General features: G+C 40.9%; 1 protein-coding gene across 1 annotated transcript; it reads left to right on the top strand.

The window, feature by feature from the left end:
* Positions 1-24,677: 24,677 nt before the first annotated feature.
* fam110c (family with sequence similarity 110 member C) lies at positions 24,678-50,028 on the top strand. The gene is made up of 2 exons (XM_003215481.4): positions 24,678-26,335; positions 44,533-50,028. The coding sequence occupies exon 1, from the start codon at positions 25,212-25,214 to the stop codon at positions 26,301-26,303; it is 1,092 nt and encodes a 363-aa protein (XP_003215529.1). The 5' UTR covers positions 24,678-25,211; the 3' UTR covers positions 26,304-26,335; positions 44,533-50,028.
* Positions 50,029-72,089: the final 22,061 nt, after the last annotated feature.

Below are 72,089 nucleotides of genomic sequence, written 5' to 3' on the forward strand. Positions count from 1 at the left end.
TCTAGTTTTGTAGCCTTTCTGCTGGGCTCTGTGTTTTGATGAACTAGGGCTTGTGGCTCTAACCAACACATGTTCAGAACGTTGACTTCCGGGCAGTTCTCTGTTCTGTATGTCAGCGGAAATGTTCTCTGCCCTCGCAAAAGCCCCTCTGGGTGCGATCTTACTCACTGGGGCATCCTGAGTTAGAGCTTCTTCAGTATTTTTCTCAGCATCGGCCCCCTTAGAGTTTCTTCGGCCGGAGGAGCTCCCACCAGAAACTACCACTTCATGTGGATTCCTCTCAAGAGCAGTTACTTTGGAGATGTCCTCACCGGAAATAGGGCCCTAGATGGTGCTTCCGTCTCTTTCTCGTACGGCATTTACACATGTGCTGTTTCTCTTTGGGGCTTAGCCATAGGGAGGTCAATTCCCTTTTAACAATCCCCGCACCAGGCGCCGTTTTCAAGGCCTTGATCTGAGCTTGTCTTTCAGACAAGGGAAGACAACGACGTCTGCAGCGATCTTCCGGCTTTTGGGCCTCGGTGATCGTCCTTGGATTCTTTTGCAGGATTGCAGAAATGTCCAATGGCTCTGCTTCCATCCACTGAGGCGGATCTGCCCCCATGGCCCCCATGGCCTTCCTAGATTTTTGGTTTGACCAGGGACAGGTGTTATCAGGATTTGCCCCGAAAGGGCAATATCCCCCAAATGAGCATTCCAAGACTGTCGCCTCCTGGAAAACTCCCCCCGAGGGTATCAGGGGCCATGATGGTGGACTCAGAGGCTGCGATGATCTTGGCGAGGAACTTACCCCCCCCCCAAGGAACACCTCAGCTGGACTATCGTTTAGTAAGTACTTATCTGCCTGCAATATATCCATGGAGGCTCTTTTTGGTGATTTTGAGTCACTCAATCGATTTAGTAACACTCCAAGGCGGCCTAAACTTTCAGTAAGGCATTCGTATTCTAAGAACAAAAGGTCCAACAAGTCACGGTTTAGTTGGTTGGATCCCATCTCAAAAATAATGCAGATGTTTTAATGCCTTCTCCTCCACTCCCTTCCCCTTCCTACCAGCGTATGAGGGGGGGGGGGGTGCAGAACAGTCTCCTTCTCCTGAGTAGGCAGGCAAGGGTGGTAACCAGGAGAGCAGGCAGGCAAGGGTGGTAGCCAGGAGAGCAGGCAGGCAAGGTGGTAAACGTCCAGCCAGCAGATGTTTTAATGCCTTCTCCTCCACTCCCTTCCCCTTCCTACCAGCGTATGAGGGAGGGGCTGCAGAACAGTCTCCTTCTCCTGAGTAGGCAGGCAAGGGTGGTAACCAGGAGAGCAGGCAGGCAAGGTGGTAAACGTCCAGCCAGCAGATGTTTTAATGCCTTCTCCTCCACTCCCTTCCCCTTCCTACCAGAGTATGAGGGAGGGGCCGCAGAACAATCTCCTTCTCCTGAGTAGGCAGGCAAGGGTGGTAACCAGGAGAGCAGGCAGGCAAGGGTGGTAACCAGGAGAGCAGGCAGACAAGGTGGTAAATGTCCAGCCAGCAGATGTTTTAATGCCTTCTCCTCCACTCCCTTCCCCTTCCTACCAGTGTATGAGGGAGGGGCCGCAGAACAGTCTCCTTCTCCTGAGTAGGCAGGCAAGGGTAGTAACCAGGAGAGCAGGCAGGCAAGGGTGGTAACCAGGAGAGCAGGCAGACAAGGTGGTAAATGTCCAGCCAGCAGATGTTTTAATGCCTTCTCCTCCACTCCCTTCCCCTTCCTACCAGTGTATGAGGGAGGGGCCGCAGAACAGTCTCCTTCTCCTGAGTAGGCAGGCAAGGGTGGTAACCAGGAGAGCAGGCAGGCAAGGGTGGTAACCAGGAGAGCAGGCAGACAAGGTGGTAAATGTCCAGCCAGCAGATGTTTTAATGCCTTCTCCTCCACTCCCTTCCCCTTCCTACCAGTGTATGAGGGAGGGGCCACAGAACAGTCTCCTTCTCCTGAGTAGGCAGGCAAGGGTAGTAACCAGGAGAGCAGGCAGGCAAGGGTGGTAACCAGGAGAGCAGGCAGGCATATAAGTGAGTATAAAGAAGGGTGGAGGTCACAACATAAATACAACCTAATGTAGACTGACCAACACCACCAGACTAAGCCACAGCAATGCGTGGCCGGGCACAGCTAGTGTCTTATATAACAGATTGCATTTTTAATTTAATTTTAGATGTGAAGTCATAATTTGTTTTTATATGTTGGGTTGCCAATTTTTGTTACTATGGGTGTATTGTTGTGTTCAGGCACTGAATTTTTGCCTTTTTGGTTTGGAATCCGCCATGGGTCCCTCCAGAGAGATAGGGTGGTATATAAATAAAGATGATGATGATGATGATGATGATGATGATGATGATGATGATGATGATGGTGGTGGTGGTGGTGATGGTGATGGTGATGGTGATGGTGATGGTGATGGTGATGATTACTCACATCGGATATTCGTGAGAATTGGCTCTACTGTGCAACCTAAATAATACTCATAAAATGTACTGCATTCTATGGATTTGTAAGAGTTAACACAATTAACTGCATACTTGTCAAAGGTCTAGTTGTACATTCTGCAATTCCACAATGCTATTTTTTCCATATATTTTTTGTATGTTGAGTTTCAGAGTCCGAAGATTAAAAACACAGCCTTTGCTTAGAGAGCGTAAACATATAGTTTTCTGCTTGGTAGCATATTTTTAAATGTTTTCTCTCCTTTCCTTTTTTTATTCCATGCTGTCAAAGCTATGTCTGCTGGTTGCATTCCAGCAAGCACGGCATGAATAATTCAAGACAGCCCCAGTTTAAAACGTGTGTTCAACATCTTCGGTGTTCTTTGAATTCAGTTAAGTGATAGAGTGAATTAACCCGAATGACATCTTCTTAAATGGAAATGCATCCTTCACCTACAGCAACGTTTTCTCCCTTTAAAAAACAAAACAAAATAAAAACTCTGATCTCTTTCCAAATCACATCCCCTGCAGTCGTAACTACACAGAAATGTGTCACTTCACTGAGATCAGGGAGAAGATGAGTTGAGTATGTTATTATCTAAGTTGGTCATCCAAGAATCATCTCAGCTTTTCCTATTCTATCAAAGTTTGAATATAATTGACGGCAGAATAAAATGGGACACTTGAGACGTGATCCATAATGTCTTGGGGTTTTTTTAATGTTGTAGTAAGCTATCGTTAATCGTGCTATTCCAGATAATAGGGGATGGAGAAATACATTGGCTTTGTTTTTTTTAATGGAAATACACAGTGGGACAGCAAATTAAAACAACAAATAAAGAATCTTCTTATCTACTGTTCACAGGTTGCACTTAATGTTAGACACCTATTTTTCTAAGCTAAAGAGCTCTAAATGTTGTTACCTTTCTTCACAGGGCAGCTGCCTCAGTCCCTATTAATTGCAGTTGCTCTCTTCTGTCATCATTTCTAGCTCCAAAATATCCTTTAATAGATGCAACAAACATGATGGCTTCAAGATGCAATCTTCATGCAGTGTATTTTTCTCACTTTGTTTTGTACATATGTAATTACTTCTGTGAATCTCTGGAAGAGAACACATCACTGTGACACAGTAATACAAAAGGAGCGCACTAGCTGAGACATAATAAAAAGGTTGCTATCCTAAACATGCTTATTATGGACTATGGGTCATGTAACACCTTGGAAGCTACACTTGAGTAGTCACTAAGAGAACCTGTGAGTTGCTTTGCTGATAAAAGTGAAAAGAATAAGGTATTCTAGCTCCCAGTGTTTTTAGCTTCAACTCCCAGAAACCCAACCAACATGGCCCATTGCCAAGCATTAAAAAAGTGAAGTACATACATCTGAGAATCCAAGATGTGAACATAGATTTAGTTCCCATCAAAATATTTGCCTAATCTCTATTCCTGGACTGAAAGATATCCAAAGCCAAGTTTCAGCGCTGCTGCTATTCTGCTTTTGTTGTAATACCCAACAACATAATCTAATATTCTAATACCAAATATTAGAATTTAAAAAATTAAACTTATTGCAAAGATTACCAGGGACGTCATCTCACATGGAGAGAAAGCAGGTGGAATTGTCTCATTTGAATTGCGATCTAGGGTGTCCTATTTTTTAAGAAGATGGAAAATTCACTTCCCCCCATCACACATTTATTTATTACTAGCTTGGGTACCTGAGATGCACAGGTTATTTGAAAAGGGTCTTGTTTGTTTTTGGTTGTTAGGTTGTTCACATGTTATGCTTTTTCTTAGGAAAAAACTCAGTCTTTTTTTAAAAAATGATTCTCCCATTAGAAAATGCACAAGGATGTGGGTGGACTACAATTCCCCAAAATTTTGGCTCAACCTTCCCAAAATACCGCCAGTATTCACAGCCGGCCATGTTGGGTCTGTGTGCCAAATTTGGTCCAGAATGATCCGTTATCTGCTGGGTTCAGTGTTCTCTGATTATGGGTGAACTATAGCCCTCTGATACCAAGGTCAATCACCTGCAAAGCCTGCTAGTATTTACAGTTGGCCATGTTGGATTTGTGTGTCAAATTTGGTCCAGATCCGTCACTTGCTGGGTTCAGTGTTCTCTGAATACGGGTGAACTATAAGTCTCTGATGCCAAGGTAAATCACCCCAAGTTGACAGCGTTGGATCTGTGTGCCAAGTTTGGTCCAGATCCGTCATTGGTAGGATTCAGAGGGATGACGGAATACAGGTGAACTATAACTCCCAGAGTTAAAGGTCAATCACCCCCAAAGTGCACCAGTATTCCCAGCTGGCCATACTGAATTTGTGTGCCAAGTTTGGTCCAGATTCATCATCAGACGGATTCAGTGTTTTCTGATATCGGTGAACTATAACTCCTGGATGTTAAGGTCAATCACTCCCAAACCCCGCCAGTATGCAAATTTGACCATGTTGGGTCTGTGTGCCAAGTTAGTTCCAGGTCCATCGTTGATGGGGTTCAGGGGGCTCTTATATTGCAGGTGAACTATACATCCCAGTCTCTACAACTCCTAGAAACCATGGTGAATTCTCCCCAAACCTCTCTCTCTAGTATGTTCAATTGCTGATCAATTCCTCCGTGTGCTGTGTGCTATAGGAAAGGGTAGGAAAGGGTTAAGGGGGTGGCAGTGGACAGGGTCACGCAAATGGAGAGAGAAAGGAGCACTGGAATGTGCTTGTAGTGTCCTGGGAGGGGGTGACTTGGTGGCTCCACAGCACTGGGAACTATAGCCTGTTTGTGGAGGTTGGAGGTTATCTGTGTGAGTGGACACCTGTGCCACATACACACATACAGATTTTCACTTTTATTATGTGTATAGATTTATTTGCTTCATTTCTGTCCTGTCTTTCTCTACCCATGAGGGAACTCAAGGCAGCTTACAAACATTATAATACATCTCAACAAAATATCAACAATCTAAACATCAGCAATTAAAACACATATCAATCAATTAAACAGATTAAAACCAAATAAAATGCCAAATCAAGACCTTATAACCAAATTGTTTTCCAAAATTCATAGTCCATTATTCAAGCTGTTGAAGTCTCATTCCATAATTTCCTATTCACCAAACACCTGTGAGAAAAACCAGGATTTAAGGGGGTTTTTGCCTGATGTCACCAGGGAAGGAGTTCCACAGCTGAGGGGCCACCACTGAGAAGGCCTTGTCTCTCGTCCCAACTAGTTGTGCTTGTGAAGAGGTTGAGACAGAGAGCAGGGCCTTCCCAGTCAATTGTAAATCTCTTATAGACTCATAGAGGGAGATGCATTCAGCCAGGTAAGTTGGACCAGAACAGTACAGGAAAAGACAATGAAAAAATCTCATCAGCTTCAAGCAAAACTTTGAGCAGTTGATATTGCAGCAGACCTATACTTTCCTTAGTTGGCAACAGCTCATTTAAATGAAAACTGGTGTGGCCTGAAACTTAGCACCTCAATACACAACACACTTACTTAGGCTATGTATTGTGCTTTATTGTGTTGGCATAAGCACCACTGAAATCAGTTAAATTATTTCTGAATAAACATGCACAGGACTGAGCTATTTGTTTTTGAGTACTTTATGTAGATTTGGGGGGGGGGGGGAAGCAGAAACAAGGTATAGCTTCAGTCAACCATGGCTAATGTTACCTGGAAATCCTATTCCAATTTAAGGAAGTGTAAGCTCCAGTGTCCTTTATGGGGTTTCCATTTGAGCAGGCATGCACACTCGGGTCTGTACAAGTTCAGCTTTTTCTGCTTAGTTACTACAGGTTTATTTACTTTAAATACTACACATCAACAGAGTTTCCAGGGCAGTTTAAGAAGAAGAAAAAACAAGATAAGATAAGACAGATGTAACCATGTAACAGAAGTTCTTTATGGAAAGAAAAACACATTAAAAACCTGGGATATTTTTTTTTAAAGTTTGCCTGACACTGAAAGGATAATGGTGCCCTTTTTTCTATGGGTGAAATATAGACTGGTATAAAAGAAAATTATTACTTTGGAGGTGAGATGGGGGAAAGGGGGCTATTTTCCATTCTCTTCCTTCCACGTCCCTTTTGTGTTGCCACTTTATAAATGGTAAGCTTGTAGGCATTGCTTACAAAAAGATTTATTTAAAAAATGCAGCTCTGCAACATGGAATGTAACACTAATGATCAATGCAAGTGGATTCTGGATGCTCTTATTGTGGCTATAAGATCCATATTCCAAGAGCGGAACCATAAACATTCATCATTTATTGGACGAAAGAGCTCATTGTTTAAGCTGTACATTAATGTGTATTTTGTAAACTTCACTTTCACAGAAATATACTTTTGGAAATATCATCAATTTGTAACAATGTACAACCAACCCATGTTCATATCCTACCTACTTTCTTGTTTAAATGTTTGTGGATGGTTTCCAAAATGGCATCTACATCCAGAGAGTCTTGTGATTCCCACCAACAATGAATCTGGACCAAAACTGACACAGAGACTTCCAGACTTCCCATGACCAAGAGAAAATACTGAAGGGGTTTTTGTGTGTGTGTGTGGGGGGGGGGTTACCCTGAACATTGAGAGTTGCAGTCCACCCATATCTAGAGAGCTCTGTGAACCTCACCGATGATGGATCTGGATCAAACTTGTTACACATACCAATCATGATACTTGGCACGCATACCCATCATGATGATCTGGACCAAACTTGGCACACATATCCATCAAGAACTTCCTAACTGTGAGAGCTGTTAGAGCAGTGGAACTTTCTGCCCCAGAGTGTGATGGAGGCTCCTTCTTTGGAGGCTTTTAAGCAAAAGTTGGATGGCCATCTGTCAGGGGTGCCTTGAATGCAATTTTCATGCTTCTTGTCAAGGGAGTTCGACTGGATGGCCCACAAGGTCTCTTCCAACTCTGTGATTCTATGATTCTATGACCAACTTTAAATACTGACAAGGATTAAGGCAGATTGACCCAGGGTGATAGGAGTTGCTGTCCACTCTCATCCAGAAAGCACTGTCAACCCCACCCATAATAGATCTGGACCAAATTTTGAACACCTATTCATTATACCCAGTTTTGAATACTGTTGGGGTTTGGGGGCAATGACAGAGGATGATGGAAGTTGCAGTCCACCCACGTCAAAGGAGCACTGTGAATTTCATCAATTAAGGATCTGGACAAAACCTGGCACAAAACCTGGCAAGACCATCTGGACAAAACCTGGCAAGACCAATTTTAAGTACTGGGTTTGGGGTGATGGGCTGGTGGTGGGAATTCATCTGAGATGATGGGAGTTGTAGTTTAACCACAATTACAAAGCAATGTGAACCCCACCAATAAGTCTGCTAAACTTGTGTGCTCTACTCCTACTTAGCAAACTTTCTGTCCCTAAGTGTGATGTAAAAATCTACTTCTTCATACCCTCCAACTCTCCCAGTTTAGTAGGCATGCTCATGCTCTCAATCCTTCTTTCAACTCCTTAAAAATACCCCACTTCCTCTCTCCTTCTTGCACTGTCCTCCTTTGTCCCCAGCTTACTTCAATAGCTGCAAAATGAATGTAATGTCCAAAAGTAGTTTGCATTCAGTTTACTCAATGGTGATGGGGGAAGAGGAAGGGCAGAATTTTGTCCCGGGATAATGGGTTAGTGTTGCTTTGCCTTGAAAGCTGGAGCAGATATACTGCCTCACTGACATCTCAGGCCCCTTCTACACTGCCATGTAGGGCAGATTATCAAAGCAGATAATCCACATTATCTGATTTGAACTGGATTATATGAGTCTACCCTGCAAAATAATCCAGTTCATATCAGATAATCTGGATTTTATTTGGCAGTGTAGAAGGGGTCACAGTCATCAGCTGCCACTACTGTCAAAGTCCCTTTCTAACTCTTTGGGTCAGTGTGCACAAACCCAACTCCCTAGTCATTCTAACGGAAGCACCAATTCACATCCATTGGTTATTTGGATTATATGAGTCTACCCTGCAAAATAATCCAGTTCATATCAGATAATCTGGATTTTATTTGGCAGTGTAGAAGGGGTCACAGTCATCAGCTGCCACTACTGTCAAAGTCCCTTTCTAACTCTTTGGGTCAGTGTGCACAAACCCAACTCCCTAGTCATTCTAACGGAAGCACCAATTCACATCCATTGGTTATTTGGATTATATGAGTCTACCCTGCAAAATAATCCAGTTCATATCAGATAATCTGGATTTTATTTGGCAGTGTAGAAGGGGTCACAGTCATCAGCTGCCACTACTGTCAAAGTCCCTTTCTAACTCTTTGGGTCAGTGTGCACAAACCCAACTCCCTAGTCATTCTAACGGAAGCACCAATTCACATCCATTGGTTATTTGGTGGCAATATTCCCATTAACATACCTTTTGGCCACTATATATATTTTTAGATGGGTGGTTGTTATGTGAACAAGTAGCTATGAACTGGTTTACATCTTGTGCCTTCTCCTAGTCTGTGTAAGCACAGGAATGGGAAAATGTGGCAAGCAAATATGACCCTCAGGTATAAAATGATTGTTTATTGAATTCATATCCTGGCCTTTCTCCCAAAAATGGGATTCAAGGCAGCTTATCATAATTTTAAAACATGTTGCTAAAACAATACTTTACATGGAAATAAACATCCCTATTATTTAAAAATGCTCAAAGACACACGACAGTGGCATAAACAAAATGCAAAAACTTGCCTAAATAAAAACATCACCACCACCTTCTGGTGGAAGAGGGCCAACCAAATCTCTTGTGGAAGGCAGTTCCATAAGTTAAATAAATGTTTATAATATTCCAAATTTGTCACATCTTTCTTCTTGTCCTGAATGGTCAAGAACCATAGGATCCTTGCAGATATCCAAGGTGAATACTAGTCTGTTTGTTTAATACTACTCAAAGCAATGCATCACAGAAGTACTTGGGGCCTTCAAAAGGAACACAGTGCAGAGTTAATCTGTTTTGTCTGTTCTCAAAGTCAAAACAAATGACTGGGATGAATTATTCCACAATGCAGAGGAAAAGTCACTTAAGCTCCTGAAAGCTGATAATCAAAAACTGTAACTTTCCATTTCTGCTCTAAATTCTGATGAATTTTGCAAAGCATGCAAATGATTTCTAATTCTTATTTTTACAAGTATACATAGGTTTGTAGTCTGCTGCTACAACCATTTCAGAGTATAAAGGCAGTGCTTTTTCAAAACAACTTTGTAAGTGCATGATAGGAGCTTAACGTATTGCTCCCCATTTGGTTGTGATGTTGTATGGTGTTCTTGGGAACCATCACAACTGTGGCTGGATCTATACTGCCAAATAATGCAGTTTCAGCTGCAATATATGGTCAGTGCAGATCTGTATAATGAGTCTGAACTGCATTGAACTGCACTATATGGGTCTACACTGAGCATATAATGCAATCCAGACAATTATTTGGCAGTGTAAATCCAACCAAAATGACAAGTAATAATGAAGCCAGTTAAGTTAGAGAAGGGCACCGCATCTTTGGAGAAGCAGAGAACACATGCTTTCTCTCTGTCTCTGTCTCTTGTATGTTTCTAAGAGAGAGAGACAAAGAGATCCATATATTTATTCACACACAGTTTAGATCTGTAAATCCTACATTCATCTGTGGGTCACACGTCTTCAAGATCAATATCCCTGAAACTCAAGATTCTTTGTTCTTTGTCTTTGATTCACTTTCCAGCTGTTCTTTCATCTTTGTAAAGGAACCTGTTGCATGAAGAACAAATCATAAATGCTCTAAGTTTAATTCCACATCCACTGTTTGTCTCTGTACTAAAACTTAGGCCACCAACTCATTCTTTAGGATGTGTCTTGCTTCTTCTTAGCATTTCTTCTTCCACAATTCTGACATGATTTGGATAACAGGTGCATATGTACAAAAAAATAGATTTCCACAAATTAATCTCCTCCAACATTTCAGAGATGAAAATTGGGTACACTTGGCCAATCAACTTACAACTATAGACCAGATGGCCAAGGGTATTATTGAAGAACAGATAAGCAATCTGCTTTTGCCTGAGCCCAACAGGAAGGGCAAAATTTCATCCTTATTTCATCTCATTGCCCAACTTTGCACTTTGAACACAATTCCATGGAATCATAGAGTTGGAAGAGACCTCTTGGGCCATTCAGTCCAACCCCCTGCTAAGAAGCAGGAAAATCACATTTCAAAGCACCCCCGACAGATGGCCATTCAGCCTCTGCTTAAAAGCCTCCAAAGAAGGAGCCTCCACCACACTTTGGGGCAGAGAGTTCCACTGCCGAACAGCTCTCACAGTAAGGGAGGTCTTCCTAATGTTCGGGTAGAATCTCCTTTCCTGTAGTTTGAAGTCCACACACTCTATGTGGGGTTGCCTTTGAAGACTATTTGGAAGCTGCAAATAGTCCAACGGGCGGCAGCCAGGTTGCTCACTGGAGCTGTGTACAGGGAGCATACCACCCCCTGCTACGTAAGCTCCACTGGCTGCCATTCTGCTACCGAGCACAATTCAAAGTGCTGGCTTTAGCCTATAAAGCCCTAAATGGCTCTGGCCCAGCTTACCTGTCCAAACGTCTCTTCCTCTATGACCCACCTCAAAAGTTAAGATATTGGGGGGAGGCTCTGCTCTCGGTACCAACACCCTCACAAGCGCGATTGGTGGAGATGAGAGACAAGGCCTCCCCACTGGTGGTCACCCGTCTGTGGAACTCCCTCCCCAATGAAATCAGATCTGCCCCTTCCATCCTGACTTTCAGAAAAAAACTTAAGACATGGTTATGAGACCAAGAGTTTGAGCAGCAAGCATAGCAGTGCAATAATTAAGAACCCTTAAAGTGACTGACTAATGGACTGATCGTGGACTATGATTATGAATTTGCATGACTTTAATTGTTGTTTTAATAAGTTATGTTCTAATGCTTAGTATTAAGTGTAACTGTTATTCTGAAATTGCATGTGGGCATTGAATTGCTGCCGGTTGTGAGGCCTCCCTGAGTCCCTCTTTGGGGTGAGAAGGGCGGGGTATAAGTATGGGAAATAATAAATAAGTCATTGTTCCGCGTCCTAGTCTGCAGGGCAGCAGAAAATAAGCTTGCTCCCTCCTCCCTAGGACTTCCCCTCACATATTTATACATGGCCATCATGTCTCCTCTCAGCCTTTTCTTCTGCAAGCTAAACATGCCAAGCTCTTTAAGCTGTTATGACATACTATGGGCTGTGATGAATGGCCAAATAGCAACCCTAGTTTTAGCCAGAAAGGAGTGACTATCTGAGTGCTGGTGCTAGGAGACCAAGAAGCAGCAGCAAGATGATGGATGCCACCCCCAAAGAAAACATTCTTTACATTTGGGAAAAGAACTTTTAGGTATTACATAAGTAAAACATGTCAACTGGGGTCCACTGAAATAATTTTACTTTTGTATGGAACAGTTTACTTTTTCATATGATATTCTAACTGTATTACTTTGTACTTTTCAAGCTTCATTGCATTGCTATATTATTTCTTAATGGGTGAGATTATTATGAAAGGCACATCATACAGATCCCTTAGTTTGTATGAATTCCTGGAAATTTTAAAGCAAAATCCTATGCATATTTACTGAGAAAGGGATATCTCACTACGCTCAGTGGGCTTCCTTCTCAGTGTGTTTAAGATTACAGCTGTCTGTTTCTTTCAACAGGTTTCCTGAAACACAAGGGGAAAAACTTCCCTGTATCTGGAAGACTTAAGGCAGCTCCGTCATATTTTTGCCCACACTGACAAGAGTCATTCATTCACCAGAGGTTGGAAACACTTGGCCTTTGAAATGACTTTGCTCTCATTTGGCAAGTCTGCACAAGTGTCAGATGAGTCACAAATGGCTCAGCAAATGTCAGTGTAACTGAAAATAAGAGGGGAAAAGAGCACTTGAATGGAAACACAGTAATAATCTACTGTGAAATTTCCGAACGCTTGTGGGAATTAATTCTACGGAATCTGCAGCCCAGAGATCATGGAGTCAAATGGCTTAATGGAGACCTCCAGAGAGAGGCAGCACATGTTGTGACAATATTCACGCCATCTTTCCTTCCCAAGACAGTGACCAAGTACCGTATGAGCTCATCTTTATGCCCTCTCAATAAACAATTTCAGAGTGGGAGCAAATGCTATCCCCATGACAAAGCTGCTACTGCAAACAACACCTCCAAAGTGATCCCTGATACAGCACACATTACAACCCCACGCCTGTATTTTTATACCTTCCTTGATTTTGTGTGGATGCATGAAAATCAACGGAATTGAAATAAAAATTTCTGACTCTACCATAGAATCATGTCAGAAGACCTATAACATGTTTGGAGAAATCATATTTTGTCAGAAGGAGATAAATGAAGTACTGGTCCCATGGATATCTATCTCAAAACATCACATTGTGGTTAGTTTCTTGTCATTCATTGGCAGTCTCCTATCCAGGTACTAACAGAGGCTGATTCTCATTAGCTTCCATGATCAGACAGTATCTGGTGCCTTTAGGTATGTACTACTACCACCACCACCATTACATGGGTTTTTATGTTGTCCTCAGAGTGTTTCCCTCAAAATATAATAATTCCTTTCAAAAGATATCAGTACATGTGATGTGACATCATGATAAAACTTCACCTTCCCTGGGGGCTCCCAACACTGAGGTGGGAAAAGATCACCTTGTGTGGTTAATGCATCACACAATGGATGGATTTATTTTTCATCCTCATCCTTCTCAGAACTCAGGGGATTTAACAGTTCCTCCCTCCACCCATTACATTTGATTCACAATTGTGATGTAAGTTGTACATTTCTATCAGCCAACTGGCACAAGATTTTTCAGGTTTCAGGACATTTTTTCTACAAAAGCTTCAGGGGGACTTTTTTAAAAAGAAAAAAGCTAGGTTTTGCACAAAATTAGTATTTTTTTCTGCAAAAGAACCCTTAATCAGTTTTCCCAAGAATCTTATCAGCCTCTGTTAAAAAAGGTCAATGGTTAGAATCACTGCTTGAAGCAACTCCACGAGGGAGCTTCTGAGAATCCTCTTCATTCTACACATTGTTCACATCTCTACACATTTCACTGGTGAAGCCACAGTGACAGTTTTGGGGGGGAGGGGTACTTTTTGGAATATGACTGCCATTATCCTCCACCCAACCAAGGAGAATTCTGGGAGCTATAGTCCAAACAATTTGTCTAGTGATGCATCTACACCAGAGCATTCCAAATATTTCATGATTGTGACACACATTTTAGACATGCATCATTTTGTGACATAGTAATTCAGTTTTAATAGCAAACCTAAGATTAAAACAAACCCCATATAAGAAATATGAACACATAGGTAAAGGTTTCCCCCTAGTTGATTCGTGTTCGACTCTGGAGGTTGGTGCTCATCATCTAAGCCAAAGAGCAGGCATTGTCCATAGATGCCTCCTAGATCATGTGGCCGGCATGACTACATGGAGTGCCATTATCCTTCCCGCTGGAGTGGTACATATTGATTTATTCACATTTGCATGTTTTCAAACTACTGGGGCTAACAGCAGAAGCTCACAACGCTCTCTGGATTCGAACCACCAACTTTTTGATCAATAAGTTCAGCAGCTCAGCTGTTTAACTCGCTACACCATTGGGGGCTCCTCATACATAAATAGACACATACATAAATAATAAAAACAGAATGTATGAGCACACATGGAAATCTTTCATCTACATTTTTAAATATATATGATTTGTTGCTTATTTCACATAGATGCAGAGGTTTCTAGTACGTTCTCACAGCACACCTACACATTGCATCCAACACACAAATATGTCATGACACACAGTTTGGAAAGCTTTAATCTACACTGCAGATTTAGTGCAATTTTATACCACTTTAACTGCTATGGCTCAATGCTACGTTGTAGTTTTACAAGGTCTTTAGTCTTCCCTGGCAAAGGGTATTGGTGCCTCACTAAATTACAAATCCCAGGATTCCATAACATTGAGCTAAAGCAATTAAAATTGTATCAGTGCATTAATTCTACAGTATAGAGCCAACTTAAGTGCTGCAGAAAAAATATATTATGCATAATTCAATATGCAATAATTATTTTAAATTGATCCATGGGACAGAAACTCTTTACTGCACCATCTGATATACAAGACATAGGCTGTGAGAGTTAACACGGATGTTGTAGCTGTTTCTTGTATCAACATAGGTTTGCAACAGATGGCCTTCTGGCTCTACGATTCTATCTGCCAATTATTGAAATGACGAGTAGCAGATTAGCATTCGTGACAGTGTGCTGGTCTATTTGAGTTGGCTGTTGCCTACGGGCACTTTCGATAATCAGGCCTCTTTATAGATTATCAGTGAGGGAAAAGAACAGAGTTAGATAATATCATGTAAGCTGGACATGATATAACAAGCCAAGGTGAAGAATGCAGATGTATGGGCAGGGCAGCCAGAGAAGAACTGGCAAGATGGAAACATAAGATGAAGGAAAACAACAGCACGCCACAAATGCCATTTCCAGAGGATTATTCCTTTCTCGTTTGGAAAGTAATAGAAAGGTAGAGATACAAACTACACCTTTCCCACATAGCCTTTAGCTTTTCTTCTCATTTTCAGCCAAACTAATCTTTAAAATGCACTTTCCTAAATGATCTTATTCTCTCTCCTTCTCGCTCTACAAACTGTATGCTCCTTGCTGCAGGAACTGTCTATAGGTGCATCTCCACTGTAGAATGGATGCAGTTGACAGTCCTTTAACAGCCATGGCTCAATGCTATTTTACAGTACCTTTTAGCATTATCTGCCAGAGTGTGCTGGCACTTCAACAAGTTACAGTTCCCAGGATGCCATAACATTCAGCCATAGCACTTAAAGTGGTGTGATATTGCGTTACATCTACAATGTAGATGCATCCTCTGTTGTCTAATTAATCTTGACAACACAGATAAGTACAATATGAATGCATAGACAGGCACCAGAGTTTTAAGCTGGCCCTTTTTATGAGCAGTGCAGACTTAATACTGGCATCTTCACAAAGAGCTGTTATTGTTGGTCATGCTCCCTTTCACACACAATTTCATTGTAATGTTGAGCCTTTATTTTATTGAAGGCTTAATCATGCCGTCTGAGAAGTCTCTTTTGATAGCATCTCCAGACCATTTCTCAATCCCGAAATCATTTTCGCAAGCTCTCAGCTATTTCTCTCTTTTAAAAAACAGAATGGGGTCATCAATAGCTCACCAATCTCAACCCTTTTGAAGTCAGTGGAAAAGCTTCCCTTGATCACAGCTGGCTTTCAGAAGGAGCAGAGAGACTAAATCCCCAAAGGTCGCCCTTCTTCCCTCCCTTCCTTTGCACCACGTTGTGTCATTTGCCACAGCGTCCCGTTCGTATTCATACTGTGTTCAGGCACATCAAAGCCCCCGATTTCAACAGCCTTGTTTTCAGATTCACATTGGCATAGTAATCAAAGCAGTGAGCAATTACAAAACATTATTTTTATTTTGTCAGATCACAGGTTAGCTGGTGTTGTCCATAGATGTCTCCAAGGTCATGTGGCCGTCATGGCTGCATGGAGCGCCATTGCCTTCCCGCTGGAGCGGTACCTATCGATCTACTCACATTTGCATGTTTTCAAACTGCTAGGTTGGCAGAAGCTGGAGCTTACAGAGGGAGCTGATCCTGCTCCCCAGATTTAAACCGCTAACCTTTCGATCAGCAAGTTTAGCAGCTCAGTGGTTTAACCCACTGCACCACCGGAGGCTCCCACATTCTAAATATGAAGAGTAATTTAATGAAAATGAATTATTAACATGGTCCATTTTGAGTACTTCTATACTAGAATTAATGGAGTTTGACACCACTTTTACTTACAGGGCTCAAAGCTATGGAATCAATGGACTTTTAGGTTTAAGCAGTGAAAGCTGTGGTTTTGCAATGTATTTAGCCATCTCTGCCAAAGAGTGCTGGGGCCTCGCCAAACTACAACTTCCAGGTTTTCATAAAGTTGAGCCATGGCAGCTAACGTGGTCTCAAACTGCTTTCATTCTACAGTGTAAGTTCACTCATTAAAATTGTCCATCCTAGGCTGGATCTGCACTGCTTTATAATCCACATTATCAAACCAAATAATCCAGATAATCTGCTTTGAACTGGATTAGTAAAGGTAAAGGTTTCCCCTGACGTTAAGTCCAGTCGTGAACAACTCTGGGGGTTGGTGCTCATCTCCATTTCTAAGCCGAAGAGCCGGCGTTGTCCATAGACATCTCCAGGTCATGTGGCTGGCATGACTGAATGGAGCGCCGTTACCTTCCCGCCGGAGCGGTACCTATTAATCTACTCACATTTGCATATTTTCGAACTGCTAGGTTGGCAGGAGCTGGGCCTAGCAGTGGGCGCTCATTCCGCTCCCGGGATTTGAACCTGGCACCTTTTGGATTATATGAGTCTATACTGCCATAGAATCCAGTTCAAAGCAGATAATCTTGGTTTTATATGGCAGTGTAGATAGGGCCTTAGTCTTCCTTCTATGTAGTTGGCATTTTTTTCTCAATCAAGGAAACAACAGTTTTATGCAAGGCTTCGCGGATGGTTTACTCCTTTGATGAAGGATTATGTAGACAGCCGCAGGCCTATTTGCACTGCACTTTGTGTGAACTTTAATCATATTTCACGTATGCTTCCTCCTCATTCTCCCCTCTCCCCAGTTCTTCAATGAAAATGCAGGTCAGTTGGAAGGCTTTGTGCATCAATTGACATCACTTATCGGGCTCTGCTCTTATCATTTTGTAAGGTGTTTGAACATATCTCCAATGAGAGCAGTTTTCAAAGCAGGATATCTGCACAAATTCCTGATCTACGAATCATTGCATAATAAAAGGGGTTCTTTTTTAGCAGAATTCAGACCATAAGATGTTTGAACACCTCGTGCGCTCTGTGAGTCTATTCAGAATATTGCTGGGACTTAAGTGCAATAAAATCTACTTGCAACATGTGATTTTGTTGTAAAGCGAGTTTAATGAAGCATCAATGTTGGGATTTAAAGTGATTTGTTCCTCGTCACTTTGGAATTGAAATAATTGCAGTGAAGAGCTGAGCCTTTTTACCCTTGTTAACCCTAGCATTACTTAATCACAAGAGTTAATTCAATTAATGGAAGCCTGTTATCACATGCTAGATGAAGACTTCCAAGGGCAGAAAATATACAAACCAGGACTTCCAGAAGTAAGTAGAAAAATGGGGCATAATGGACTTATATCTACATGTCCCCTCATGCCAAAGAAGAGAGCTTAAAAACAATCCAAACATATTCTTTGCAAGCTCTGCCAAAGAACACACAAGGACTCCAATTGTAGATGAGACTGTTCATGCTGGGAGAATGAAGTCAGAGGTGCATCTACATTGTTTTAAAAGCAATGCTTTTCGGTTGGAAAGATTAGCCATTTACAAGAAACGTTGCCTAGGGGATGCCCGACTGGATTTACTCAGTCTTCAGAGAGGCTCCTTCTGTGTCCCCCATGTTATCCACTGCATGACTATCAGCTTCCTCCCAGTAGACTCAAATCAAGCTTCATGAGCAACAGCAAGAATATCCCCCTGGGCAGCTAAACCAGGCAATTCCAACTGGATCCCCTCCCCCATGAGGGTCTTCCTTCAGGGGCAAACCAAGAATGGGCAACTTGGAAGTCCCTAAACAGACTCAGAAGTGGAGTGGGCAGATCAAAAGACAACCTGGCAAGATGGCACTGCCTGGAGGAATCCTCTACCTTGTGTGACTGTGGAGCAGAACAAACAACTTTTGGTTTAAAACTATTTAGCTGCTTGTGATTCCTTTATTTTATCACTTTTAAACTTATTTATTATGCAATGCTTTTGACATGAATTTTTTTAAAAAAATCTACGCTGTTGAATTAATGTGGCTCAACATCACTGTAACAGCCATGGCTCAATGCTATGGGATACTGGGAGTTGTCATTTGGTGAGGCACCAGCACTCTTTGGCAAAGAAGGCCAAACACTTTGTATAACTACAACTCATACAATACCATAGCATTGAGCCATGTCAGTTAAAGTGGGGTCAAACTGCATTCATTCACCCTGAAACATGGCTCATCAAACTTTGGAAATTGTTCAGATCTCCCTGCTCAACTCTTAGGGGTCTGGAACTGAAGAGGGATCAATAGGAACACTATGGACGGAGATCCCATACAGGGGCTCCATGTCCATTTCAAGACCTCTTTATTGCTTATACATTAGCCCTATCATTGGACAGAGTGGGGCAGCTGCCTAAGATAGCTCCATCTTGGTGTTATCAAAAGGCAAGCAATGGTTAAATAGTGGTTTGTTAGTGTTGTGTTTTAACTGCCTTGGAAGAGAAGAGGTGGGATTTGTTTCTTCTACCAACTTTGGATCACCAGTCTCTTTTGGAATGACCAAAGTTAATTCCTTGCATAAGTGTACCTATAAGGTCACGGGCACATCTACACTGACCATCTAGAACAATTTCAATCCTGTACTGAAGAAAGTGGTTTTTTTCCAGTTTCAGAAAAACCATTTTCCTTCTGTTCCCCACTGCATTTTTCATAAAGACTAGTTTAGAGGATGGTTCCCAAATGTATTGGATTCAGCCACTCCTTTATAATCTGAGTCCCGAGTGGAAAGATGTGAGAATTTATGACTGAAATGATTTCATCCACAGTGAAGATCATCCATGCTGTCACATCAGCATTTAAATGTAAATTATTTGGGAGAGGGAACAGCCTCAGTAATCGATTTTGACAGAATTGAAAAACAGAAATTAACATGTATATGTTATAATTAGGCATATAAATACACTCTCACACAGGTAACAACATATAGTAGTTAGCACACATTTTATATCATTTTTTATCTGCAGTCAGAAGGAATGATCCCAAGCACTATGAAGTTTTAAAATGTGGAGAATAGAGCTACAATCGATGCCTCTCCTTTTCCTTCACCTTCTTTGAGAACTTTTAGGCTCAGATTAGAATTGCTGATATAGATCTTATCTACATTTAATGGAGTTTGATGCTAGCTTCAGCTCCAAATTGAATGATAGCTGGGTGATGGGACTGTAGTCCCGCAACATCTGAAAATCAACAGGTTGTCCACTTTTGGTCTATTTGAATTGGCATTGGTTCTTCAGAATAACAAGCAGACCTCCACTTACGAGCTGAGATTTTTGCAATCAGAGATTGAACGCATGGTCTTGTCCGTGCTGATCATGTCCTCTTCCACAGAGCAACAGTATTATCACACTCTTTTATTATTTGACTAAACTATCAGGCAGCTAAACAGCAGCTACGATGTGTCCTGGGGTTATGTAAAGTGATTGCTATCTAGAGATTTCTTACTCCAAGTCAAAGGTGCTGTCAGCTAGGTTCATTAATACATGTCAAGTGCTCCCAGTTGCCCTCAACAAGTCATTATTACAGTAATTTATTGCAAGAAAGAGTAGTGGCATTAGATAATTGACTGGTCGCATATTATCCTTGGGCTGTCTGTTCTATGTGACAAATATTTTCAAGAATTCCACAATCTAAAGCCTCCCTTTTATTTTGTATTATGACATCATCTGATAACAAAGCTATATTATTTTGCTTCTCTTGTGTAAATTCAGGACCATGCACTGCCTAGCTTTAGATACCCCCTTGCCTACACTTACTTAAAGGTATGTCTTCTCTTTGAATCCCTTCAGGGAGAGGGGGCAGGATACAAATAAATTTATTTTTTTATTACAACATTTCTGTCCTGCCCTTCTCACCCCTGTGGGGGGACTCAGGGCAGCTTACAACCAATATAAACAGAGTATATAAAAACAATTACAGTACAACAATAATAATAGTTAAAACTGAATTAGGTCAAAACATTCATATAAATATACAATCAGAGATGTAATAAAGCTTGTTGGTTTTGTTGTTGTTATAATTATTCCAATTAAATAAATTAGTCTCACTGCTCTACTGACGATTGACTTAGTTGTTAGCATCTCTGATTAGGAAAATGGCTGTGGAGGAAGCATGAAAAATATTTTACCTGTACTAGCCTTAATTTTAGATATCAAATAAAATGGCTGTGCTGGCTAAGGATGATGGGAGATGGAATCCTACAGATGTGAGGACCCAACACACAGAGATGTTTCTAGAAGTTTGCTCTCTCGGGTTCTCTCTCGGGTTCCATCTACACTGACAGTTTAATGATTGAACTGCATTATCTGGTCTACATTGACTGATATCAGTGGTTCTCAAGCTGTGGGTCCCCAGGCGTTTTAGCTGATAAGCAATCAGCTAAGGCTGCAATGCTTATCCCAAAACCTAAAGGGAGTCAGGACTATAGAAAGGAATAACCTCCACTTGAATCAGAATGAGACCAGTCTGCTGGCATTTTGACTTAAAAAAAAATAAAAATCAGTATTTATTTATTTATTTATTTATTTAATCCCCTGCCTTTCTGCCAGCTCAGGCCTAAAGGACCTTTCAACTATTTGAAAACACCGTACAACTTTGAGGTGGGGGGGCAAAATTCCTAATAAGATAAAAATTAAAACAAAATTAAGCCAGAAGTGGGTTTTTTAAAGCACAAGTTAATGACAGTTTAAAGATATACATTAGAACAGTACATCTTTTTAAAACTGAGCCACAGGACAAAGGCAAGGGGATCTGGAAGGCAACCAGTTTGAGTCATACCATCTCTAAAGGATCAATGTGAAAATGATTCCAATTGTCCTGATGGGGATGGGATGGAAATATGCCATGAGCACCAGGCAAAATGTGTTTTCCAATCAAAGTGGCTTCAGGGCAAGTAGAGAATGTACATGTGAGAAGTACTGGAGAGGAACACCATGTCCTGTTGTTTGCCCCAGATAAAGTGGAATGGTGTGTTGGTTCACCATTCCTCCATGGATCTAATATGTCTCTCTTAGCTAAAGCAAACTGATAGGTTTCACGTCCATGAAGAGTAATTTCAGTGCCAATGCCAGATGCCTCAAGCCATCACTGAAGAGCTTTTGAAAGAGATGTATCAGACATAATGACAGTCTGGAGGAATTTGGAGAACTGAAGGGATGTGGGCATCTCTGGATATAAACACTCTACAGAAAGGACAAGGAGAGGATACTATGGCTGGCATGTTAAAGAAAGTATAGCATCAAATCATTTTTAAAATGCTTTTTTAAACAGAATTTTAGTGAAAGTGCCAGCTTCCCAAAATATTTTACTGCCAAGGACATTCTGCAATCTGAGGAAACACACTGAAAGCACCCAATTCTATCTCATATTGGATGCTGATTAGTTCTTAAATGGGGAACCACCAAGGAATACCAAGTACTGCAGGCTATATTCAGAAGGCAGCAATGGCCCACCCACTCTGAATAAATCTTGCCAAAAAGCCTGTACTGTGATAATATGTAAGAATCATAACTGGTTTGAAGTCATAAAGAGCCCTGGTGGTGCAGTGGGTTAAACCCTTGTGACAGTGGGACTGATGACTTGAAGGTTGGGTTGCTGACCTGAAGGTGGCTGGTTCAAATCCGGGGAGAATGCGGATGAGCTCCCTATGTCTGCTCCAGTTCCCCATGTGGGGACATGAGAGAAGCCTCCCACAAAGATGGTAAAACATCAAACATCGAGGTATCCCCTGGGCAACATCCTTGCAGATGGCCAATTCTCTCACACCAGAAGTGACTTGCAGTTTCTCAAGTTGCTCCTGACACACACAAAATATAACCACAGCAAGAAGATGTTTTATCATCTTGTGGTTGTGTGTCTGCAATCTGACTTCCAGTGACTTCAAACCAACCAAATCATGGGCAACCCAATCACAAGAATTTTCTTGGCAAGAATTGTTCAGAAGGGGGTTAACTCTGCCTTCCTCTGAAGCTGAGGCCTTCCACACAGCTGAATAAAATCCCACATTTTCAGTTTTGAACAGGAATATATGGCAGTGTGGACCCAGTTCAAAGCAGATATTGTGGGATTTTCTGTCTTGATATTCTGGGTTATATGGCTGTGTGGAAAGGCCCGGAGAGAGTGTGACTTGCCCAAGACCCCTCGGGGGTTTCAATGACTGATTGGGGATCCTAAGGGTCTCCATGTTTTATCACCTTACCACACGGGATGGTCACACAACATCCTGTGATGGCTGGAGTGGGGCTCCATTGATTAGACAGCGTGAAAGCAACCATGGACGCTAAATCCCCCTCATGATCTCTCTGACCAAAATGTTCAAAGATGACATTGAGAAGAAAAGCAAAACCAGGAAGGCACCTTGAAGCAGAAAGTGTTGCACATAGTCACATTGACTAGATAAGTGTCTAGTCGTAACAAAGAAGCAAATAATTCTGAACTTCTTCAGGGAGCCCTTAAAATGATTTATCATGAGATCAACCAGACGGGAGACGAATGTAGACTTAAACCTAAAATGAGACAAGTGCAAGACAGGATTGTTGCTGAAACAGTAAAAAGCTGTGATCACAGTCTTTTTCATATTTAATGTAATATACAAGTAAATGGAAAAGGAGGGCACAAATGAAATATGACACTGATGATGCTATCCCCTGTAATGGACTTATTTAAAGTTTTATTGAGTTGAAACGCAAAGACATTGGTGTGTAAGAGAGAAATGAAAATACATTACTGAAATACCCCCACCCACCCCCAGTTACACACACACACACTTCCCCCAGCCTTGGAAAGAATGCCCTCAGTTTGCAGCAATTGAATTAAATTAAAGACTAAGGAGGGAAGATGGCAAAGGAAAGAAAATGGGAAATTTTAAAAGTAGTTGAAAAAAGCAGAATAACGGAGGATTAATAAGTACTGTCTCTGCCAAACTGGGGGCCTTTCCACACAGCCATATAACCCAGAATATCTACTTTGAACTGGAATATCTGAGTCCACACTGCCATATATCCCAGTTCAAAGCAGATAATGTGGGATTTTATTCAGCTGTGTGGAAGGGGACTAGGACACTTGGAGGATATGCTGGTGGAATAATAGCAAGGAAAAGGGCATTCTAATCTCCTCTGGGAGAGAGTTCCAGTACCTTGAAGCACCAAATAGGGCAAATAATTTTGAAGTGCCCTTTGTGCATCATTCACAGTCAAAATCTGTTTTATCACCCCACAGTCTGGACAACTTGATCTCTCAAATAGCACTGTGCTTAAATGCTTTTGCTCTCTGTTTTACCAAGAGCTCCTTTGCCTCCAGCTGAGGTGAGGGCAATCCAGGCCAAAGGGGTAAAAAAAAAAGTTATATCAGAACAGCAATGCCATTATAGAGAAGGCCATTTCTATGACCTGGCAAAGCTAACTGTGATATGACATACATTCAAATGGAACACACTGAGCAAAAGTGCCTGCTTGAAATACAGACCTTGGCTTTTTGATATGAACATCTGCACATTGTAGGATGTTTACTAATTCACTGATTTGTACTCATGCCAATACCTTTCACTAAGGATCTTTGCAAGGTTGTTTTATGAAAGACTGTAAAAGCCACTGAGATATGTCTGAATGCTGTTCCCCTTAAAAGAAAACCTTCTGCCACATATTGAAGTGCATCTTGGGATGAGGAGAACAGGGGGGAGGGAGTTGTCTCTTAGGCCCCTTCGACATAGTTGAATAAAATCCCACATGATCTGCTTTGATCTGGGTTATATGGCAGTGTGGACTCAGCCCAGTTCAAAGCAGATATTGTGGATTTTCTGTCTTGATATTTTGGGTTATATGGCTGTGTGGAAGGGCCCTCAGTGTCAACAATAGCACTAACAGTGGTAGTAATAAAGCATTGATAACGAACATCTCTCGTGCACTATTTGGCTGTAAACTAACATCAACCATATAAGGTATGTCAGTCTTGCCATTTCCCATATTGCAGCTAGTAAAAGGACAAAGGCTGTGAGAGAAGGTTTGTCAAAGGTCACTCTATCTGTGCAGAGCAGATACAAGATTTCAACCAGAGACTCTGTGAATTCATAGCCACTGTACTGATCGGGTTTCATGTAAAAGTCTTGTGCCCCTACTTTCAAAGCTTGGCATAGGTATTTCATCTTGTCTTCAAATCTACTGCCCTCTGAAAACAGGCAGCAATGTGTTGTGAAGTTTTGCTCCAGCATCTCCATGTCTCAGCTGCAAGAGACTTCTGGTATTCTCCTTCGCACATAGACATTCACTGCTGCTGCTGCAGTTGCTGCCACTGGGGGATGAGAGGAGGCGAAGGCAGCAGCCAAAAGCATATGCTAAACAAACACTTCCATCAGGGCTTGCCTTTGCTAGAGGCAATGGTGTGTTGATGGTCTGAGCCGCTCCCCTAACGTCAATGAGCCATCACCCTCCCTGGTGATGTCAGAGAGGCCTCAGCGCTCCGACCGGATTGGCTGGGTCTGGCTTTCAGGGGTTGGCTCTGAGGAAAGGTGAATGTGCAAGGAAGCAGCTGTGGAGAGGTGTGTGTGTGGTGTGTGTGTGTGCAGAGTCAGAGTGTCTGCAAGCAGGCACAGACAGTTGGGCTCTGCTCCGGCAGGGGAGTTCTCCTTCCTTCAGAAATTGATCAACACAAGCCAACAGCAGGGGCTGGATACTTTAGAAAGGGACCCTGGCTTTTCCTATTCCTGAGGAGTGGAGTCACAAGAAGGAAGCAGGAGAAACAAGAAAAAAGGGTGGGAGGAGTTGTGCAATTTGATTTCATTTTCCTGAATTACAAGTGAGCTTGGGACACCTAAATCTGATATGCCAACTGAAATTTCTCACGCAGAGAGAATGCATGCCATCTCCGGCTTCCATTCCTCACTGACAGCACGACTTCTCAACAAAGGTCCAGAGTACCTTCGCAAACAGATGGAGGCGGGCAACCCGGGCAGGAAGAGTGCCGTGGAACGACTGGCAGCGGATAAGGCCAAGTATGTCAAAAGTCAGCAGGTAATCAGGACTAAGCACGAACCAGCAGTGGTTACAGCACTCAGCTCGGGTTCAGAGAGCAGCAGTGAGACCTGTTCAGTGGGAAGCAAGAAAGCCAGCAATGTGGCTGAGGAGAAGAGTGCCGAATCCCAAGTTAACCCCGCCATGGATTCTGGCCCTGCTCCCCTCGAGCGTGGCCCTCCAATCGTGAGGCGCAGCAGTGGCAAGAGGCAGGTGAGGCCGGACTCCTTAGTGATTTACCGCCAGAAGTGTGAGTTTGTGAGAGGTCAAAGCCAGGAGAGCACTCGTGGGAGTTTGGTCAGAAGGCTATTCCAGGGCTCCTTCAAGGAAAAGCAGCTGATTTCTGAGGCATCCAAAGCCATGGTCAAGGAAGATATCTCACCTGAAGTGGACAGGGCTGAAATGGTCAAAGAGGTGAGTCAGAACCTTGACTTGGCAGGACAGACTGTGCCTCCAAAGACAGGTCCAGCCATGATTCTCACCAACAGGTGTGAGAATGCCCCTACTCTGACTACGGCACCTTATGAGGTCAAGGAGGTAAGGCGGAAAGGTCTTCATCGCTCCCAATCGGACATTAGTTCTCGGTACTCAAAATCTTTCTCGGAATTTGACACTTTCTTTAAATACTGTGGTCTCGAACCCAAGGTAATAGAGGACCTTGGCCAGGAGAACTTTTCTGTGGCTTCCGACAACTTCTCCTTTCGGATCCGCAGCATCAGCATGGCCACATCCGAAAGTGACTTCACGAGACACAGTGGGGATGACGGACTCCTGGAAGAAGAACTCACAGAACAGGTTCCTACCAGCACTTCGGTGATTGAGCGCAATGCTCGGATAATCAAATGGCTGTACACCTGCAAGAAAGCCAAGGAAGCAAATGCCGTGCTACAGGAGTTTGCATGAAGATGGGTTTCTTTGGAACACAGAGTGGCCAGGTAAGTATCATGGGTGGGAAAAGCTTTAGAATGGCACTTTTTAGGTGACTTCTGATTTGAGATGTAGAACTCTCTTCATAATTATCTACTTTATCTAGTTTATATTGACTTCAAGGCATGGAAGGAATATGCAATTCACTGCAATACTGTGATACATAAAAATGGAGGATCATAAACAAAGTGAACAGGGAAAAAGTACATAGGTAATGGTAGCCTTGATAAGAACAGATTAATGGTAATGGGTTGTTGAAAGCCTTCGACCACACATTAATGGTAATGGCTTTCTGGTTTTGCACTGACCAGTACCACCAACCATTTACATTAAATGCACCTCTGAAATGACACATCATTGTTACCCCCTGTGATTGAGATTTCTGGGGCTTTAATCTGTGCTTTTAAGACCATGTACTTTGTTGGAGTGAGATTAAAACCTCTGAAGAAAGTTAAATCAATATTTTGAGTCAATGTTTACATGTCGTCTGTAGCTAGCCCCTCCTGATTGGCAAATGGCTTATTTACAGCAGGCTGTGCTGTGCTAACAGGGAGCCTAGAAACTTGCTTAAGCCTTAATTAGATATAATTAAGATAAAGTGAAGCAAATTGCAAAGACTTGGTGTTTAAAAAGCTGCTTGGTTTGCTCCCAGTTTCCCCTCCCCTGCATTTCCTCCTTCAACCATGGTAAATTAAAGTATTCATCAGTTTCTTGTCTTCTTCCACACTTCATTTCACCTGATATGATGAATGATAGGAGTCCTATGATATCACCATAATAGCTTGTATCAGCTTCTTCTTGGTATTTTGCATTCTCTGATCTGATTTCGATCAAATCATTTTGCTCTAACTGGTGAAACTGGATGATATTGCCTATATCGATGTAGAGAACAATTGTGAATACCAAATTTATCGTTTTTAATATCCTAAACTTTACTTCTAAGTAAGAATGCAAAGGCTGTCCAGTTCCTATGCACACTCTACTGGAAACAGGGCCTACTGCAACCAATAAGATTTAGTTCCCAGAACTAGGGTTGTAATAAGAATCTACTAACTGGGTTGGAGGGTATTTTAAGAAAAACAAAGAAATAAAACCTTTTTAAAATGCAAAAGTTCCATAGGAGAAGCAAGATGCCTCTGTGTGCCCAGTTGTTGAGGGCAATGAGGAGAAAAGTGCTGCCACATTAGCATCTTGTTTTTTGACTTCCCTAAAGACCACGAGAAACTGTATGGATGTTGGAAAATATAGGCCTTTTGGTATGATCCAGCAGGACTCTTCTGAGGGTATGGAATTATAGACTAGATACATGTATGAATAAACCTTTCATAAAGAACACCAAATATGGAAACTGGTTTTCAGTTTAACAACTGATCAAGCCAACAGATCAATTTATTTGAAAAATAAAATAAAATATGCCTGTGTTTTTATAACAAATAAATACACACAGCCTTCATGACAGATTGTTCTGCTGTAATGTTTGCAGAATCCAGTGGGCAGTTATGCATATTTTAAATTTTAATTCAACAGGGGTAAATCATGCAGATGTGGCTGTCTTACAAATCCCAGAATTTTTCACCTTTCAATATTCTGGTTCAGGGCTTCTGGGACATGTAGTTCTCAAACATCCACTTGATTCCCACATCTGAATTAAATAGGAATAAAGCATACAAAGTGCATGCTGGATTTCACACACTTGTTCCAATTCAACTTGTCCAGTTAGTTCACAGAAAGGGAGCTTTGAAGGGGCTCACTTTCTACAGTAGTATAGAGCACCTTGGAGGCATGTTGTTCATATTTTATCAGCAGAAGCTGCCTGTATAGAGGTCAGGTTGCCTGCCATGTACATCAATTAAAAGCAACCTCACCTCTTTCAAGATCACTGTTTCAAAGTAAGCAAACAAATGAACACCAACTAAGCTATCTGATCAGATAAAACATGGCTGGTGAGTATATCTGTAAGTTTCTGTGGTTCCCTTGAGCTCACTTGAATAAGTCAGCTGAGGCTGGAGCTATACTGCCCTATATCCCAGGATCTGAGCCCAGATTATCTGCTTGCTTATCCTAGATTATTTGACAGTGTAGACTCATATAATCCTGTTCAAAGCAGATAATATTGGATCAGATCCTGGGATCCAAGCCTGACAGTCACAGCTCATAGAAAGAAGGACATGTAAAACCCAACTGGACTAGTAATTGAAACTATCTCCAGTCTTCTATTCAGATCCAGATCCAGGTCAGTACTTAGTGGGAAGTAATGCCTTGCCCACCACCACTCCTTCCTCACATGTGTCTCTTTTCAAGAGGGACAATAGGTCCTGTTTTCTAGCTCTTTAAAGGCATACAGAATGGCATCTTGCACTCAGTTCAATAAAAAATATTTGTGCATATAAGCCACACTCATAAACACACACATCATGAACAGGATTTGAGGCCATGAATACTATTGCATGAGAAGGGGAAAGATGTGGATGCTGCTCCATTACCAAATCACCCTTTCTGTACATGGAGGGTGACTTTCTGAAAGGAAGAGTTCTGCCATATGATTTCAAATGCTGGAAAACAAGTGTTCACATTTGCATGAAGCATCTCCACAAATGCAGATGGCTTCAGGAAGCTCCTCTCTACACATAGAATTCAATGAAAATAGCAATGGAAGAGAGTAGGGCTCATATGCTGGGCCTACAAGAGGAGGGTTCAGATGATACATTGGTTTAGAGAGCCAAGGAGGAATTGGAAATTTCTGATGCCCTGTTTCCCCAAAAATAAGACAGGGTCTTCTATTAATTTTTGCTTCAAAAGATGTGTTAGGGCTTGTTTTCAGGAGCAGTCTTATTTTTCCAAATTGACTTTTTAAATGAACTATATCTAGGGCATATTTTTGAAATAGGGCTTATATCTAGTGCATCCTCAGAAATGCTGAAAAATCATGATAATTCTCATTTTCAGGGTAGGTCTTATTTTTGGGGAAACAGGGTACCAAAAGCTTCTCTTTTTCATATTTCATCATAACCATATTTTTCTATAAGGAAGGACAAACTACAACTTCAGAATATCATACTATTTCATTATCTGTATTGAAAAGAGTTAATTTGGGATATATGGTCCATTTGGACCTTAAACTCTCAAATTTGAAAGGAACCCCATTCCCAGGGGACTCAAAAGCAATCATGTTCCACCTTGGTTGTATGCTTTTCTCTGACCAGGCCCCCCTTTACTCCACATGATTATAGTACCGTGATTCTGCTTTAACTGGCTTGGTCCCATCCCATGGAAGACTTGGTTATATAGTTTAGGGAGAGGTGTCTAGATTTTTCAACCAAAGGATGCTCCTCTAGGGCCTCAATAGACTCCAAGCCCCAGGAATCCAAAGGATACAGTCATAGCAGTTCAAGTGAATTCATCATGCTATGATTATGTAGTGTAAATAGACCATGTGGGTTTGTTGTCCACCAGTCCTGAGTGACGTGATAATTATTGGTGACTTTGACAGATTCGTTTACTATTTTGGGCAGAGACCTTTGGAGAGTGGCCCTATATTGGTAGGATATGAGATACTGGATGCCTGTCTCTTGATCTTTTTCAAGAATTTGGCACAGAATTTAGCATATAACATTTATGCTTAGCATTTTTCTGGACCCATCGCAGTCTGGCTTCAGACCTGGTCATAGTACTGAGACGGCTTTGGTCGCCTTGGTGGATGACCTCCGCAGGGAGCTGGACAGGGGGAGTGTGACCCTGCTGGTTCTCTTGTACATCTCAGCGGCTTTCGATACCATCGACCATGGTATCCTTCTGGGACGGCTTTCCGGGATGGGCCTTGGGGGTACTGCTCTGCAGTGGCTCCAGTCCTTCCTGGAGGGCCGTTCCCAGTTGGTGAAGCTGGGGGACACCTACTCGGACCCCTGGCCATTGACCTGTGGGGTCCCACAAGGTTCCATTCTGTCTCCCATGCTTTTCAACATCTACATGAAACCGCTGGGCGAGGTCATCCGGAGTTTTGGAGTGCGGTGCCATCTCTACGCAGATGACACCCAACTCTACTACTCTTTTCCACCAAACTCCAAGGAAGCCCCCCAGATACTGGACCAGTGCCTGGCAGCTGTGATGGGCTGGATGAGGGTGAATAAACTGAGACTTAATCCTGACAAGACAGAGGTCCTCCAGGTCAGTCGTATGTCTGATCGGGGTATTGGGTGGCAACCTGTGCTTGATGGGGTTGCACTCCCCCTGAAGGCGCAGGTCCGTAGCTTGGGGGTCCTCCTGGACTCATCGCTGACACTTGATGCTCAGGTGTCGGCAGTGGCCGGGAGGGCCTTTGCACAACTAAAACTTGTGCGCCAGCTGCGACCATACCTTGTGAAGTCTGACTTGGCCATGGTGGTCCACGCCTTAGTTACCTCTAGATTGGATTATTGCAATGCGCTCTACGTGGGGCTGCCTTTGAAGACGGCCCGGAAACTTCAATTAGTTCAACGCTCGGCAGCCTTGGTTCTAACGGGAGCCCAATATAGAGAGCGGTCAACCCTCCTGTTTAAGGAGCTCCACTGGCTGCCGTTCATTTTCCGGACCCAATTCAAAGTGCTGGTGATTACCTATAAAGCTCTGAACAGTTTGGGACCCATCTACCTCCGAGATCGTCTCTCCCCCTATGAACCTGCACGGTCTCTTCGTTCGTCGGGGGTGGCCCTCCTCTCGCTTCCACCAGTGTCAAAAGCGCGGTTGGTGGGGACGAGAGAGAGGGCCTTCTCTGTAGTGGCCCCCCGGCTCTGGAACTCATTGCCTAGGGAGATCAGGCAAGCCCCCACCTTGATGGCGTTTCGGAAGAGCCTGAAAACCTGGCTTTTCACCCAGGCCTTTGGTTAAGATCGCCTATTCCCATCATAATTACAACTATACTCCTCGACCTTTTGTACTGGTCGCTCTTTTCCTGATTACTTGATATTAATTCAGGGCTCCTCCCTACCCAATGTGACCTTGAATGAATCTATTGCACTTTATTTAAAAAATCTGTAACTTATAATGTGCACCTTGCTTATCCACTATTGCAACCTCATTGTTTTTAATTCGATGTTTTAATACCGTGTTGTATTTTTTTTCCGGTTGCTGTGTATATATTATTATTGATTTGTTCTCTGATGTTTTATATTTTATTTTGTATTGTTTTGTATCTGATTTTGCTGTAAGCCGCCGTGAGTCCCCTTCAAGGGAGATGGAGGCAGGATATAAATAAACTTATTATTATTTATAGAGATGCTGCTCATGGGGCAAGAAAGGGAAATGGATCATCCACTGGATGCCAATAGCTAGGCAGGCTAGAGCACATGGCCTAGTTGGCCTGTAAATACCATGTGCTCTGGCCTGTGCCTAGCTATTGGAGAGAAATGATGGGGGCTGGAATTTATCAACATCTGAGGGAGACAGAAGTTCTTACTCCTATCATAGAGGAGTCTCACCAGGAAATCCTGCACATAAGAGGATGAAAGTTAAAGGGATAATACTTATATTGTCCCTTCCTTTCTTGTCAGTTCCACCCATTGTGGATCACATTTGAAATGTTTGGATTATAAACTGCATTGAAGGAACACCAGTGAAAAATTTCCCACAAATGTTTAATTGTGGTACAATTCTCATGTAGCCTGTGCATCCTTTTCACAGTGAAAGACCTCTCATAACTAATGTTCCACTTTTATCTACTGAGCTTCCATTAGTCTCCTTCCTTCCACTTTTACTATCTCAGAAACTTTAACACCATGCTATGTTTAGGCTGCTGATTTCAATTTCCGGATCCACTGCTTCTTAAGATATAGATGTGAAGGGCCAAGTAAGGTCTCCGCTGTCCCCAGTGTACCAGGAACCAGCTCTACATTGGTGATCATTGGCTACAGTTGCTTCTTCCTTACCTGGAAACTTTCTGAAGATCTCATGAATTGACACCTGTGTCCCTGGACAGCCATTTCACATACCAGTGTTCCAAATTGCTGTTTGAATCAAAATACTTGGGGTGTAATTTTATTTCTATAAAGTTTTCCATGCTCAGAGCAGCTTATAAGACTTTAGAACCGCAATATAATAAAATACAACTAAAATTCAGCTTAAAATGTAAAAAAAACCTGATCTGATTGAAAGAAACCCAACCTTTGCATAATTTTAGGCAGTTTTAATTTCATGGAAGCAAATGGAAATGGTCTAGAAAAAAAGTGAAGAATATGTTGATATTGTTGAGCTGAAATTCCTAATAGCCTTAGGTACCCTAGCCAGTGGTGAGACATTATGGGAGTCATTGCATAGCCATGTTACTATGGTGGCTATACATTCACAATTTCCCAAATGGATTGTGGCTTATAATATCCATCCTATAGAATCTTGCATTTTGTAGTTTAATGCAGTAGCTAGAAAAGGCTGATCCACTCCCTTGAACTATAACACTAGAGTTATCTAGCTAAAAACCTTGCCTTACTGCATTAGAAATCCCAAGATCCTATAGCAAAGACATCTGACAGGAAAGATGGTTTCAAATATCAATAATTCTGGTGTGTGGTCACAGCACTAGGGATAACTAGGCATAGTGACCGAACACAAAAAAGTTCCTTATTGACTGGAGGGAAAACTAAGGCTCTCCTTGCAGATGAACACTAGGATGTGACTTCAAGTCAATAGACACAGAATCACTATAAATCCTGTGAGAAAAGTGGTTAGTATGTGAGATACATTTCTATGGGACTTAGATTCAATCTTTCACTGTGTCACAAAGCTCTTGGTTTAATTTGTACCAGGCACTTCTTCACAGTTGGGCTGTAAGGAATGCAAATGGGGAGGATAGTGATTGATGCCTAGAGAGGCTGCTGTTCTTTAAGGTGAAACAAGCTACTTCAGATGTCATGATAAATAAATAATACATTTACACAGAAATTACTAAGGACCTCATAATATGACATCCTCAAGCTGGGGGAAAGTGGGGGCATCCGGTGGGCAACAGGGCACTGTTGTTGCCTGGCTCCTTATATTATTTGTAAAGGAAGGTGTAGTCAGTGGGGTGCAATGATTTGAGTACTGAACTACAATTCTGGAATCCAGAGTTTGATTCTCTGCTCAGACATGAAAACCCCCAGGTTAAGTGGGTCACACACCCCAGTCTATGATAGGTTTGCTTTAGGGCTGTCAACAGTTGGAAATGATTTGAAGGTATCACAAGAAGCAGTGGTTTGAGTGTTGGACTAGGAAACTGAGGGACCAGGGTTTGCCTCGCCATTCAGCTGTGAATCAAATCATATTCTGTCAACCTCAGAGGAGAGAAAGGTAAACCCTTTTAAGAAAATCCTGCCCAGAAAATCACATGATGGATTCAAAGTACGGTTGCCATTAATTGAAGGCACACAACAACAATACCAAAAAGACATTTTAATTAATGTTCTGGCAACTTGTTCAGTATAAGTAATAACAATTCTCATAACAGAGGTTAGTGACCTTTAAAAAAAAATGAAGCAATGGCATGCTAAAGTCACTCTGCACTCTCAAGAGTATCATCCTCCTGCTGCTTACTTAAAGCTGTTTTCCAAATGTCATTATATTCAATCTTCTTCAAAGTGACTTTTCAAGCTTTGGAACAAAGTATGGAAATACATATAGTTTTCATAATGTCAGCACCAATAGACTGAGTGAAAGCAGCAGCAAGTCCATCCAGTGTGCCAGCCAAGATCACAATACCAGGATAAACCCTCTGTTTCATCATTTTATCCATCCCTGACAGCAGCAGAAGCCTAGCTCTAAAAAGAGGAGGTCAGAGTGTAAAATAAGAAAGAGAATACAGTCTATGTGGTCAGGATAATGGGAGTATGAAGGAAGGCTTTGCGGACTTGACCTTAAAGCCTTACTAAATCCATCTGTAGTAGACACATGCTCAGTTCTTTTGAGGGCTTACTGCCAAATCCAAAACAATATTAAAAAGAAGTTGTTGGCTTTTCTGATGGCAGGATTGGTGTGCACTTTGACCTGAGAACAGCCAGTAGCTTGTTGCTACAAAAGTTTTCTTTCTTTGTGTTTGTTTTCTTTTACTGCTGCCCTTTGACCAGCCACTTCCAGAACTATGAATTAAATCTTCCTTGGTTTTGCCACTGAAATAAGGCTTAGTTCTATTTCCTCCACCACCATCCTGCCTTCCAAGAGTTTCTCTCATCTGTTTTGGTGGAACATGAATAGATGGAGGAGTGGCAAACATCTGGACTGCAGTCTTGACATCCCTTGCCAGTGTAGCCAATGGTGGGGTGTTGTTGCAGGTGAAGCCAACAAAATCTAGAGGTCAAGGTGCCAATCAAGATGAATGATCTGTCCCCTTAACTATTAAAGGGAAGAAAAGGACATTGCCCTGTCAGGTCTCCATGATGTCTTTCCCAAATGTCATGAACTACAGCTTTCATCATCTAATCATAGGTAGGCTGGTTGAAGTTCATGTGATCTATACTCCATACAGGGATATAGCTACAAAGGAAGCAAAAAGAGAGCATTGCTTCCCTTATAAAAATGCTACCTCCCTTGTGAAGTTTTCCTTCAGTTCCCAAATTCTAGTATAGCAGAGAATGCAATAATGAAAGTCATTGACATCTAGAACTCATCTTTATTGTGTTCGCTACTCATGGTCAATTTGCCTAAATCTTTTTTTGTGTATGTCCAGTCTGTATTTATGCATGATCAACTGAAGTTTTAAGTTACTCTTAATGGTGGAAATTTGAGAATTGAAGAAAAAAGTAATTGAGTGGGCAGAATTTTTCTTGAAGAGGAGGCTATCCACTTCTGGTCCATTATCATCTGAAAGACAGGATTGGAGAAGGATGGAATCTTTGATATATAATCAAAAATTCAATCAATGGTTTCTGCTGAATATTCTTGATAACTCATGAAAAATTTTGTGCTGAAAAATTGTACATTCTTCCACCATATGACAGGAAGAAAGTTTTTTTTTTATCCACATTACCTGGACAAGGTTTCGTCAATGAAATATATTTGGGTTTTGCTAAAAGCACAGATGTACTTTGTACCAGCGCCATCTTGTTTTAGCCATGTGATCTCTATTAATATAAACTACCCAAATGCCCAGATGTAATTCATCACAGTGTTATTTGCACAATTGATTAGTCAGAGGATGAGCCATTGGGGAAGGAAAGAAGTCACACACCTGCAATTCAGTAATCCATGTCTACTTTTGCAATGCTGAGAACTTCCTGCCATGAAATTGACACATCCTTGACTGCCAGCAAATATTGGCTCTTGTCCAGAAAGTAAACAGAGATGCTTGTGCCTGTTAACAGCTTTATCAGGCCCTTAGTTTTAAAGGAAGCACACTGCTAGCAGTCAGGATTGTAATTGCAGATGTGGGTAAGGATTTTTTTAAAAACATGCTGAAGCAGATGGAAACCCCTCATAAGCTGGTTGGAAGACCCTGCATATGAGTTTAGCTTCAGCTCTAAAAATTGCATAGATTTGTATATTCCACTCATGCTTCCATAAATACTCCAGATTTTGCCAAGCACCTTTGGTTCTTTGCAAATTGTGTTTCAGAGGTGTTGCTTCTGTGCTGTGATTAGCTAGTTATGAATTCTAGCATCCTAGCGATCATGAGTCACATAATTCCCCCCTTTTTAATTAACAGATCAAAGTGCAGAAGCATGGAAAGCCATTAAGTGTTATGACAGAACAAGCTTGCACTCAGAGGGCAAGGCATGTTATGGTACTGTAGCTCCCTCTGACAAGACAAGAGGAAAATGCTCTGATTCAGAGGTGAATCATATGCTGCAGTAAAAAGCAGGCTTGTTTGAGAGATTCAGGCTCCATCTAGTTATAACGCAGTTTGAAACTGCATTATATGGTCTATGTAGACTCATATACACTTATATGCCTTTGTAAGTCACCTTGAGTCCTTTCAGGAAGATGGTGGAGGGATATAAATAAAGTTGTTTATTATTATTATTATTATTATTATTATTATTATTATTATTATTTTATATGTTTATATTTATGGCAGTATACATGGGGTGTCAGTAGAGACAAGTAGCACCAATCTCGGTGATAAACCTCCTCCAGATTTTAAATCAAACATTAAAGGTATCAACCCTTGCCCCCAGAATAGAGTCAACCCCTTGGACAGCTTCCTTAAAATGAAGGCTAAAGCCCAGTGTGGGTTACCCACTTTGATCAGCCAGTAGTCTCCACTAGGTATAGGGTTTGGTTCCAGGGTACTCTGTGGAAACTCAAATCTGTGGATGCTCCAGTCCCATTATATACCATGCCATAGGAAAATGATGTCCCTTTTGTTAGATGGGAAAGTCAAAGTTAGTTGTGGGGGTGGGGGATATTTCCAAGTTGTGGATGGTTGAATCCATGGATGCAGAAAGCCAACATTATTTTTGTAATATGAGGGTGATTTAAGAGTCCATGCCATGGTTAGTGACAGCTTCACTACTGTTTTGCAGTTAGATTGCTGTCAGTAATAGAGGGGCGGACTTAATATCCATGGTCCCATTGACACTACAGAATTATTGTGTCATTACAGTATATCATCAAAGTAAAAAAAGCCAGGATTCCACAAAACCGTGGCAGTTAATAGTACAATAGTGCTATAATTATGTAGTCTGAATGTGCTTCAAACGTATCCATCCAACAGAACAGACACATGGAATATACTCAATAAAAATGTCCATGCTACAGGGATTCAATTGGCAATACCAATCATGTGAAGTAATCCATGAATGAGACAAGCTATTGCATCACATCTTATTACTATTAACACCAGTAGAGACAATGTTAACACTTACATACTTCCAGAATTTTGATTGTAAAGTGAATGTGCAAAGGCATAAATACACTCAAAACGCTTTTTCCATTTTTCCTTTATTTCTGGTTAATTGAATGTTTGATTCTATTTTGGGAAGTATATGATTTTAAACATGTGCAGAGGACTACCAACCTTTACAACAGGAGCAAGGGTGGACTTTGACAACAATGCTGCTTGAGCAGAATAAAAGCATAAAACACTTTTTAATTATCACTTTCCATTTGTGTGGGGTAAGGGATGGTCTCAAGATAAAGACAGAAAATAAGGTTCCATGTTAAAGTCACAATCTATCATCTGAACATCTTTTTAGATTTATAATTGCCTGTGAAAGCACGTTTCATTATTTCAGCATGATTTATTTTTTAAAAAATCTTCTTTGTTTCTTCTCTCTCTTTCTCATTACGGAGACTGTCTGGATAATATCCATTAGTTTAAAATGCTATGGTGCATGGATTATCTTGAAAACTAGGAAGGTTCAGATCTGGTTAATACTTGGATGGGTGTTGTATTCCAGTCTGCATCTGAGCTATCAGGTGAGCCTGGGGTTGTACCTGCACTTGACCTGTCAGATGAATCTGGGTTGGGGCCTAGGATTCCCATGCAGCCAGAGGTAAACGATTCTGTACAGCCAGAGTTAAATGAGGCTGCTGTTCCTGAGGATTCTGTGAGCAGGCATACAATGGTTTCAAGGAGGCATCTTGAACCGAATTCCTTGGGAGAGTCAAGGTCGAGTTTTCCCTTGGCAGATGGGCATTCCAGTCTTGATAAGAGTAATGAGGTTGACAGAAAGAAAGCAATCTGTCAACAGAGAAAAGAAAGGGAGATTTTGAGAAGAAGCAAACGGTTACTAATGAGAAAGGGTTTTGATGAAAGGTACCTTGATTCTAGCTTTAAGAGGAACCGCTTCTGAGAGAGAATTCAGAGGTGGTAACTTTGCTCATTGAGAGGATTGATCCAGCTCCATGGACTCTTATTTCATGTTTCCTATGGACTTTTATGTCAAGTCCCTGTAAGCCTTGTATCTTGAGTCTTGTTCCAGTTCTTGTCCTGTTCCTGTGTATTTTGGATTATCAAGTCATGTTCCTGAAAGTCTTGCATCTTTTGTTCCAGTTCATGACCCTGTTCTTTGTTCCAGTTTTTGATGCTGTTCCTTGAATTAACTTTGACTACTTTGATTGAAGTTTATTCTTGTGTTTGGGTTTCATGGACCCTTTGCTTCAAAATTTCTAAGTGCCTCGTACCTTGTGGACTATAACCTTGTTTTAATGACTCTGAAACTTTGATCTGCTAATGCTTACATATTATCTTCAATAAACAGCTTGCATTGCTTATAGCCTGGGGCTCAAGTGTGGTTTTAAGGTGTCTCTGCAGCCGAGGGGTGCAACAAATGGGAGACCACCAAGGAATATCAGTGGTGTAGGCTATTTTTCAAAAGAAGGCAATGCCAAACAATTTCTGAGTATATCTTGTCTAAGAAAACCCTATGAAATTAATTGGGATACATCTACTTTATCCATTGGATAAAATGTTTTGGAAAAATACATTTTTAAATTACCTACAGACACACATTACTGCTACTATGGCATAGAACCGGCCACACTTTTCCCTTAACTCACAGCAGAGTTCCTCCAAGAGATGCACTATGAAGGGAAATTACCATTTTAACCATGGCAAAAAGCAAGCAGAGAAGCCCTAATACATATTGTTGCATGTAGACATTCATTCTATTTATGTACTGCAAAATAACACATTTCATCTTTTCTACCTAAAAATCAATGCCAACTAATCACAATGGAACTTTTCAACTCCAACTCTCATATCACATCAATCTGCTGATCCTCTTTGTGAAGATAATACATTATTATGTATTCATGGGAATATTTTCTGAATTTAATAAAGAAACAAAGAAATGTGCATAATAGTAACCCCATTGAAATGAATAACTTCTGCCAGACGTTACCATAGAGTCACCCTGGAGGACTTAGAAATGCCAAGTGATATATTCCCTTGCAGAATCTGCTGGTCCTCCAGTGCGACCCTGCAGTAACATCCAGTGGAAGCATACCATAAAATCACCTGGAGATGTAGGGCTTCATTAGATAGTCTTTGAGCTCATACATTGTGGAAACAGAGCCCCACGGGAGTCCCATGGAGGCCATCAGATAATGTAAGGGCACTTCCAATGGGACTCTGTAGGGATCTGTTTATTATTTATTTATTTATTTACAGCATTTATATTCTGTTTTTGCACTGCATGGAAATGGAACCCAAATACCATCCTCACAAATTGGGTGTTACCTGGCTCCTGAATCAAAAATGCAGGGGGAAAGGGGGGGAATGGGGTAAGACTCAAAAATGACATGAGATGACTGGCTATCTCACAGGATGGGGAAAGAGGGGGGGGAATGGGGTATCATGGTTCCCTGCACTTTCCCTGTTGTGGTTCAAATTGATGAAGATGAGGGGCTTGTGGTGTCAGGCCCTGTGAGACTGGAAGATGCAGTTTCAGAGCTAGGGAGAATGCTGGATTCAGATACAGCCAAGACAGAGCAACAGGAGGAGCTGTTAGAGCAAAAGCCTACTTTTGTATTGCCATGTGAAAGTACTGATGTTTTGGAATCCAGCAGTCAGGGAGGTGATTTTTCACCTAGTAGCAGCAGCCCAGATAACATGAGCTCGACCAAGGGAACAGTTAATTTGGATAAGAGGTTCTTTGGCCTTGTTCTCTGTTCAAGCTTGGGTTGGAGACCCAAGATTCATGCTCACGTTTTGGCTCCTGGTTCCATGGATTATTCTGGGATTCCTGCTCCTGTTTTGCTTCTGGTTTTAAGCCTTGTATTGTGTATTTATCCTGCTTTCATACTCCAGTTTTAAACCTTGTTTGGGGATTTATGCTGCCTGTGGATTATTCTCTTTAAACAGTTAGGCTTAGCTTTTTGCCTATGACTTTTGTCTGCCATATTAACTCTTGGATTTTATCCTTTATTTCCTCCATGGTGTTTTACCCTTTTTATATATGCTTTCTTAATAAACTACTTTGACTTTCACATTTGATTTCTTGGTGAGTGCTGTGAGCAAGGTGAAACCCTTCTGAAGTGCAAAAATCCCCCTCTAAATGTGATGAGGTCCTTAGTGATTTCCTAGAGGGGACATTTGTCAAATGTGGGTAGGTGAAAGCACAGGTACAAATTCCACAAATGCAGTAATAATGATGTATAAATGGTACAACTTACACCCTCCAATATTTGCTGATGGCAATAGCAGGATGGCATTCATTCCATACACCCTCAACATGAACCTGCATGTGTGGAAATATGATATATTTTTCAAATTTCATCAATAACTGTGAGTGAAAGATTGCCGGCTTTAGTGAGCATCCAATCTGTTCATAAACATCTTGTCTTCATCCTTCTTTCAAGAGGTGATGACAATTTTCTAATTCTGCTGCTTTTCTTTTCTTGAATATTGAGTTCTCCTTGGAAGCTTGTCACAGGAAGCTAACTCACCAAGTGTCTATGCGCACTATGTAACGACATTACTTTGTAAATATACCTAAGTGTTTATCTGTTAAAGCACTTAAGGAATTTGGCCTTTATTCATTCCAGAAGTCTACACAGTGCCAAGAGAGGTTATGTCTGTTGCTTTTCTGTCCGCTCTCTCAAAACCACAAGAACCTTATTTAACACAAAGAGGTTGCAATAGTTCTGCCCACTTTATGTTTCTGAAGTTCGAATAGCCCAAGTTAAATATGCATGTTTGTGTGTATTTTAAAAAGCAGCACATCTTCATGTAAGCTCGATTTTAATAATAAATCTTTCCATTTGTGCAAATTGACATTGAGTGGGAGGTCGTCCTCTGCACCTGCTGGGAATGCAGTATATAACTGCTGAAAACCCATCCCACCCACATGGATGCTAAGCCTCTACTTGCAAAAGAATTGATAAACAGCAGTTAAAGGAGCTTTACTAGAAACACCCACAGGGGTGAATTCTACTTGGCAGCAATTAGCCTCAAATGATTGGTGGGTTCTTCCTTTGCAGGTCCCAAGCTTTTGAGATTCATGCAAACCTAGTTTTGCTATGCTTTTTTCCCTCTCCAGTTCTGTGCATCACCTAGCAATATTTAAACCAGAGCTTTCCAAACTATGTGTCGCATATGTTAACTGTGTCAGCTGCAGTTATGTAGGTGTGCTGCGTAAACATAACAAGAGATGACAAACATCTTGGAAATGTATGATACTATCTTACAAATCATATATTTAAAAAATACAAATGAAAGATATGTTGTGCCCCCAAAACATTTTGCTATTATAATTTATGTATGCATCCGTATCACTTATAAGGGGAAGGTTTCACCTCTGGATTGCAAGTAAAACTGAATTACTGTGTTGCAAAACAATACATGTCTAAAAATGTCACCAACATTAAATATTTGGAAAGCTCTGGTTTAAACATTTACTATAATAAAAGTGTGTGTGTGCGTCCACACACGCATTCACACACACAGATGGGATGACAGACAGACAGATAGATTGATAAGATATATGATAGATAGATATGAATAAAATTAGGGGTAACACATTCAAGGAACACATCATTTTAGAGCTTTGTGTGGCAGCAAAATGAATATTGTAACCGCACCCATTAGAAATGTGGCTTTTTATCAGGGGTAATTGGTTTCATTCAAATCTGGACATGTACATTGTTTTAAATTGTCTTGTGCTTATTTAAATTGGTTGTAAACTGGCTCATTTCAACTTGTTAAATAGTTTAATATGTTTTTAGTCTGTTTCCCCCTCTGTTTTAAATTGTTTTACACCATTTATATTATTTTATTGTACACTATCCCGAGGGTGATATAGGGTGGAATATACAGTACATATTTTTTTAAAAAATTACAAGTAAAGGAAATGGGGTGCAGATTTCCACAGGTTCAGTGGTGAAGACCAGGAGAAAGGAGTGGCTTTGACTTCAGGTTGGCTGGCAGTGCTAGTGCAAACTAACCAATGCAACTAGGCCTTGCTTGAGGCATTGCCATTTTATTTACTGGTTGAATATCCCTTGTCTAAAACACTTAAGACCAGAAGTATTTAGGATTTTTTTGGGGCGGGGGGGGGGGGGGGTTATACCTGTGCTTGCATATATGCACACAATTAAATATCTTGGAGATGGGACCCATGTCAAAATGTGAAATTTATTTATTTATTTATTTATTTCCGGTATTTCTACCCCGCCCTTCTCCCCTGGGGGACTCAGGGCGGCTTACAAAGTGCCATCACATCAACAATACAATACAAAAGGCATTAAAAACTAAAAAAACATTTAAAACATTATAAAAACCAATATACAATAATAAAACATTACAATGCACCGAGGTAATGTCCTTTCATTCACTAGACCTTGTTAATCCAGAATCTTAAAAACCGACTGTGTCAAGCTCGAAAGTTCATTCATTGAATGCTTGAGCACATAGCCATGTCTTTAGTTTTTTTCTGAACCCTGGAAGGGATGGAGCCTGCCGGATGTCACTGGGGAGGGAGTTCCACAGCCGAGGAGCCACCACCAAGAAGGCCCTGTCTCTCGTCCCCACCAGCTGCGCCTGTGAAGCAGGTGAGATCGAGAGCAGGGCCTCCCCAGACGATCTTAAAGTTCTTATGGGCTCATAGGAGGAGATACGTTTGGATAGGTAAATTGGACCGGAGCCGTTTAGGGCTTTATAGGTCAAAACCAGCACTTTGAATTGGGCTCGGTAGCATATCGGCAGCCAATGGAGCTGGCTTAACAGGGGGGTAGTATGCTCCCTGTAGGCCATTCCCATTATTAACCTGGCTGCCACCCGTTGTACTAGCTGGAGCTTCCGGGCCGTCTTCAAAGGCAGCACAAGGCGGAGTTGTGTGAATGCTCCCCTGGCCACCGCCGAGACATGGGGCTCTGGGATCACACCCAGACTGCGAACCTGTGTCTTCATTTATGTGTCATACAGTGTTCCCTCACTTATCACGGGGGTTAGGTTCCAGGACCACCCGCAATAAGTGAAAATCCGCAAAGTAGGGACACTATATTTATTTTAATATTTATACATTATTTTAGTAGTTACACACTATTTTAAGTCTTTATCAACCAATCGTGTCTTGATAAATTGTCTCCTTCTCCTGTTGCCACTTGGGCTCCTTTTTTCTCCCTTTGGCTTCTCCTTCCTCCCTTCCTTAGGCTGTAAATTGTAATTTTTAAATTATTTATAATAGTCTTTTAGAGTTTATTGAAAAACCGCAAAACAGCAAATCTGCGAAAAGTGAACTGCGAAGTAGTGAGGGAACACTGTATACACTTTATATGCCTAGCCAGAAGGCTTTCTCTTTCTTGAAAAAGAAAAGAGAAGTGATTCATCAGGGATGATGTGTAGTTTCTCTAGTGTGTGCTGAATTTACTTGAGAGATTTTCTAAAACAAAACCCAAGGCTTTCCGTTTTTTAATGGGTCAGAAGCTTTGCCATGAATCTTTTATATTCCCAGCTTAATTTTTCATGGGATGCTATTATGACTTGTAAAACATTGCATGAATAAATAAAAGAGATCCTTGAAACACTTGAAACCTATTTATTTTGAGGGATAGTTGTTTAAAATAATTTAGGTCATTAGGTCTTTAAAAATGAATTCTCTATTATTTCAATAGACAATAGTTTAAAGTGAAATTAAAGACTACCTGCACCAAAATGGTCAGATCCCTTGTTGTTCTCATGATTTGCAAGTTATTTAAATGAAGAGAGAAGTTCAGAGCCACATAAATTTGCAGCCCTACTTAGGCTGCTTAAGATGTATCTACACTGTAGAATGCATGTAGTTGGACCTCACTTTAACAGCCATGACTCAATGCTATGGAGTTACTGTTTGGTGAGCCACCAACAGTCTTTTCCAGAGAAGTCTGAAGACATTGTAAAACTATAACTCCAAGGATCCCACATCATTGAACCATGACAATTTAGTAAACTTTAGTAAACAATATTTTTAAAACAGCTATTAAAAGAATTCATAAAGACCACACTGATAATGTGAACAAGTCTAGCACAGCCATTTCAGTACAGTAGACCTTGTATCAGTCACAAAGCCAGTTTCTCAGCTCTTCAAAGAATAGGTTTTTAAGCATTATAAAGTAATTTTAATAACTGTTTGGGTGGGTTGTGAATCAAACAACAATGTAAACAAGTAAACTTAAGTTGCCTGTAGTATATGGAGAAAAGGCGATTTAGCAATAATATTGAATGAGATCGCCATATTGGTAATTTTTGAGGACCGAAGGCTCAATGGCAGTGTGATGCGCTATGCAGTCTTTCAATATAATGTTGCCTTCTCTTTTTTGCTGACCTCCTGTCTTTTCTTTTTAGGTGGAAATATTCCCTGAAGGAAAGATTAAGCTAAACACATGGACTTGCCACAACTATTTCTAGAACTCTGGCTTAAATTTGCAGTTTGCATTCCACCAAACAGCAATTCTTTGTCAAAGACCAAAATGCAACTTGAAGCTGAGGATCAAGACCAACTCCTTTAAAATCAGGCCTGACAGGTGCAGAACTAGAAGCTGTTGTCCCCCGTCCCCCTGTTCCATCATAATGTATAAAGACAATGGGGGTGTTGATCCATATGCAGAACTTGCTTTCAAAAAATTGAGACAATTTCTTCAACTTGATAACATGTGCGGTTATGTGTGAGAAATATATGTGTTTATTTTGTGGTAAACATGATAGGAAACTGCTATCAGAACATTTCCTGGAAACCCCCCCCCCTTTTGGGGGGGGGGAGGGATGGGAAATTGCTATGATTTGTGTCTTTCCAATCCATGTATACATGTAGATGACAACCTAGTGCATGTATATAAGTACTGTATATGCAAAATAAATCCTGGTTGATATCCCAATTTTGCTCCTGCCAGCAAAAGGGAGAAATTGACTTTGGTTTCCCCTGTAGAGACCTCAACTTTCTAAAAAAAAATTGTTCCAGAATTATGATAAATTTTCTGGAACTACAAGGAGCTACAAGGAAAAGACAAATGGTTGGAAATTAGCTTATTATTACCCCTTCCATCAATAATATCCTATGCTGTAATCTGATTCTGTTTATAAACAAAATGATCCCTTTTGTTCATAGAAATCTAGTTCAAATGGGATCCAAACTGTTGTCCATTTGTAGTATATTTGGACTGCCCAATGACAAAATCACAATCTTCATTCCTAACAGAAATGAATACGAAAATTGCAGTCCTGATCAGTCACATAGCAAATTATGAAATGGCTCTCCTACATGCTTTAAAAAAAGGATAAAATGGGGGACAATAATGTTCATAAGTACATTTGTAAAGGCAGAGCAGTGTCTCTAGGAAATATTCTTGAAAAATGTGGCTGGCAGAATGGATACAGTTAGATATACTGCCTTAAACAGAATCAGCTCTATACCACCATTTTACTTCAGCTTGGATCTCTCCGGGGTTCAGGGGGTAATATGCCTCCTACCAGCCTAGGTAGTCATGGCCAATATTCAGGTGTTTTAGGTGGGGACTGTACTGCCCACAAAAACAACTGAATGACATCTGATTAGAGAAAAAAAACTGGTAGTGGCTCTCCAGGATTTCAGAAAGGGATTTATTATGGGACCTTCCAAGTGATGCCAGCAGTAGTACCTAGGACCTTCAGTGTACAAAGCAGGTGCCCTGCCCTTAAGCCATAGCCCTTCCCATTCATTGCTCAGACGCTTTCTTTTGTCACCCTCCCTTCATATCATGGAATTATCATGGTGCCATAAAAGCCAGTCCTTAAAACTAAGAGATGATCCCAGATGGAAATCAATGTGACAGAAGAGGTTTAGATGAACAAGTAAATTGCCAAATGGCTCCCTTCCTTGCTGTTGGCAGCATTTGCTGCTTATGCACAGGGCCCAACCAACCATAAGGGTGAAATTGCATCAAACGGTAGTTTTAGAAACAAGAAAACAATGCACACTGTTAAAATAACACCATGTGTATAATCTCCAGAGAAAGAGAGAGTGAGAGTGCTAAAATGGAAGACAAAATATTTGGTCTAGGTATGCCTATAAGCACGTAATTGGGGTAGTAGTTACAGTGTCTATAAAAAGATGGCTTCAGACTATGGTCCTTGAAATAAGGTTTCCTTGCCACTTGGGAACAGCTGTCATTTCTGCAACAGCAAACCAGCGCAAACATGTTCTTTGTTTGTCCCCTCTTTCTCTCACACACACTAATACACCCGTATACAAACACATCTTGGTTTAATGTGTTGTTGAAGGCTTTTATGGCTGAAATCACTGGGTTGCTGTGAGTTTTCTGGACTGTATGGCCATATTCCAGAAGCATTCTTTCCTGACGTTTTGCCTGCATCTATGGCAGGCATCCTCAGAGATTGTGAGGTCTGTTGGAAATTAGGTGATGAGGATTTATATATCTGTAGGATGTTCAGGGTGGGAGAAAGAACTCTTATCTACTTGAGGCAAGTGTGAATGTTGCAATTGAGCACCTTGATTAGCATTGAATTGCCTTTCAGCTTCAAGATCTGGCAGCTTACTGCCTGGGGGAATCCTTTGTTGGGAAGTGTTAGCTGGCCCTGATTGATTCATGTCTGGAATTCCTGTTTTCTGAGTGCTTCTGGAACATGGTCATACAGCCCGGAAAACTCACAGCAACCCACATCTTGGTTTTCAGGAAAGATAGATGAGAATTTTGGGATGGGTGACTGTATTAATATTACTCTGACTGGTGTTGCTATAACTTCTTATCAAGTCATGTGATGCTTAGTCAGGGAGTGAGAGAGAGGTGCATGTTTCAACATTCCACAGATGGGGCTAGTCAGTAAGTCGAGGTTGGGCTGTCATGCTCAAACTGGTAGGACAGAATGCAACTCGTGCTTTAAGACTGATATCAGCTGTCATGCCTGGATAACTCTGACCCACCAATTCATCATCTTAGAAAAAGGTTTGATCTTTGATTCATAATTCTTGGCACTCATGTTCTACTGAGACTACTTTCAGTGATAGTGATAGCTTTATGAGACGCATGGGTATCTTTTATTGTAAAGGAGTGTTCCCCAGACACTCAGCTCCATTCAATATAAAGATATCTTTTTTTTCTGCAGAAGACTTTCATTATGTTGACCACATTATCATCTCCACATTATCCAGTATTTGCTTTTGAGTTGAAAATTCAGTCACTTGCAGGCTTAATTCCTTACTTTGAGGCAGGCATTCTAGTCTGCTTTAAATATTTCTCCAGTTGAAGGAAATGGTCTCCACGTCCATTCCTTTATGTATCCACAGATCAAAGCTCAGTGTTGAAATGATGACCAACCACATTTTGTATTGAAGATCTGATGTTTAGATCTGATTGTATGGTAGCAGGGGGTGATTTATTTCCTAATTTATTTTATTTCAGTGTTGGTAAGATAAGACTGGATCTATACAGCTATATAATCCAGATTATCAAAACAGATCAACTGGAGTTTATTTGTCAGTGTAAATGGGGCCTAATTCAGCACTTTAAGTGCTTATTAATACTTGCATATAAAGTAGTCTCTCACTTATCCAACATAGACGGGCCGGCAGAACATTGGATAAGCGAATATGTTGGATAATAAGGAGGGATTAAGGAAAAGCCTATTAAACATCAAATTAGGTTATGGTTTTACAAATTAAGCACCAAAACATCATGTTCAACAACAAATTTGACAAAAAAGTAGTTCAATATGCAGTAATGCTACGTAGTAATTACTGTATTTATGAATTTAGTACCAAAACATCACAATGTATTGAAAACATTGACTACAAAAACATTGACTACAAAAAGACAGACTTATCCAACATTCTCTTATCCAATGTTCTGGATTATCCAACGAATGTTGGATAAGTGAGACTCTACTGTAAATACAAAAACGTGTGTGTGTGTGTGTGTGTGTGTGTGTGTGTGTGTGTGTGAATCACAAGATTATTGCCCTTGGTAGCTGATGGTAATAAGCTGTTTAACTTGTTTTGACAGTTTTGAATATATTATATCTTACTCCATTTGCATGTGTGTCTGTTTTAAAATGTACATAATAATTTCTCACAGTGTGTCTTTCTTTCAAATTGGTTTGCTGCTTAGAGGATTCCCCCTTCCTTTAACAGAATTTTTTTTTTGTGGTATTCAGCGTTATCCAAACTGCCTATGCATATTTGTGAAGTGAGTACAGTTTTCCACTGTAGTTAGTTTCATTACATCTCTGTCATTAAGACTGATTCCTACCTCGAGAAGAATGCTGCTAACAAGGTAGGAAACTTAACATATAGCATTAATGTGTTTTTAAAAACAACTTCTATTTTCAAGGATCGTTTTTCAGAAAGGTAACTCTCCGTATATGCCCTTGCACACTTTACAGACTATGATACCATTAAATATTTGTGTTTTACTGGAAAGCTAGTGATGGAGAATAAAGAGGAAATGTAGCTCCATAGAAAGCTTTTAGGTTTATATGCATATGAGTTGTTATATGTGCACATGAAAAATGCCTGTATTTGCAAACATATATCTTGTCGTACAGGGAAATTCATGGGGTGAGATGAAGCAAAAACTCAATGATCAGCCCAGGTTTGATCACATTAACCACTTCATGTAAACCCTAATGCAGAATGGGAAGGGACCAGGATCATGGATGTTGGCCCTGCCCCACACAACATTTTAAGCACTTTTTCACACATTTGCAGACTGTAAACAGACTGCAAGTCCATGCATGTTAAATGCAAGTAAGCTTTTTTCAGTACCTCCCCTGAAACCATATGCACTGAGAACAGAGCTATTGTGGTTTCTCTTGTCTCTGTCCACATAGTCACTCCACATGGTCTGCCAAAATCTGCTACATGAAAGGGGCATCATTTGTCCTTACTATGTCTCATGAAGATTTGATAACAACCCGAAAAATGGATAAAAACAAGAACATTAGCAACATTTTGCTTTCCATATATTTTGGTCTACCACCCCCAGCTCCCTCATGCAGTACAAAGTCCAGAGCTTGTACAGATGTAGTCTGAAACATCTGGAAGGCAGTATCTTTCCCATTCCTAAATAAGAATAAATACTGGAGGGAAAAACAGGACAGAGAGGTGAGAATAAGTCCAAGCTTAGAGCATCCATACTTCACAACCTCTGAGGATGCCTGCCATAGATGTGGGCGAAACGTCAGGAGAGAATACTTCTGGAACATGGCCACACAGCCCGAAAGACATACAACAACCCCTTAGAGCATCTGTTTGCTATAAAACGGGATTGCTTGGAAGAATTTGTCAAGGTTTCTCTTTAGATGCAAAATTTTCAGAAACATTTGAGAACTCAGAGGTAGACAGTCTGACTAGATGTTCAGAAACTTCCTTGTCTCTGACTTATGGCCAAATGAAAACTAAATAATTTTGCACAATTGGCTGTTACACACTCAGTTATGGTAATTGCCAGATTTGTACCCAAAACTATTTCCTTCACTGTGAAAAGGGTACAGTGTACACTGATACTACTTTACGAGGGAGTAGGTACAAAGTCCAGCCTTATGAGTGGACACTGATATTTGCAATAAAAGCCTTGTATGACCCATGCAGTATAATGGAAATAATAAATACAGGAATGCCATATGTCGAATATGTCACAAAATGGCTAAGAAAGGGTTGTTAAAGGGAATGCACACATACATACACACCACAATGTTCCTAATTCAAGACATGTCATCGTCTGGCATTTCTAAGAAGAAAAGAAGATATTGTTGTAACCAACATTTCTGTTCACATAGTTTTGATATTTTTTTCTTTTTAAAAAACTATTTTATTTGTATATAAAATAAACATATATGCATACAAACTAAGCGGACAGTTTGATGTTCTTTCTTGAAAACTGCATGAGCGTGTGTGCATAGGTGAGAGTTGAAATGGAAGTGTGCACTTTAAGTGGACAACACATGAGCCAATATCTATGATGGTTTCATACTACCATAAATTACATTGATGAAGCAGTTACACTCTTTTAGGCTGGATCTACACTGCTGTATAATTCAGATTATCAAAGCAGATAACCAACACTATCTGCTTTGAACTGGATTGTATGAGCCTACACTGTCATATAATCCAGTTCAAATCAGAAAATCTGGATTTTATGAACCTCATTATATGCAGGGAAGGAAGTGTCTTCTCTCCACTTCTCTCTGCTGCCATCACCGAGTCCCCCGGAGCCCATCACATGATGCAGAGCTACTTCTGGTGGGACTCCATGGGGCTTAGTGCCGGCAGAATTGCAACAAAACCAGAGGAGGTGAAGAAGAAGTGGGGACAAACTGGAAAACATCCCAGGAAGGGATACTACAGACCCCAACAGTAGGGAACACAGTGTGACAATTCCTCTCGCTGCCCACTCTTCCCCAAGGTCCCCGGCTTTACAAATGGCCATCGGATAAGGTTCAAAATGGCAGTGTAGTTCTAGCCTTAGAGATAACGAAGGTGGCATCATGTCTAGGGGATGCCAATACAAAAGATCTTTTTCTTAGAAGGGTTGGTAATGATAATCCTTGAAGATGGTGAAGAGTTGGGGCAACTGTTGTGTAAAAAAAGAAAACACAATTGACACTGTAGCATAACTTTAGTTTATGTAGTTTACACAGGTGAATAAGATCTCAAACCTGGCCTGTAGGTCAGCCATAGCTATTGAAACCTTGGTTTACACTGCTGTACTCCCCACAGCATCCATGTGGCTGTCAGCTTCTGAATCAGGCTGTACCATTGAGATCGCTACCAATATTTGCAGGGTCTCTCCTTCCTTACACTTATTCTCCACCCGTCTCAGATTGAATCTACACTGTCAATAAAAAACAGAAAATCTGGAATCAGATATGGAATTATAAGACAGTGTAGATCCAGCCAGGATGGGGCATGAAGACAATAGTGTTTGTGCCTTATAAGGCATATATTTATTACAGTTTCCATTTGGCAGAAGCAAGACCTTGAGCATTTGCTTTATTTTTGATTTCCTGACATGGACAGTTGTGTTCATTTTTTCAGCCAAAATAACATCAGGTCCAGATGTTTATCCCAGAAAAAAACAGACAGCTATTAAGGTCCTATAAGATTTTTTTTGGTTCTCTTTCTTATGTTCAGACTGCAAGTGTCACTGCTCATGCAGCCAAAATGCACAGAGGACAGAAGAAATATATCAGCAGTTTCCAAGAAATATGGAGGCTTGCAAAAAATATAAAAAGTATTTTTGGAATAACCCCAGGACGAGTCTCCCTTTCCTCTAAACAGATTCCAGTGATTTGAACATGTTCATAAATATTGAAGGGGAAATGGGGTTGGGGGTCTAAAAAATAGCTGGGGAAGTAAATGTATTGAATAGCCAAACACCTGCACAATATTCTCCTTGGCGTAATTATTGTATCTTTTTGTCCCACTTCTTGTGCTGTAGGTACCTTAATTACTGAATATGCTCCACAATTGTTGTTCTTATTGTTTATTTGCATAGCTCTATTAAAGGTACATGGCACTTTACAATTAATCAATCAGAGTAATGGGTCCTGCCAAAGGCAAAGGTAAAGGTTTCCCCTTGACGTTAAGTCTAGTCATATCTGACTCTGGGGGTTGGTGCTCATCTCCATTTCAAAGCTGAAGAGCCGGCATTGTCCGTGGACACCTCCAAGGTCATTTGGCTGGCATGACTACATGGAGCGCCGTTACTTTCCCGTCAGAGTGGTACCTATTGATCTACTCACATTTGAATGTTTTCGAACTGCTAGGTTGGCAGAAGCTGGGGTTATGTGATGACTCATGGGCCTTGTAGTCCTGTTCCTAGTACTATTGTGGCAGACGAAGAGGAAAACATGGGATTTCTGCCGTTTCAGCCAGAGCCGGGGCCTATCCACCTGGAGGATGTTTGCCCTCAAGAATCTAGCCAAACAGGCCTTGGGCAGAATTCCCCCCCGTTTTCCCGGAGGGACAATTATAATAGAGATAGAGGAGTCAGAGAGGCTAATCGCCGGAGCCTGAGAATCGCTGCCAAACAACTAGCTGATTAGGTCTGCTTCCCTTGGGAAATTCTAAGGAGTCATGCATCTGGACAGAGTTGGGTTTCGCTTCTCGTTCTCTAGGGAAAGTGTTCTGTTGGCGGGAAAACGAGACCCGATATAGGTGCTGGTCGCAAGGGGAACTTTGCGGAGTCAATTGATCAGCTTGAGGAGAGAGATCGTGTGTGGACTTCGTACCCCAGTTCCTTGCTTTCCGGATCAAGTTTCAAGCCTGCCTTGTTTCACGTTTTGCCACGGACCTTGTTCATGCTTCATGTTTGCCTCGTTTCAAGTCTTTGATCTAGCCAAGAATCAAGTTTATTTTCCAGCCTTGTTGTCAAGCTACATTGGATTTTAAAGACTCTGTCATTTCCCCACACTTTGCTTGGCAAAGTGTGTGTTTCGGTCAAGTGGATTAAAACTTTGAACTCTAATATCTTATATTGGACAATACATTTCTGGACTATATTTGACCTCATCTGAAAGGTCTGCTTCTGAACTATATTCTTCACTTGTTTTTATTGACTTTATATATTTCTATAATAAAGATATTAGATAGATTCTGGCCTCTGTGTAAGGTTATTGGTGCTCTGCAGCCTGGGTCCTGACAGGTTAACAGAAGGAGTTCACCCCGCTCCCCGGATTTGAACAACTAATCTTTTGATCAGCAAGTTCAGCAGTTCAGCGATTTAACCTGCTGCACCATCAGGGGCTCCTGCCGTAGACTCCAAAATATATGCGTGGCCATGTACACATATAGACAGAGGGAAGTGGGATAACAAATCACAAAAGTACAACTGGAACACAAATCATCTAGATTTTTAAAAATCGTTTCAGAAGCAAATTGAGGCAAGTCACTTCTGGTGTGAGAGAATTGGCTGTCTTCAAAGATGTTGCCCAGGGGATGCCTGGATGTGTTACCATCCTGCGGGGGCTTCTCTCATGTCCGCAAGGGAAGCTAGGGCTGACAGACGGGAGCTCACCCTGTCTCATGGTTTCGAACCGCCAACCTTCAAGTCAGCAGTTCAGCCAGCACAAAGGTCTAACCCATTGCGCCACCCCATGATATCATACAAAACAAACTGACCATTCTTTAATTTGTTGGCCGAAGAGAGACTCATGACTCTTTTCATCTTATTTTAAGGTATTTAGCTAAGGATTTCCTATATCAGCAGTGAGTTGAACTGGGTGACCTTTTGGTATCCTTCCAAAAATACAATGGTATGATTTCTCTGGAAATGATGTGGAATAAGGAGCAGGTGAGTCATCCAGGAGTTGGAAAAGTCTTTTTTTTTTTTTTTAACAACAGCCAGTAGCCATGCTGTCTGGAGGAAACAATTGCTTGCAACGTCTTCATGTTCCAGTGTCATCTTCTGCTTCATGACAATTTCTGGCATCAGATTTATTTATTTATTTATTATTTAAACTTATATGCCGCCACTCCCCCAGGGCTCGGGCGGCTTACAAGAAAGGCTAAAATCTAACAATTTAAAAACATCTTTAAAATATCTTTTAAAAAAATCTTATCTTTGTACAGTCAAAAAGCAGGCTCTAATGACCAGGTAATTGGTTTCAAAACTCAAAAGGCAGGATTCCCCACATAAGTGACAGAAGGGATAAAATATTCTCCTCATTCTGAGTTTTCTTCTTACTTCCGTCTGCTGCTGCAGGCAGGATACAGGAGGTGGCTAATGATTAATCCATTCTAGTGAAAGTGTTTATATGTTCTTAAATGTAGTCATCAATCTGGAAGGTAGCTTTGGGGAGTGCCAACATGTAGCTAGAATGGCAAGGTATGTAAATGGCCATGTTGGAGACGGGAAGTGCTGGCTGAGCAGAATGTTACTTCCTTTTGCAATGTTTTTTTTTTAAACTGCCATTGTTTCTCACTGCTAAAAGTATTGAATTACTGAAATGTGTGTAACCTTTTCCTGCCACTTCATAGTTACTCATAAATCATCATTGCTCAACAGCAGTTTATTGTGAGTTTATTCGCAACAACTAGTTATAAATTGCAATCACATGGTAAGTGACTGAAATGGTTATGAATGCCATTCTTTCAAGTGGTCATTGTTTCATTTATTCAAGGCTGATTAAGATATGTTAAGACCCCAAACTATGTCAGGTTCAATCAATTACCTATAAATAACAACAGTAACAAGAAGTGTGTTCTTTTGGGTATTTAGAAGTGCAAGATTATAGCTACTCAGCTTCAGGACAACACAGAACTTTCTTTGGTTCAGTTGTGTCCCATGTATTATTTTACCCCCTGAGTACCCAACAAAAGGTGTGCCATATGACAACCTAGATTTAAGGGAGTGAAATGGAGTCCAAACAAGATTCCATTTTCCACTATATCAGGTTTCTCTTGACTTCCCCTTTTGTTGACCTAGTCCAGTGAAGAGATTCAGGCCTCATCTACACTGCCATATAAATTCCAGATTATGTGCTTTGAAAGTGATTATATGACAGTGTAGACTCATATAGTCCAGTTCAAAGCAGATAAAGTGGATCATTTGCTTTGCATTAGATTGCAGTGTAGAAGGGGCATTCGGAGCCTTCTACACTGCCAAATAAAATCCAAATTCTCTTCTTTGAACTGGATTATATGGCAGTGTGGACTCAGTTCAAAGCAGATATTGTGGATTATCTGATTTGTTAATCTGGATTATATGGCAGTGCAGAAGGGGTCAAAGGGCCCTTCCACGCAGCCATATAACCCAGAATATCAAGGTAGATAATCCACAATATCTGCTTTGAACTGGGTTTTCTGAGTCCACACCGCCATATAATCCAGTTTAATGTGGATTTTATACAGCTGTTTGGAAAGGGCTTTAGTAAGGAAAGGAAAAGAAACAAAAGTAAGCAAAGGAAAAGAAACATTCACACTGAAGTACCAGCAATGTCAAAGTTTTCCATCGGCAATTTTGTGAATTTATGCATTTTCAATGCATGCACAGCTTTATTTGGATGTGCACGAGGGATTTTATTACATTATTTTGAAAAGATTTGAAACCTGCACATTTTTCGCATGTGAATAATGTATCCAAGTGGTTGACAAATTCATCTAGCCATTAAATGGTTATTTTCTACCTATAATATCCCCTCTCTTGAAGTCTGTGAAAGGAAGCATAAAGTGCTGACTGGTGTGAATGTGGCTTTCTGCAGGAATGTTCCACTACATGTCATGGGGCCTGTCAGGCGGTTTTCTTTTCCCTTTCTATTGTTGCCTTCTTCTCCTTCATCTCCCACACACCTTTTCAAAATCAACCAATCTCCTGTTTACTACATACTGGAATACATTTTCCCTTAGGCCCCTCACGATACCGATCAAGTCTTACATGTTTACAAAACAAAGCTAAGTGGAGTTGTAATGTAAGAGTCATCTCTCATTGGGAGGTCTGGAGTCTACAACAGCACTCAGAATAATCTGAGCACAAATATTTCATTCTCTTCACCAAATGTCTGAACAGAAGCACGAATGAATATGTTGAGTATCACTTATACTAAGTGCTTGGGACTAGCAGTGTTTTGGATCTTGGATTTTAACACATTTTGGAATACCTCTTGTTGCATGTACATGCATAATGAGATATCTTGAAGATGGGACCCCAAGTATAAACACAAAATTAATTAATGTTTCATATACAATGTGAGTGTGTAGATAGATATAAATAGTGCAAAAGCAGTTGTGGAGAAGTGTGACAGGGAGGAATCCTTTCAGATCCCACCGCTGCCACCAATTGTGGAGATGTGTGACAGGGAGGAATCCTTTCAGATCCCACCGCTGCCACCAATTGTGGAGATGTGTGACAGGGAGGAATCCTTTCAGATCCCACCGCTGCCACCAATTGTGGAGAGGTGAGAGATGTGTGACAGAGATGGAATCCTTTTTGATCCCACCACACACACAGATACCACCAATTATAAAGATGTTTTATGAATGATGATTTTAATTATTTATTTATTTAATTATCTTCTTCGCTGCCACCATTTGAGGAGACGTCAGGCAGATGGCACTGGTTCTTTTTAATGATTTCTTTGTTTATTTTACCTCAGATGATGATGTCGCTTAACTTGGTATATAATTGTGACAGAGACTTAGGTGGAATAAAATCAAAACAAGTTTATTGCTTGTACAGAGCTTGATGGTTTCTTATAACTTTTTAAAGGCACTTAGCTCAATGGTTACAAACAGATATGAGGTGTTCAAACTTTCAAAATACTTCTTCCTCCCAACTAGACTAAAACCTGATCCTCCTGGATCTACTGGGATTAACTTTCCCTAATCCACAGCCTCTATAACTGACCCTAAACAAGTCCCTAACTTGCTTAGTCTGGCCTAATAGAGGTCTGTCCCTCCTGGTTTCCTTCAGTCTTGAAACCAGACTGCTCCCTGTGATTCAAAACCACAGACTATCTAAAATAAATCCTTTTATTTTAGACCTGACTCAAATTCTTTTATTTGAGCCACCCTGATCCTCCACATGAGAATCAGTCTTCTTCCTGCGACTAAAAATCACAGACTGAAACTGGGTTTTAAAACATTCCCCCTTTTCCTTTCAAAATGGCGGTTGGCTCCGCCCCTGTTGCTAGGGTAACCTGCCTTCCCCCACGAAATAGCAACTCTAATACTTAAACATAGCCAAACCTGACTGTTTAAACAAAATCAAACAAACATGTCATCCATAAATTAAAACATCACACTTCTTTACAGCAGTTACGTATCTTTTACTTATTCTGTCAATGAAACAAAGTTTGTGTACACTGAACCAAATCAAAGTAAAGGTATCACTGTGGAAACTTACTGATAGCTCATGGCATGCAGACCTAAAATTAATAAGAACATCAACTCTGGCCTTGACTTACTCAACTGCTGAGTATGCCTGCCCCATTTGGCATAAATCTGCCCATGTGAGGCAGGTGAATATATCACTGAATGAAACATCTAGAATAATCCCAGGATATCTTAAACCTATACCTGCTGATAGACTTTATAAGCTAGCTGGCATTGCCCCCCCCCCCCTCAGATGTGCGATGGGAAGTTGCTGCCAATTGCAAGAGAAATAAGGTTGAATACTGAAAGCCACCCACTATATGGCTACCAACCTCCTCCCAGCAGACTTAAAACAAGGAAAAGTTTCACAAGAACCACACTCCTCTAAATGTTCGTCCAACAACAGCAAGAATATCCCTGTGAGTAGCAAAATCAGGCAATTCTGACTGGATGGCCCCCTACAAGGCTCTTCCTCCAGGGGAAAACCAGGAATGGGCAACTTGGAAGTCCATGAAGAGACTTGGAAGTGGAGTTGGCAGATCAAAAGTCAACCTGGCAAAATGGCACTATCTAGAAGAATCCTCCACCTTGTGTGATTGTGGAGCAGAACAAACAACTCAGCATCTGTATGCTTGACCACAATGCCCTGCCTTATGCACAGATGAAGAACTATTTAAAGCTACAGACAATGCAGTCACTGTTGCCCATTTTTGGTCTAAAATTATTTCACTGCTTGTGTTCCCTGCAATTTCTCAGTTTTATACTTATTCATTTGCCCACCTACAATGAAATAATGAGAGAAGACAACTGTATAGGGATAACTATGGGCTGTTTTTATTAATTGTTATATATTTTAACTTTCTTCAGGAACTACAACTAACTGTAAGCAGGTTTGTACTTGACGTTGGAAAATCTGAGGCAGTCACCCCACCAGACGCACTCCTCAGCTAACTTGAAGGCTTCCTGTGTTCTCATTGCCTACAACGGGGCTAAACCTATCATGGGATTTTCTTGGTCTGTGACCCAGTGTGGTCTCTAGAGTTGTAGTCCAATGTTCAAACCAGTACACCATGTTGGCTCTGTCACTGCAGTTTAACAAAAACCATGAAAAGTATTGTGAACCTGGCAAGTGTTCAGGCATTCAAAACTGGTGAGAAAAGTTGAAAATTCATGGCACATAGAATTTTAATTTTATCATTTAAATGCAGTACTTGACATCAAAAATGACTCCCATTCCAGTGCATCTAAAATAGTTTTACTGTAAAATAGGTCACTTCTAGTAGTGAGATTGCTCAAATTTAGAACATTTTTTTCAACTGACATGAAGGCAAGATCCAGGTGGTCCTCACAAACATCGCGGTCATAAATTAGCATGTTATTGTGGAGCCTTTTGATAAAGTGGTCTCCAGATCATAAACACTTTTACCATAAGAAATGTATGAGTATTTAAGACACCATAAAAGGATTCCTGGTTTTGAAGCAATCACAGACTAATGTAGCTTTCCCTCTAGAAACTGATTTTGAGTGTCTCCCACTCCCTGATAACTGATGGCTTTCTGATGAGGTCCCATATTGAATTTTTAACATTCCTTGCTTTACTTTGAATGGTACAGAAGATGCCAATAACGGGGGAATTTATGAGGAACTGCAAGCAGGTTTTATTAAATCAGATTTACTAATAGTGAGATCAAACAAATAATGGCCTCTGAATTTCATCAGGGAATGAAGAAAAGCAAAAGACAGAGTAGAATGTAATCTCATGAGGTAATGGCTGCAAATGGAACATCTTCAAAGGCATAGAAATGGATCCCAAGGGTAAGGTGTGTGCCATATACACTGACAAATCTTTTAGGGGCCAAAAATAAGACCAATGTTGCAGAGAGAGAAGGGAATCTAATCAAACCAAACACATTGAAATAAAAACTAAGAAAGAAACCCTAAATAACTAGGAAAAGATTAACTACAAAAGCCATGAGTTTTGGAGGGGAAAAATAAACAAATATATGCAGTTACGATTTTTGTAGCTGTGTACAGGATACCACAAGTGCTTGTGGTGACTTTAGAAATGCATTCCATTAACAAGAAATGGACTACATATCTACCAACATTTCATGAGGTGAAAACTAGAACACATGTGGCCATGAAACAATCAAGTGTGGTCGAGATGGCAAAAGTTATTAATGTGAAAGAAAACACAAGCTACTGAAGCCGAAAACAGTTAGCCAATTAAGGAGCTATGTGGAGACTGGGCTTGAAGGCAACAAACAGAAGTTTATTAACTTTCAGTCCTGAAAGAATGTCTGATACAGAGTCTCTGCTTAAGTGGAATTGGACACACCCCTGCAATGCAGTGCAAGACATTTAATCACCTTTGACAGCCATTCAAAAGACCAGCTCCTTCCCCCAATTGACTAATAAGTGGACATTAGGCTCTGGGCTTTCATTGGCTAGGGACTCCCTGTGATGCCAGAGGGAAAATGAAGAGCTCTCATTTGTCCATTTGAAGCTGGAGCTGTTCATAGAGCCTGCCCAGGCTGGGCTTAATCATATCATTTCAGGCATTGTAAAGAGTTTGTGATGGGATTATATGAATGTACAAAAGAAGCCAACCTCTGTAATATCTCTCAATAATCTCATACATTTTTATCTATCAGTACAGTTGCCTTCCTAGATCATTTTCTGATTGCAATATATTTAAAGAAATGTTCAGTGAGTATTTTAGCTAACATCTATAGCTACTCATTTATTCAAGGCTTCCCTTTTCTGATAGTATCTAGTATTGACATTATCTTGGATGTGTTCAAAGCTTTGTTAATCTGTGCACTTTATCTAAGCTCCTATTAACATCATCATTTCAGTTGACCTTTAAGCATTTCCCCCTCCAGAATCTCCTTATCAACTTCTTACATCTAATCCTTTCTTATTTAGAAAGGCTCCTTTTCTGAAATTAAGACTGCAACCCCTTGGGCCCATGGGGAGAGTATGATGTTCAGCAAGCCTCTTCTGTGATCAGTGAATGTGATCTTCTCTTGCAAATAGCCTCCCTGGAATCCAAATATTTTTTCTGCTCTCCTGATCCATTATCAGTATCATTCTAAATGGAAGTATTCTGAAGGAGGTGCAAGTTGTTGGGAAATGTGAGAGGTAGTCCTGAATCTCTCAAGCAATGTTTATTTGCACAGTAGTGGCTGAGCAACAACCAGTCCTGTTTCCACCTCCCATTCTCATGGTCTACCAGAAAAAGAAGAGAAAGGAGTAGCTCAGTCTACAACATGTGAAAGTAATTTTACTTACAAATTACTTATCTATAGTGAAATGCAAGATGTAAGAATTTAAAACAAGAAAAGAGAGATTTGGAAGAGAGAGGGTGTGGTGGACCAAACAAGAATTCCGCATAAATGCCTGCATGCTCAAACTACTAGACAGTAACAGGCAGACCGGAAACATCGGAATACAGGCATACAAAGGTCACTCACTCATCTGGTAGGCTGTATTTTGCCTACCACCTAAATTATTATTTCTTTAAAATAGCAGAAAAGAAGAACAGGAATGGGAGTACATTATGTTCAACTCAATAGGATTCACAACTGATTCTCTGACAAAAAGGATCCTTAAGTCAATGCTCTTCAATACTGTTCTGATTAATCCTTTGCTTTTCCATTTTTAGTTACTTTTTAAATGTCCCAATTTCTTCTCCTATTTTGCCCCTTTGCCCTCAATTTACTTCCATTGTTCAGAAATTGAGTTCAAAGTGTAGAAACACTTTGCATTAGATTGACTTAGAAGACGGGAGAGGAGAGTAAGGGAATGTAAATTGCCCCTCCCTAGTGCATACTCAGACAAAAGCAAATGGCTAGAACCTCTCTACCTTAACAAGTTCTTGCACATTTATTACCTTTTGCCCTCTTGACCACACTCGGATGTCCTTTGGCGTCACCCATCCTGGTTTTGTCCGTAAAACATTGGAAGGACAGAAATCTTTGAAAGAAAATTGATTCTAATATAAGGTCAAGCTATCTGGACTGGACACGTGATGTGATTTTCACCTATTTCTCCTCACAAATTTTCAAAAATGGCAGAAAGAATGGGAGTATAAATAAAACAAAAAAGTCCCTTGTGATGAACTAAAGACCTTCACACACCACAGCAAGCAACATTGTGACAGCTATTATGCAGGGTAAGAAAAAAGGGATGCTTGCATTTCAGTTTTGAGTCTTTTCTAAGGCAGCCCTTTCTACCTTGTTGAACTAGATATTTATTTCCCACCTTGTTCCTCCATTCTCACTAAAATTTGGAACTTTATGTCCCTGTCAAAACCATTTCTCATCTATATATATATATATATAAAAGAGTGAACACTAAATAAAGAACAACACTGAAAACAGGGGAATTCCACACAGGAAACAATCAGGGCCAGCTAACACCTCCCAACAAAGTATTCCCATCATCAAAGTCTGGCAAATCCTCTGTTTTCTCAGGGCCACAGACAGTAGAAGCACATAAAATATCGCAAAGAACACCACTCTGAAAACAAGGGAATTCCAGACAGGAAACAATCAGGGCCAGCTAACACCTCCCAACAAAAAATTCACTCAGGGAGGAAACAGCCAGGCTTTAAAGCTGCAAGGCCATTACATCCTAATCATTTTTCCTAATTGCAGCATTCATACTTGCCTCCAACAGACAAAAAAAACCCAATCAGAAATATTGTATATTCACAACCTTTAGGAAATAATATCCCCTGATGGCGCAGCGTGTTAAAGCGCTGAGCTGCTGAACTTCTGGACTGAAAGGCCGCAGGTTTGAATTGGGGCAGCGGAGAGAGCCCCCACTGTTAGCCCCAGCTTCTGCCAACCAGAAGTTCAAAAACATACAAATGTGAGTGCATCAATAGGTACTGCTCCGGTGGGAAGGTAACACCGCTCCATGCAGTCATCCCACATGACCTTGGAGGAGTCTACGGACAACGCCAGCTCTTCGGCTTAGAAATGGAGATGAGCAGCAACCCCCAGAGTCAGGGGAAAATGTTTACCATTTACCTTAACTACCACCAATTCCTCAATACTTTATTTCCCATACCACCATACTTTGCCACAGCAACGCATGGACGAGGACAGCTAGTGATCTTCTAAAGATGAAGGAATCACATCTACAACTAAAGAACATATCTTAAGAAGGGTGGAGATCTTGTAGTGATTTGCAGTATATGCTGAGGTTTTTAAAATATGCATCTACTTTTGAGTAAAACACATCATGGAAAGACAAAATAAAGGGAACTATGTAATATTAATATTAATCAGCCTGTGAACAATGCAGTTTCCTGGAAAATCTCTCTTTCTCTTTCTCTTCCCTCCCTCCCCCTTTATGCACAGTGACCTTTTTGAGGTTATTTTAAGCAAGGGGATCCATAGGTTCGACACTAGTTATTAAGCTGTGCAAGCAAATCCAGCCATTTAAGTCAGGTTAAGCAAATTTAAAAGAAAAATATGATGAGAAAGCCTGATTTAATGAAATAACTAATTGTATGATTCTGTAGAAAATGAAAGCATCAAAGAAAAAGCCATACATTAAATAATTCCTTCTCTGCAAAGTTTGGAAAAGCTGCTTATTCAATTTGCTTGAGAATAAATTTGCATACATACATTCACTGAAGTTTTAAGAAAATGGCAGCAGGTAAGCTGTAACCATCTCCCACCCAAACATACACATGTTAGCTCTGAAAAGGACACCTTTCTTTCAGAAACTCTGTTAGCTTTTGGTAATATGCACTAATTGTTTATTTAAAAAAACAGCATGGACAAAGCTTGCCAGCCTTGATAACCACCTACTAATCTGTCCCACTGTTCAATTAGCCTACCTTCCCTCCAATTCCTTTCCAATCCTGATACACAAGCAGAAGGAGAAGAAAGGAGCAGAGAAGTCCAAGAGGTACAGCAACATGGAATCAGAGGCTGACTCTGAGGACTCTGGGAAGGAATTTGCAAAAGAGGAGACCAAGCTAAGGCCAGCAAAAGAAAGAAAAAGGAGAAGCCTAAAAGAAGGTAGAAACAAGATGAGGGAAAGAATAAGGATGTCATAAGTGAAGGTAAAGAAAGGAGCTATGGAAGGAACAGAAAAAGCAACTAATCTTTGTAAACTACAATTTCCTTAATTTTACACTAAATGTTTTAATAAAAAGGGCCTGTCTGTACATAAATATTTCAAACCCAGGTCCCATCATCCCCATGACCACAACTCAACTTTTAAAGTAAGTAGAAAAAGCCCTAGTGCATCCCTAGTGCAGTTAAGGTAACCGAAATAAAACCATGGATACATAGGACTAGAATTAAAAGGGTTGCTTCTGACTGGCAAGCTGTTCCCAATCCCCAGGGCACCTGAAAACCAAAGATCACCTGAAAACTTGATCATGGCTGTCTCAACCCAGGTGAAACAGGCCCCAGACAACGTGATTAGCAACTTGAAGATCAGGCTAGGCCTTACTATAGGTACTCCGAAAGCTGATTGTTCTATGTATGACCAGACCTGCAGTGACTGAGGAAAAGAATTGGAACTAGATCCTACTGCCCCATCCGGGAGTGGGAACCTTATGTACGGTCAGATTCCTGACACGATGCTACTTGTCTGGGTCCTGGTTGGATTGGGAATGTTAGAGTTGGACCAAAATAACTGGATTAAGAGGCATGCCATGTATACGTTAGAGCAACATGGGAAGGCTTCAACCTTGGTTTATGAACATCCAGACATGGTGTCCAAGATGTCTTTCCTGCCCGCTGATATCCGATCCAGATTTGGTGTTAGGGAGCGTCCAAGCAACGATGACAGGTCCTCCCAACTTGTTCTCAAGGGTGCCGGATGGACTCGACAAGGTCAACTACAGGAAAGGAGATTCCACCTGAACATTAGGAAGAACATCCTCACTGTGAGAGTTGTTCAGCAGTGGAACTCTCTGCCTCGGAGTGTGGTGGAGGCTCCTTCTTTGGAGGCTGGATGGCCATCTCTCAGGGGTGCTTTGAATGTGATTTTCCTTCTTCTTGGCAGGGGGTTGGACTGGATGGCCCGTGAGGTCTCTTCCAACTCTATGATTCTAAGTTCCATCAGATTTAGTATAGCACTGGGATAAGGGTCGGGCTGTGGCGCAGGCTGGTTAGTAGCCAGCTGCAATAAATCACCATGACCAAGATGTCATGAGTTCAAGGCCAGCCCATGTCGGAGTGAGCACCTGACCATTAAAATAAAAAATAGCCCTGCTCATTGTGACCTAAGCAACCGGAAAGATAGTTGCATCTATCAAGTAGGAAATTTAGACACCACTTATGTAGGGAGGCTAATTTACGACGGTAACCTGTATTCTATATGTATGTTGATTTGACTCTTTGTTGTGGGAGGAGTTATAGACATGTGATTATACTGAGCATGTACAGACTCAAGACTCCATTTTGTATTCAGTATGTTTGGACTTCAATGGGAACAAATGTCTTACATCAGACCTCAGAGGAGATGGATATGTAAGTGTGTGTTTGAACTTTATGAAAGCAGTTTGCCATTTGAACATCAGAGAGAAGTCAGTTTAGAGACTTTAGTATTTGCCTATGGACTTCAGTTAGTACAACTATACTAAAGACTATGGGCTGTTGATTAAGACCGATACCCTTTGTTCTCAACACAGAGAAAAGAAGCTACATCCTATCTGTAACTGAACTTTATTAAGAATTGTGCCTGTGTGGTGAATTAATACAAAATATGTTATTTTTGTTTTTATCTCTTGAGTGCGTATTTTAACTAAGAGGTTTAAAGGAAGTGTATATCTTTTGGGCAACTTCAACTACAAAGAAACAACCATCCTCTGCTAACCAAATATATCTTTGTGGTGGCATGTCTTTACCCTTGGCAGTCTAAAGACATGGTTACCTGTGCGCTATTGCATTAATGCTTGTGAATATCACTTGTGAAAAGAGTTGACTTCTAACTCAAAGGTTATGCTCTTCTTGACTGGTGGTTTTCCAAAGGTGGTCTCCACGTATTCATGGAGAATCACATTTGCCAAAAGGATATGTGCCCATAAACTGGGTGCAGTTATGTTCTAATAACTTAGAAATAGAAAAAATAAAAGTATTATTATTATTATTATTATTATTATTATTATTATTATTACTTATGGAATGTTATGTTTTTCAGTAGGTTATGGAATGTCCAATAAAAATAGCATTGAGCCAAATTATTTAAATGATTCTAAATGGCATTAATTTTACAGTGTGGATGCACTCACAGGCATACAATGGATGCATGCTTGTATGTAATTAATAGGGAATATTAAGGCATTTTGATCTGGGAGAATAGAAGAAACCTTTTGCTTCTCTACCTCACCGGGCCACAAAGTGGCTTGAGGTATCAATCCAGTCCCCAACTAGATTATCTGCACAAGCCAAGCAGTCTCATTCTGTTCTCCAAATAGAGCAGTCAGCTGCTATAACATCCAACAGGTATCCCAAGTGAATGCTTTCTTGGCCTTCTTAATACAAGCTGTCTTGCCACCCTAAACAGCTCATCTTTATTTGTGTCAAATGCAAATGGCCCAGAGGAGTGAGAGCAAAATGAGATAGTGGCCTACAAATAGCACTACTTTACAGCTGAATTTTAACAGTACCAAAACATAACTGCTTATTTAATTTCTGGAGTTAAGGTGATGACATGTAAGATATAAATAAGAAATATAAATTATCCAAAGGCAAAAAGGTTAATGAAACCAGGGCCCTTTTGCTGACAATCTCAAAACCTATGTACAAAATATACTTGCCTATAAATATAAATTAATCCTTGAAGTTCTTAGTAATTCTGTCTTGCATTCTAGATGTAATTGTTTTGAGAAAAATAGCTAACAAATGTATTGAATTCTGATAAAATTAAATAAATAAATAAAAGATAGCTATCAAATAAGCCAAAATTCAGATGCACCGTTTGTGAGAGAACCTTCACTGAATTAAATAAGGTAGTCATATTGTCAAGGATTTGTACAGAAGAAATGCACATATGCATACACACAGAGGCGGTTCAACCACCAGGCCAACTAGGCAGTTGCCTGTGGCGCCATCTTGTTGGGGGCACCATCGAGGCAACTCCTGTCTCCTGCGACCTGCCTCCGCAAGGTATTGAACTGCTTTTTCTGTTGATTTGTTGTAAAACATGATGTTTTAGTGATTAATTTGTAAAATCTTAATGTAATTTGATGTTTAATAGGCTTTTCCTTAATCCCTCCTTATTATCAAATATTTTTGCTTATCCAACGCTTTTATTTTTCAGTGATTGGTTTGGGGGGGGCGCCAAAATTCTGTTCGCCTACACTTGAAAAATACCTAGGGCCGGCTCTGCATACACACTAACACATTTATCCTGCTGAAAATTTTCATTTTCCTTAACTAAGACTGCAACCACACTTTCCAAAATCCAGAGTAATGTGCTTTGGAAATGCTCCAGAGCACCCCCAGAGCCTTTTGGTGTTGAGACAGATGGACAAGCCAAAAGTGCATTGGGATCTCTGCTGTTTCATCAGTCAAAAGCAACTCTCTGGTAAAACAATGCTGGCAACATCACTTCTGATAAGGTCACAGCCATGTTAACAGCAAGGCTCTGCTGGGTCACTGCTTTTACCCGTGATGGGGTTTTTTATACGTGGATCTTGGAACAGATCAAATCTATCTGTTCATATCTCAAAAATGCAATGCCATGTTCATAGCAATTTTCTCTTTCCTAAAAAAAATCCCCTCAAACAGAATAAAACAAAACAAAACCTTTAGAAAGTTGATACATTCTTTAAAAAAAAAACCTTGCAAACTCTTTTTGTACAAGGCTTCTGTTGCACAAATTTCCTGCACTGGCTGTTCTGAAGAAGCAATTAATCTTGGAAATTTCACCCAGGGCCCTTCTACACAGGCCTAAAATGAAGAAGTTACCAGGTTAAAAGAGGGATGGCTAAATGATGCTAGTGGTAATTCTGCACTGATTCACAGCAACAGATAGAAAACACGTGTTAAAAAGGTGTGCTTAAATCCCAATTCCGGCCAGAAAATGTATACCTTCGTATCACTGTATATCCCTGCAATCATGCAAAACACTCCATGTAGACTGCTCCAGTGCACATGCACTTTTGAAATGCCTGAAACAGGTGATCGGGCTATCAAAACATGGAGCCACGAACTCACAGGTGGCTGAAGGGAAGCACAAGTGGAAAGCAATTAGAACTCTCTGAAACTCTTTGTATTAAAGTTTATAATATTAATCAGAACTTGAATTAACAATTGGGGGAAAGAGAGAAATCTGGCAGAAGTTTTTTTATTTACTTTGTTATGCATTGGATTTCATACACACCCATACAAATCTGATTATATTTATATTAAGATAGTAGCATGTGCACATATACAGTCCAGTTCATAACAGAGAGATTTTTTTTAAAAAACTTCTACCGGATATCCCCCGTCTTTTCTTCATCTTGTTCCAATACAGTGGAAATCTGTGAGGACAACGGGGGACCCAATCTCAGGAATGGCAGGTCTGCAATCAGGTCCCAGAATTTTTTACCCCCCCCCCCCATTTTAAACACGGATTTTGCTATCTGGAAGCCTCCCCCCCCCCCCGTTCTATATTTCATAAGGGTTTGTATTATCCAACTGAAATGTAGATCTAAGGCCCCTTCCACACTGTCCTTATATCCCAGGATTTGAACCCAGATTATCTGCCTATCCCAGATTATATGGCAATGGAGACTCATACTGTTTTTTTTGTTTTTTTATGTAATGTCTATTATCATCTATTGTATTGCTTTTAATTGTACTATGGTATGCTGTTTCATATTTTATTATATTGTATTGCTCTGGGCGTGGCCCCATGTTAGCCGCCCCGAGTCCCCGTTGGGGAGATGGTGGTGGGTATAAATCAAGTTTTATTATTATTATTATTATTATTATTATTATTATTATTATTATTATTATTATTATTATATAATCCAATTCAAAGCAGATAACCTGGGATCAGAACCTGGGATATAAGGACAGTGTAGAAGGGTCCTTGGTCTATAAATTTACCTACACTGTAGAATTAATGCATTTTTACACCACTTTAATAGTATAATTCAATGCTATAGAATCCTAGGAATTGTAGTCCTCTGCCAAAGAGCGCTAGTGTTTTACCAAATGACAACTCCATATCATTGAGCCATGACAGTTACAGTGATCTCAAAACTACATTAATTCTACAGTATAGATGCACCCTAACTAGAATCATCATTGAGCTGAAATGAACTGAAATGTTTCCCAACTGCCACCCAACTTGTGGTCAAAAGTGAACTGCTGATTCATGTAGATTTGAAATGAAAAAATGGAAGGAAAAGGAGTTATGACATCTTCAGCATCTGTTACACTTTTTGCAAATTAGCATCATTGATAACTGATAATTGATTAAACTATGACATTTTAGCAAATTTTTAAAAGTATCAGTATTCCTTCATGTTTAAGTATTATTTGAGCGAAGAATGGATTGAGTGTTAAAGTTACAGGGTTTGGTTGATGGTTGCATGGTTGGTTGTCTGTTTGTTTGTTTATTTTTCAACCCTGTTTTGGCTTCTGGTGGGTCCAGGTTTATTGAAAAACATCCAACACGCTATTAACCAAACAACTATCCCATTGTCGCTACTGGGCTCATGTTGCACTAAAATTGTAAGCAATTATTTGAAAATGGATAATATTTCAGGGTTTAAATGAAAGGGCTCTTTCATCCTCTTTCTCTCCATGCCTGGAAATGTTTCATTATCTGCCTCCCCCCAACTTCCTACAGCCTAAACATTGATTAGACGTAATTAGATGTTAAATTAAATTTTTGAAAGCACACTTCCCAGCATATCTCCTGGACTCTGAGTGACTGACAGCACAGGCCTAGATAGAACTAATCTCTCTGACGTGTCTTTTTGAGTTCAGTAATATTTACTCCCAGGTAAATGTGTGCATGAGTTGTAACCTAAAAATGAATCATTGGTCCATCTCTAGTTTTTTCCTTGTGTGTGTTGTTTCTATGTGTCCATATCAATATAATATCAGAGCACATTTAAGAGGAAGGTGTTGATCATTTCTAATTAGGCAGAAAACTAAGAGGATTTTTGTTTTAATATATTCATTCAGCATACTGCATTTGCTTAATTACAGAGCAGAAGTGATCAGAGGGCCTATTGATATGATGCTCATATGATTTCCAGTGATCCTTCTTCAGTGCTTCAGGCAAAAAATGACAAGCTGGCAGAGCCCCTGGAAAATGCATGTAAGAAATAAGAGCCCTCACCCCACATTCTCTGCACCCATCAGCTGAATGCAAATATTGTTGCATTAGTAATGCTTGTAGAACAGAAAATTTGTATAGGCCCAGTAGCCGAGAGTCCTCACTTCCTTTCCCTCATCAAATTTCTGGCTGTGGTGGAGTGACATCTCCTTGAAGAAAACTCAGTGGATGCTGGATGTGTAACTATTCCCCTTTCTCCTCATCTTGATTCATTATGTATATACAAATACAGGTAGTCCCCGAGTTACAAACACCCATCTTACAAATGACTCATAGTTAAGAATGGGGGTGAGACAACAGGAATGAGAGAAATCTACCAATCAGAAGGGAAATTCACTCCAGGAAGAGTTATCATGGGGAAAAGATGTCTCCACTGAAGTTTTATTTCCAATCTTTGTTTGCAGAACTAGACCATTTTTTCAAAATCTTATGATCACAGGGGCAGAAGGCGAGGTGAAATCTTCTGAACAGGGGCACAGACAACAAAATAAACACCACAGGGATGTTAAACCTTCCCGATGCTATCCAAAGCTAAAGAATATATATATATATTGGCTAGAGTTAACAATTTAAAAATGTACCTGTTTTGACTAACATACAAATTCAACTTAAGAACAAATCTATAGAACCGATCTTGCTCATAACTTGAGAACTACCAGTACAGGTATCCCAAAGACTGAAGATAACAAAATAATAATAATAATAATAATCATCATCATCATCATCCTCTGGCATTTCAGATAAGTGAAACTCAACCTGTACACAAAAAGTACAATAGCCTTGATTTAGTCATTTTGACTTCCAGGGGTAGTTCAGGCTGTATTTGTTCTAAGGCCATTTAGCGTAATTTTTCAAATGAGTTATCTTCCTATCAGCTTTCTTCATTATTCTGCATTCACAACCATACATATACATTGGAACGTTTATGTACGAATGCCCCAACATACGTAAGTTTTAACTTACCAATCATCACTTGGCCTAGAATGATGTTTTGACATCCAAATGTCAATTTGACTTACAAACAGCACTAAACAGAGCCATGCTTGACCCAGTGCTTCCCAGATCCTTGGTTCTACAGCAGCTGCTCTGATACTTGAGGGGCCTCTTTGCTCTCTAAACCAGTTCTAACAGGGAGGCATAAAGTAACAAAACCCAGAGTGGATTCCTAGCCGGATCAGCTCTTGCTCCTCTTCCTGCAAAGCAGAAATTCCAGCTCCAGGCATTCAAACCCCTTCCACAACTTTCCTGCAACTCAGCAGCTGTTGAAATTTGCTCTAACCTGTGACTTTGTTGGTGTGTGATTGCTTCCCCTGAACATTCTGGGAGGAGTCCAGTCCAAAGATTCCACTCCAGAGATTGCAGTCTGCCCTAGTGCTGCAGAGCCTCAGCCTCGTGCTTGAAGTACTGAGAGAGTAGAGGGCTTCCAGCAGACTGGAATAGCCTCTGTAACTCATGGCTCAGTGCCTCAGCCTGCGTGCCTTTGCCTGTTTGCTTTTGCCTGCTTGCCACATGCTCTTCTCCACTTTGGGAGATTGCCGTCCACTGAGGAAGTTTGGGTTAGTGCACTTTATTTCCATTTATTATTTCCAATATTTCTACCCCGCCCTTCTCCCCGAGGGGACTCAGGGCGGCTTACACAACTGGTAGGATCACTACCAGTACATCATAATACAATAAAATAAGAATAAAACAGTTAAAATAATTAAATAACATAATAAAATACAATATATAAAAATTTAAAACAATGCAACACCAAATATATATACCAATCATCCATCAGACCTTGTGCAAAAGCCTTAATCCGATCCATGTCAATGCTAACTGAGTTCATTCATTAAACGCTTGCGCGCATAGCCAGGTCTTCAGCTTCTTCCTGAACCCCAAAAGGGATGGAGCCTGCCGGATGTCACTGGGGAGGGAGTTCCACAGCCGAGGGGCCGCCACCGAGAAGGCCCTGTCTCTCGTCCCCACCAGCCGTGCTTGTGAGGCCGGTGGGATCGAGAGCAGGGCCTCCCCGGATGATCTTAAGGTTCTCGTGGGCTCATAGGAGGAGATGCGTTCGGACAGGTAAATTGGACCAGAACCGTTTAGGGCTTTGTAGGTCAAAACCAGCACTTTGAATTGGGCTCGGTAGCATGTTGGCAGCCAGTGGAGCTGGCTTAGCAGGGGGGTAGTACGCTCCCTGTAAGCCGCCCCAGTTATTAATCTGGCTGCCGCCCGTTGTACTAGCTGGAGCTTCCGGGCCGTCTTCAAAGGCAGCCCCACGTAGAGCGCGTTGCAGTAATCCAAACGAGCTGTAACCAGAGCGTGGACCACCGTGGCCAAGTCAGACCTCCCAAGGAACGGGCGCAGCTGGCGTACAAGGCGGAGTTGTGCGAAGGCTCTCCTGGCCACCGCTAAAACCTGAGGCTCCAGGCTCAGCGATGAGTCCAAGAGAACCCCCAGACTGCGAACCTGTGTCTTCAGGGGGAGTGCGACCCCGTCCAACACAGGCTGTAACCCTATTCCCTGTTCAGCCCTGCGACTGACCAGAAGGACCTCTGTCTTGTCTGGATTCAGTTTCAATTTGTTAGCCCTCATCCAGTCCGACACAGCGGCCAGACACCGGTTCAGGACCTGGACAGCCTCCTTAGTGACAGGTGGGAAGGAGTGACAGAGCTGGACATCATCTGCGTACAGATGACACCGGACCCCGAAACTCCGAATGATCTCTCCCAACGGCTTCATGTAGATGTTAAACAACATGGGGGACAGTACTGACCCCTGCGGGACCCCACAAGTC

This window comes from Anolis carolinensis, chromosome 1 (assembly GCF_035594765.1).
Source record: "Anolis carolinensis isolate JA03-04 chromosome 1, rAnoCar3.1.pri, whole genome shotgun sequence".
Classification (NCBI taxonomy): domain Eukaryota; kingdom Metazoa; phylum Chordata; class Lepidosauria; order Squamata; family Dactyloidae; genus Anolis; species Anolis carolinensis.

Excerpts from the sequence above, each read along its gene's own strand:
- fam110c (XM_003215481.4), top strand. The coding sequence starts at position 25,212 with ATGCCAACTGAAATTTCTCACGCAGAGAGAATGCATGCCATCTCCGGC.